Raw genomic sequence first — 68830 nt, forward strand, 5'->3', positions numbered from 1 at the left:
CTCTGGGCCTCCTTCACCAGTGTCTTGACCAATCAATCCCTAAGGAGTCATCACCTTCCAAACTTTGCATGGAATTCCCTAATACAATTTACTCAAGGTACACTCTATACATAGCTATTAAAGCCTTGCTTACACGCTGACATGGAGTCGCTTTTTAGTTATTTTATATGTATTGTTTTGTCTCTCCAATTAGATTGTAAACACCTAGAGGACAGGGACTGCCTCGCTCTTTCCGTATCCCTCCGACTAGGCTGCAGACGCCGAGGAGCACATTAGCTGTTGTTGACAGCCTCCGCCCCACCTCCGCCACTCCCCTTTTCTTTGGTGACCACTACACTTCCTCCACCCTGGTCTCCACCCCTTCCCCCTCTCTCTCTGCTTTTATCCCCTCTGGCCCCGCCCCTCCCTCGTGGAGTCCACGCTTTACCCCCGCTCCCTGCAGCATCTCCAGCGTCCCCTAGCGACAAGGCGGTAACTCCTAGCAACCGCATCTCGGGTCCCTGACGACGGCGGCACGTAGGGCCACGTCAGCGCGCTGTGGCCCCGCCCCCGGCGCCGGCTGGCCCCGCCTCCCCGTGTCTCGGCCGCCGCCGCCGCCGCTGCCGCCGCCGCCGGAGACTCGCGCAGAGCAGTTATGGCGGAAACCGCAGCGCCCGCGCCTGCAGCTCCGGCTCCCACCCAGGCCCCGGCCGCGGCCCCAGAGGCGGCCCCGACCCCGGACGCAGCCCCGGCCCCGACCCCGGCGCCCGCCCCGGACTCGGCCTCCGGGCCGCCCTCGGACTCCGGCCCCGAAGCCGGCTCGCAGCGCCTGCTGTTCTCTCACGACCTGGTGTCGGGCCGTTACCGCGGCTCGGTGCACTTCGGGCTGGTGCGCCTCATCCACGGCGAGGACTCGGACTCGGAGGGCGAGGAGGAGGGCCGCGGGAGCTCGGGCTGCTCCGAGGCGGGGGGCGCGGGCCACGAGGAGGGCCGGGCCAGCCCGCTGCGCCGCGGCTACGTGCGCGTCCAGTGGTACCCGGAGGGCGTCAAGCAGCACGTGAAGGAGACCAAGGTGCGCGGCCGGGCCGGGGGCTGAGCAGGGCACCTACCGGCCAGACGCCGGGCCGGGAGGGAGGGCCGGCGAGGCGCCGTCCGTGCGGTGCTGCTGCAGTGGGCCGAGGTGGGAGGACAAGCCCCGGCGGAGGGGACGCTCCCGTGCAAAGTCATTGCACCAGCCCCGGGCCACCGCGCCCCGGGCTCCACCCCGCGAAGGGACCTCGGAGCCATGCTGTGCTGTGGTGTGGGCCTCAAGGTTATGTGCGGGGTCCCCGCCGCGGGGGACTCCTCGGGCTCCGAGGCGCGCCGGGCATCACACCAGTGCGGCGTTTGGTGCGTCCAGAAGGGAAGGCCGAGCCGGGTCGGCGCAGGGAGGGGCAGTGGGCAGGTGGAAACCCCGCGACTTACGAACCCGGGAAGTTCACGGGCTTGCGGAATGCGCTAGTCTGGGTGAAGTCACCGAACCCCTTTTGGTTTGACTTTGTTGCCGCATTTGAATTGCTGCGGGGAACTTTGTGAGTAAAATCACTAACGATCAGAGCCGGGATATTAATAGTACTGGGGGAGGGGGATGTGACAGCTGCGCCTGGGATTGATGCCTCCTAAGTACAGCTGGACTTCTTGGGGGGAAAAATACTATGGAGCCATGGATGGAGGATAGCCTCCCATTTGGGGACCTGAAGGGGTTTTTCTTGACCTGAGGCTGTGAAGCAAACATAAGACTCCCATAAAGTATTTCGGTGAGGCTGGTGATATTGCAGTTTTACCAAACCCAGGGGTTTATCATCAGAAACCTGAAACCTTGAACCAGGATTGGTTTGGTGGCTTTTCATGTCTTGTTTTCCTGAGTGTGAATGCTTATCAGTGTTTCACACGCACATGCAACCCTGTATCTTTCACCCCTTCTTCACGTCCTCCTCCTACTCCCCTGTGTGAAAACATTTCTCAGCAAGAATCAGGGCTGGGTTGTTTTAGCTGCCTGGGACTGAGAGGGCACTTCAGAAGTGAATCTGGGTTTCTCACACACTGGGAGGCAAAGGCGACAGGAATGGGGCGTCATGCCACATTACAGACGGGTCTGTGGTGAGGGCTTGCTGGTGCTCATGCACCCACAAACACAGATCTACACACAGGACCCCCGCTTCCCCTCGGAGAAATGCAAGTCAGGTAGGTGATGGCTTCTCTGCTCAAGAGAAAATGATAAGTGTAAAAGTACATGGAAAAGACTACTTTTTGGAGCAGAGTAGTGTTAAAAACTACCACCAGTATTGTTTTGTCGGAAAGAGACTTTTGCTCCGTGTACTGTTTGTGCACTGTCTCGCTACCAGATGGTTGCCCGTGTCTTCCGATGGGCTCTTTAAAAAATGTCTTTCCCTTGCCCGGCCGGTGTGGCTCAGTGGCTGAATGTCCACCCATGCACCAAGAGGTCACCAGTTCGATTCCTGGTCAGGGCACATGCCCAGGTTGTGGGCCCGTTCCCCAATGCGGGGTGTGCAGGAGGGCGGCATCGATGTTCTCTCTCATCAATGTTTCTATCTCTCCCTCTAAAATCAATAAAGAAAAAAATATTGAAAACAAAAAACTGCCTCTTTTAAAAAAAAAAAAGTTTTTCTTAACCCACTTCTCTAGAAGTCTGTGACTTCTGGAATGCAGCTTCCTGGGCTCAGTCATGGCCTCTGGCCCCGAGGCTCAGGGAGCAGGCCCAGCTTGCCACTGGGAGCTGCCATGTTTATCAGTTGCTCCTGTTCATCTTGATTTTGGTGGTTAACTTTGTTTACAGTTATGTTCCCTCTGCCTCCCCCCGCCCACCGTGTGTAGTTATACAGAGTTTGACTTAAAATGCCCATTTTGAACTAAACAGAAAATAGCTTTAGGCCAGCTTGGATACATTTTGAAGCTGCCCTCTTGTGACTTGCTTTAAATTGGTTGAAATCCTCAGTGACTCTGGTGGTGGTGTTTTCTTTTGCCATTGTAGTTTCTGTAGACCCCAGGTTTAGCCAAAGCCAAGGGGTGGAGGGAGTCTAGGAAGTGGTGGCATGCCCCTGTATGGATGGCAGGACCCAGTTCTTCCTTTAAGACATGAGAAGGTTTGTGTGGGGAGAAAATTTATTCCTGACAGGTAGCTCTCTGTTACCATGAGCCATAGGCACAGGTGACCTTGGTCAGCTGAACGTGTCCCTACTTTGTTCCTGGCCACCGACTAGAGTGGTCGGGTGGGTCCTTGCTTGCAGCACTGTGATTTAGGAAGATTTTCCTTCTTGCTTCCAATTCCATATAAATCCATCGAGGTGGCAGCATGCTATAAGGGAAGACCATGAGGCCACGACAGAGCACTTAGGACTCAGTGGTTCTCAACCTTCCTAATGCTGTGACCCTTCAATGCAGTTCCTCATGCTGAATGTGGGCGGGCCCGCCTGGAGATGGATAGAGGAGCAGTGTCTCGGGAAATATGTGTTTTCCGATGGTCTTAGGCGACCCCTGTGAAAGGGTCGTGTGACCTCCAAAGGGGTCGTGACCCACCGGTTGAGAACCGCTGATTTAGGTTCTGATGTCTCCCCCATCACTAATGTGGTTATGAGATTTGAGAACCCAGTTATTGGTAGAATAATGTAGTAACAGTCTTGGGAAACATTTCTTTTTGAAGTTTTCACCTATTGGAATTTTTTAAAAATATGTTTTTATTGATTTGAGAGAGAGAGAGAGAAACATCAATTGGCTGCCTCCTAAACATACCTCAACCCGGGATTGAACCTGGGCCTGTGCCCTGACCGGGAATTGAACTGGTGACCTTTTGGTGCATGCGGTGATGGTCAACCAGCTGAGCCACACTGGCCAGGGCACCAATTGGAATTTTTTTTTTCCTTATTGATTTTAGAGAAACAAGGGAGAGGGGGACAGAGATACAAACATCGATGAGAGAAAACATCGATTGGCAGCCTCCTGCTTGCCCCACATGGGGGATTAGGCCCACAATCTGGGCATATGCCCTGACCAGGAATCGAACAGGCGACCTCTTGGTGCATGGGTTGATGTTCAACCACTGAGCCACACCAGCCGGGCACCTATTGGAATTTTTATTATTTTTTAAAATTTATTCATTTTTTTCATCCTCATTCGACATTTTTCCATTTTTTTGTACAGATAGAGTGGGAGGGAGAGAGAGGAAGAGAGAGAGAGAGAGAAACATCAATGTGGAAGGGACACATCGAGTGGCTGCCACCTGCACGACCAACCAGGGCCGGGGACAAACTGCAACCGAGGTACATGCCCTTAGCGGGAACCGAACCCGGGTCTCTCTGGACCGCAGGCCAACACTCTAACCGCTGAGCCAAACCGGCCAGGGCTGGAATTTTTAAAATAGTGTCGTTTTAATGTGGAGTAGTAAGCTATGGAGTATTTTTGTAGTTTTCGTGTTAATTTGGTGGGTGAGGAGTAAAGGCTTAATGTTCGTTTCTTAATTTCTTTTAACTTTTTTTTTATCCTCACCCGAGGATATTTTTCTATTTTTTGTACAGATAGAGTGGGAGGGAGAGAGAGGAAGGGAGAGAGAGAGAGAAACATCGACGTGAAGGGACATATCGAGTGGCTGCCACCCGCACGACCAACCAGGGCCGGGGACAAATTGCAACCGAAGTACGTGCCCTTAGCAGGAACCGAACCCGGGTCTCTCCGGACCGCAGGCCGACGCTCTAACCGCTGAGCCAAACTGGCCAGGGCTCTTTTAACTTTTTGATGAACAAATTTCAAAAAGAGGGGTGAAGAGACTGGCCATGAGTCCTACCTCCTCCTGGCCACTTCTATAAATTTAATCAACAGAAATAAAATATGAATTTTTTTCTTAAAACTGTGGAATTTATGGTCTGGTTCCTGAAGTTCCAGCAGCCAAGGGTAAGCCTTTGTAGGAGTTGAAAGAAGCCTTTCCTCACTCCTGAGCCCTCAGCAAGATAGCTGATTTATCCACTGGAAACTTTCCCCATTTGGCCATAGATCTCCTTCTCTGAGACTTGCTCCTCCCCATTAGTGGTTGTCTCTTGAGTAAAGTTTCTGAATAAAGCCAAATGCCGACATCCTCTTTACCTTCTTGAGCACTGGCTAGCATGGTGGGTCTTTCTGGCCTTCACCTGTTGTGGTTGGGCAGAATGCCCCACCCTGTGGGGAAGAGAGCCGACGGCCATGTTTCCGCCCATGTTTGGGCTTCCTGTTCATGCTTTAGTTCTCCCACTCTTGTGTGCTCTTTTGCTTTAAGTTGCCATAACATTTAGGGTCTCAGCTGGTTTGAGATTTAATGTCTTTAAATTAAAGCCGTGTCTGTAATCACCCAGCTTTTTGCAAGGCGGCGTGTGTGTGTGTGCATGCGCACGTGTGTAAAACATCTCTGATGACAGGTCCCTCAGGAATTGGCTTTTCGATTTATTTTTGGCTTCTGCTCAGGCCAGCATTTCCATAGAGAAAGCTATTTAGGTGTAACATCATAGCATGTGAAGTTTGCTTGCCTCACCTGACCAGGTACTGGACCCATTAAATGCAATTGTACTTTTTTTGTTGTTGTTAATCCTCACCTGAGGATATTTTTTCCATTGATTTTTAGAGAGAGTGGAAAGGAGGAAAGGGGGGAGAGAGAGACACACACATTGATTGGTTGACTCCGCATGCACCCTGATCAGGGCTGGGAATCAAAGCTGCAACCAAGGTATGTGCCCTTGACTGGGAATTGAACCCATCACCCTCTGGTGCGCGGGCCAACGTTCTAACCACAGAGCAACGCTGGCCAGGGCAAAAACAATTGTTTTAAATGAAATAATAGGAAGAAGTTATGTAAGGTTACCCAAGATGCAGGGCTAAGTGCGTCTAATTGTATTCTATTCAGATAGGATCACAGCACTTATAGACTCTTAGAGCTGTTCTGTGATTTTATTCTTTGTCCTTTGGTTTCCCCTTCTAGCTCCTGGGCCTCGCTTTCATGGTGCCTCTGTCCAGCTTGTCTCTTGACTCAAGGGCACTTTCATCAGATGAGGGGTGTGTGTTTATGTCCTGTGATTGGACGTGAAAACCCTTGGGTGCTCTTCCTGGCTGTCACCTACTCTGAATGACCTTGGCCTACTCACTGCCTCAGTTTCTCCCTGCAGTAAAACACAAGGCCTGTCTGTTTAGCCCCTGAAGTGAGTCTGCACAGGTGGGATAACCAGAAGTGTAGGTGGGTGGTGCCTGGGGCAGCCACTTGGCTATCCACAGATACCGTTGGCTATCAGCAGATACCGTCCCAATGTCCATCACACAGAACCAGCCCCTCCCTTCAGGAGATCACTTCCGTCTCTCACGGGGTGCTACACCAAAGAGGCACCAGTTGCTAATTGATCGTGTTGCTGCTTGTGACCTGGTGGATTACAGATTTGAGCTCTTGATTACACCTCTTCTATAAATGCTCATGAACTTCGCTTCTCTGTTACTTTATAAGAAATTCAGGCCCTGGCCGGTTTGGCTCAGCGGTTAGAGCGTCCGCCTGCGGTCCGGAGAGACCCGGGTTCGGTTCCCGCTAAGGGCACGTACCTCGGTTGCAGTTTGTCCCCGGCCCTGGTTGGTCGTGCGGGTGGCAGCCACTCGATGTGTCCCTTTCACATCGATGTTTCCCTCTCTCTCTTCCTCTCTCTCCCTCCCACTCTGTCTGTACAAGGAATGGAAAAATGTCCTCGGATGAGGATTAAAAAAAAAGAAGAAATTCAGTAATGCACATTAAAGTAATACCTGCTAAACTCCACCAGCCTCCAGGTGGGGGATGGAATGAATATATAAGTATGTATATTTTCCAGAATCTGAAGGCATCTTTTGAAATTCCCAAAAGACAGGTAATGAGATTATGAATTATAAGGATGATAGAATGTTGTTTTTGTATTTTAAGGTAGTAATAAGGACAAACATTGTATAGTGTTGCTATGTGCCAGATACTCTACATGCTTTATGTGTGTTACTCAATACCCACCATGACCCTGTGAATTAAGTAGTTATTATCCTCATGTTTTAGAGGAGGAGACTGAGGAACAGAGAGGTTAAGTAACTTCTCCAATGTCACAATGCTAATAAGTGAAGTAACCCGAATACAAGTTGAAGTAAATATAGTTTGCCCTCACCTAACAATGTTTAAGTTCAGGATTTATAGATCATTAGAATGTCTGAATACCCTGATCAAAACAGAGGCACAAATCTTGTGGTTGACATGAATCACCCATTCTTTCAACACCTGGAAAGCTTAGTGGAGCAGGAGTGAGCACAGGTGAGGAGACAGGAGGGAGCAGGGTGTTGGGAGGGGAGGAAGGACCAGCGGCCTGGAGGGAGGGAGGTCACTGTGCAGTGCGGCAGAAGCACTGTATTCGCACTTGTGCTGTGCTGCTTTCTCTTCCACAGCTTCCCTCCCTGGCCCCTCAGCCATTTTCAAAATAACTGTCAAAAACACATTTTACTTTTGGAGAATCTGTAAACGCCCCTTGATGTTGAATGAAAGCAGCCTCTGAGTCTGACCAACACTGGTTTATTTCCGTCTCCACCTCCTGGAGCAAATCAAATCTGTGTTGTTTTGGAAATGGCCAGTGGTAGGGAATCCACCTTGACTTCCCACCTGCAGAGACCCCCTGTTCCCTCTCTGGCAGCTGTTGTCAGACCTCCCGCTGAGAATGCTGAGTCAGGAGACAGAGTCAGGAGGACTCCTTGGAGAGAAGCTGAGTCCGGCTCAGTTCCAGTTCCTTCCCTCTCAGTAGCTCTGAAGTTGACTGTGTCTTTGTGTGCTCTTCACTCTGTGTGTGTGTGTGTGTGTGTTAATCCTCACTTTTCCATTGATATTTTTTTTTAGATAAAGTGGAAGGGAGGGAAAGAGAGAGAGAAGCATCAGTGTGAGAGAGACACATAGATTGGTTGCCTCCCACATGCAGTCATGACCGGGGATCAAACCTACAGCCCAAGAATGTGCTGTTGACTGAAATTGAACTCGAGACCCTTTGGTTCATGGGACCAATGCTCTAACCGCTGAGCCAAACCGGCCTGTTCTCTCCACTCATTTTTGCTTGAGGACATTAAAGGTCTTTTTTGTACTCTCCCCATCCCTGCTTTGCTTTCATCCCTGCTTTTCTCTTTTTCATTTTCCTGTTCTGTCAAGAGGAACCTTTTCTCTCTTTTTTACTATTTTACTTTACCCACAGGCCTCGTGGAATCTGGTGGAGCTTCTCTGGGCTGTGGTTCGAGTGCAGTGTGAATGCGTCTCAGCAGTGCAGGCACACGATTGGTGTCAGCTGCCTCTGTGGTCCCCTCAGAGCTGGATTTAGGGCAGTTTCTGTGACGCGGGGTTCTCTTTTAAAGAGCCATCCTGTAGTTTTCACCCCACGTGATTCTGACTGATGGGCGCTTTCAGAGCTTCTCTGCCCGAGGCTAGCCTGTTCTGGAAGGGGTGGGAGGGCGCTCATTTAAATGCATACTCTCGGGGGAAATGGCAGTCAGGGCCCTGCACATAGAAAGCGCTTTTTCATTTACAAAATGCTGCCACTTACATTTACTAGGGTTTTGCTGTTTTAACTGGAGCTCCTCCTTGAGGCTCCTCTTGCCAAGTCCTGAGAAGGTCGAGGTTTTAATGCTGCCGCATCCACATATGCAGCTATTGAGCGGGAGTGCACCTTGCGAATCGCTTGTTTCTGACATTTCCGCCAGCCTCAGGGGACTCTGTTAGGAGCCACCCGACGTGTGTGGTTACAGACAGGCAGGAGCAAATGCTTACTGAAATGTTTTGTAGTTCGGAGTAAAATTGAATCATGTTAATGGATAACCCTCTGGATTTATCTACTCCAACGTTATTTGCCCTTGTTTCGCTCTTCAGCTGAGCTGTGCGGTGAGGATTTCACACCCTCCGACCCGGCTGACTGTGTTGGATGGATCTTTTGGACAGTTTTACCCACAGTATGCTGTGTTCTTCGGAAGCAGGATTGTGAAGTGCAAGTTTTTATGATTTAGACATTGAGCTAAATGATATACTATGTTCAGAAGTACTCAGGTGGTAAACACTGGACTGAATATCCTTTTTGGGTAAAATCTTGTTGAATATTTGGTTGAGGGGTTTTTGATTTGTTTGCATATTTTGAGAGACCGAAACATTTAGTTTTCTGCAACTCAGTCAAAGGAATAAGAAGACACATAGCAGGTCACTTTTGGTTTAAATTAAGAGCAGAGCTATATCTGGTGAAGATTCAGTCTAACTATGACAGTTAAAAAATTTTACATCCAAGGTACTGAGTAGTGCTAAAAAAGAGGGGGGAGCAGTCAGTTCCATCCACCAATACAATTAAAATCCCAGTGAACAGGAGGAATTCCCGCAGTCTCACAAAGAGCCGTCTTCATTTGCATCCTGCTCCTCAGAGCTGGTGAGGCTTCCTCCTCGTTTTCTTCTTGCTCCTTTCTGTGGGAGATGCTGCTGTGAGGAGGGCTGGTGGGGCTGTCAGGATGGGCATAAACACGGGGCTGACTTGCTAGCCCCCTAAGTGTGGATGGGAAGGACCACGGACATACATCTGTGTCTCTTGTGGCTTCCGGGAACATCAGGACCTGACAGACCCCATGCTGAAAGCGGCCCCATATTTGTCTGCTCTGACTGTTTAATTACTTAAGGGAGTCTGAGGGCCCCGAAGGTTGATGATATCATCTTCAAGCCAAAGAAGAAAGCATCTTTCTCCCCACCCTCACCGTGCTTGGTGGGGAAGGAGGCGTCCCAGCAACCTGAGGGTGGGAAGGGGTGTCTGCCTCCATGTCCTCATGTCCTGCACATCCCATCTGGCCTCTCACACCTCCGTGTATGACCTCCTGAAGGTCACCAAAGATTAGTGAATTCCCAGGCACTGTATTTACTTTTTCTCAGTCTTTGTCTCTGACCCATCAGGCTGGTTAATATGGTTGATCCTCTCTTGTAGGGGAAACGTTCTTCCTTTGGGTTCTATTTATCAGGCTGTACTGGATTTTTTCTTTTGCCTTTTGTCTTTTTCCTTTTACCTCTTCCTGTGAGACTCTTCCAAAGGCCTGAGCCCTCGTCTCTCCTCCCTTCCTGTCTGTCTTCAGTGCTCTGGTCCACTCCTGCTGCAGCTGGGACTGCATTTAGATGACCCCATGCTTCCATAGAATTCCCAGTGCTTACTGGAGCTCTGTTGCATCCTCTAGAGCCTCAGGCTTTGTGGTGGGAGGTCTGAGGACTGTAAGGACTCCCCATCCCCAAGTCTGTGGAACTTTCTAAAAATTTTTCTTGTTAATCTCACTGAAGATTTTTAAAAATTATTATTATTAATTTTTAGATAGAGAGGAAGGGAGGGAGGGAGGGAGAGGGAGAGAAAGAGAAAGAGAAAGAATGAGAAACATCAGTGTGAGAGAGACACATTGATTGGTTTCCTCCTGTACAACCCTGACTGGGGCTGGGGATCGAATCTGCAACCCAGGCACATGCCCTTAACCAGGAACCTACCTATGACCCTTTGGTCCTTTGGCTAATGCTCTAACCACTGAGTCAGACCGACCAGATCTAAACATTTCTTCTTCTAACTTTATTGTGAGAAATTTTCAAATGCAGAGAAAAGTTGAAAGACTTGGCCAGTGGTTACTAATTACCAACCTTCATGAGCCAGCAGTTGACATTCTGCCATATTTGCTTTCTGTGTATGGAAGTGTATGTGAGTATCTCTCTCCTGAGCCATCGGTGACTTGGTAGCAGGTGTGATGACACTCACCTCTACATACTCAAGCTTGTGTCTTCTAAAATCAGAACATTTGCCATCATTTAAATTTGACCTCCTTGTTCGGTCGGTGTGGCTCAGTGGTTGAGCATCGACCCATGCACCAAGAAATCACTGGTTCGATTCCCAATCAGAACACATGCCCAGGTTGTGGGCCCGATCCCCAGTGAGGGGCATGCAGGAGGTAGCCAGTTGATGTTCTCTGTCATTGATGTTTCTCTCTCTCTCTCCCTCTCACTCCCTCTCCCTCTAAAATCAATAAAGGGAAAAAATAAATAAAATAAATTTTGACCTCCTTGGAACCTCAGTCTAATATTTTTTTTCTTTTTCTTTGTTTTAATGATTTTCAGAGAGTTAGGGAGCGGGGGAGAGAGAGAGAAACATTGATGAGAGAGAAACATCCATTGGTTGCCTCCTGCAACCCCCCTACTGGGGATTGAGCCTGCAACCTGAGCATGAGCCCTGGCCGGGAATCAGACAGGGACCTCTTAGTCCGTGGGTCGACACTCAACCGCTGAGCCTCACTGGCTAGGCTAGCATTTTTTTCTTTAAAGAAGTATTTTTAGCCCTGGCCAGTTTGGCTCAGTGGTTAGAATGTTGGCCCTCAGACCAAAGAGTCCTGGGTTTGATTCCTGTCAAGGGCACGAACGTCAGTTGCAGTTCATCCCCAGCCCTGGTTGGGGTTGTGTGGGAGGCAGCCAGTCGATGTGTCCCTCTTACATCGATGTTTCGATGTTCTCCCTCCCTCCCTCTCCCTCCCTCCCCCCCCCCTCCCTCCCTCCGAAGATAAATGGAAAAATATCCTCAGATGAGGATTAAAAAAATAAAAATAAAAAAGTTATTTTTATTGTGTTAAAATACACATCAAATTTACCACCCTAACCATTTGTAAGTGTTCGTTGGTTTTTTTAATCCTCATCCGAGGACATTTTTCCATTTTTTGTTCAGATAGAGTGGGGGGTGGGGTAGAGAAACATTGATGTGAAAGGGACACATCGAGTGGCTGCCACCCGCACGACCCAACTAGGGCCGGAGACAAACTGCAACCGAGGTACGTGCCCTTAGCGGGAGCCGAACCCGGGTCTCTCTGGACCGCAGGCCGATGCTCTAACCACTGAGCCAAATCGGCCAGGGCAGTGTTCAGTGGTATTAAATACATTCCTAATGTTGTGCGGCCATCACCTCCACCCATCTCCTTGACTTTTTGTCTTGTAAAACTCAAACCTTCTACCCATTAAAAAACAGCCACCCCTCCCCATTCTCCCTTGCCCGGCCCCTGACAACCACCATTCTACTTTCTTTCTCTATGATTTTGATTACTCTAGGTACCTTTTCTTATAAGTGGAATTGTACAGTATTTATCTCTTTATGACTAGCTTATTTCACATGGAGTATATCCTCAAGCTTCATCCATGTTGTAGCATGTGTTAGAGTTTCTTTTTCTTTACTGATGTTAGAAAGAGAGAGGAAAGGACAGAGAGAGAGAGAGAAACATCCATAATAAAATCGACTGGCCGCCTCCTGCACGCCCCCCACTGGGGATCTGGCCCACAACCTGGGCACGTGCCCTGACTGGGAATCGAACCGGTGACCTTTGGTGCATGGGTCGATGCTCAACCATTGAGCCACCCTGGCCAGGCTCCTTCCTTTCTAAAAATAATTTTTTTTAAATTGATTTTTTAGAGAGTAAGAGAGAGGGAGGCAGGAGAGGAACGGCCCATGGAGCTGCTACCACCCTTTGCTCTCTCTCCGCTGACATCTTGCTCCAGTTCCTGCCTGGATTTACTTTGGCAGTTCTGGCTCAGAATTAAGACATACCAAACCTGGCTAAAGAACTTGAAATGAAAAAGGACTTGGATGCCAAGAAGAAACCCCTTAGACATGAGGCCAACTGCAGCACTGCCTCCAGGAAACCCTGGCTTTACTCTTCCCCAGGCCTCCTGTACGCCTGACCAAAGCTTCCCTCTTAGTGTCTGGTATCAGCCTTTGCTAAATCCTGTGTTGCTTCGAGCACAAATGGGGCCGCAAGTTAAGAACTGTTCATCCTTACTTTTCCAACATCCTCACCTCTTTCCTTCCTCCTTCCAGCTGCTTGGGAGGTCCCACGACTGGAATTGTGCTGGATTAGTAAACATGACCTTTAATTAGTAGTCTCTCCCTTATTCTTTGGGATTTTACTCCTTTAAAAAAAATCGAGTGTTGTATAGCTACTCAGATAGATATAAATAATGCTGATTTCACAGGTTAGCAATTATAATGGGTGTTTAAACATTTGGTATTAAATCATGTTGTTTCGGGGTCATTGAAATTACAATCTAGAAGCCAGTTTCTGGTAAATTACCCATTTATTTTATACTGTTGTCAGACATATATGTTTCCATAGTTGCTAATTTAACCAGTAAATCAATTTGCTACTCATCAACTGAGAAACTAGACTGAGAACCCGTCAGAAACTGGGGAACTAAAAATATGTAAAATAACGGCCTTTGTCCTCAGTAGGCTTCGTGGTCTAGTATATATTTTTCCTTAATGATGTATTTGATCTGGCTCTTTTTCCTCAAAAGAATCATAGCTCTTTTTCCTCAAAAGAATCATACATAGTTGAATAAGTATAGGTGCATTTGACATTATCTGATGGATAAATGATGAATTGTCTATAAAGGACATTATATGCCTTGTCATATTTAAAAAATGTATTTACATTATAACTTTATAGTGATTCTCACAAGAAAACTTTTTTGCTGTAATCAGAAATTATTGTAATTTGTCAAATATTAATCATTCCATTTTTAAAAATTAAAAAAAAAGAAAGAAACATTGATGTGAGACAGAAACATCGATTGGCTGCCTCTTGCACACTCCCTACTGGGGATCAGGCCTGCAAACTGGACATGTGCCCTGACCAGGAATTGAACTGGGACCTTTCAGTCCATGGGATGAAGCTCAGTCTACTGAGCTACACTGGCTGGGCAGAAGTTACTTACTTTTAAAGGCTGAGTAATATTCTGTTGTGTGTATGTACTACTTTTTGCTTTTCTGTTCATCTGTTGATGGACATTGGGTTGCTTCCATGTTTTAGTTAGTGTGCATGGTGCTATTATGAACACGGGTGTGCTAGGAATACTTCTGGGTGTGTACACAGCAGTGGAATGGCTGGCTCATATGCTAATTCTGTTTTTATGTTTCTGTGGAGCTGCCATACTGTTTTCCACAGCAGCCGCACCATTTCACATTCCCACCAACAGTGCACAAGGGCTCTGTTTTCTCCACATCTTGTCAGCATTTGTCATTTTCTATTTTTTTTATAGTAGCCGTCCTATCGGGTGTGAAGTGGTATCTCACTGTAGCTTTGATTTGCATTTCCCCAATGATTAGTGATGTTGGACATCTTTTCACACGCTTGTTGGTCACTTGCATATCTTTGGAGAAATGTGTATTTAAGTGCTTTGCCCGTTTTTGAATGGAGTTGTTTGGTTTTTTTGGTGGTTGAGTTTTAGGAATTCTCTGTATATTCTGGATGTTAATTCTTTATCGATATATAAGTCGCAAATATTTCTCCCAATCTGTGGGTTTCCTTTATATTCTGTTGATAGTCTTTTGCTGCATAATATTTTTAAATTTTCATGAAGTACAATTTGTCTTTTTTCTCTTTTGATGTGTACCTTTGGTGTCAGGCCTCTAATCTAGTTTGACATCAAATCTTTGTTCAGAATGCCTCTTATATCCTCAATGTTTTCTTCCTACAACATTGGTTTGATCTCCGACTGTCTTGTGCCTGGGTGGATCTCTCCTGGTCCCCCTTCCTAGACCTTCCTTCAGCCCTGTGTATAGCACTGCAGGTTGACCTCTCTCCCAAATAATGGCCTGGACTGGGTCAGGACCCAGCCTCTTGTCAGGTCTTAGCTGGGCATTCAAGGCTCCTCACCTGTGTTTCATGCTTTACCTCCTGTCTCTTTCCTTGACTCCAGCTAATCTGCTTCCCCAATTCAGTGGTGCTGTTCCTTGCCTCTAACACCCCACTGCACTTAGACGGCACTCTTGGATCCTCTGTGCCCCGACTGGAAGCTTCTTGAACAACAGAGATCTCTGTAAAAGTGTACGTTCTGTATGGCTCACATGTGGAGTCGTGGGAAGTGTTTCAGTGAATGACCAGATCCCTCCTGCTTCCCTATGATGTATTCTTAGCCTTTTCCCAGACGCCTCATGGTCTGCGCTGGGGTGGTGTGTGCCCCTAGCCAGCTGGCATCCCCCCTTAGGGTACTGGTAGGTTGACCATGGGATTTACTGCCCAAGCCAGGCTCTTCCCAGAGCACTATGAACAGTCACTCCAGCACTGGGACATGTGGGCATCTTAATATGAAGAAGAGCAGATTAATCAAAATACACCGTATCCTAGCTTACTATTTCAGCAGCTTCCCTCCTGAAGCTCCCAGGCACTGTCTGAGTTCAGTGGGCTACTAGGGCTGGTGTCTCTGGTGGTTGAGGTGTTAAAACCCAGCAGAAACAGACACGCTGCTGGCCACAGGCTCCCCAGGACTGTGGGCTGGAATAAGTGCTGGGAAGCTGCGTCTTGGGAAGCCAACAGAAAGTCTCCCCAGTTGTCACTACAGCTGTGCTTCAGGTCCTTAACACTGTGGCTCTGAGTGACCTGGAAAAAAAGCACCAGTTTCCCAGTCAGAAGCCACCAGAGTTGTAGCGCCTGTAGTAACTTCAACACCTTGGTGGGAACACCCTCTCTCCAAGCCTCAGTTTATCAGATGGGGTGGGAACACCCCCTCTCTGAGCCTCAGTTTATCAAATTGGGCTAATGGGCTGTCGAGAGGAGCAGCTGTGACGCCCCAGCAGAAAGCATTTGGCAAACCTACATTCACGTGTGAGTCTCCTGCCTGGGGATCAGCATGCAGTCCTCACTGCAGGAGATGGTTGAGTTTTTAGAATGAGGCGGCTCTGTTGGACAAAGAATACCAAATCAGTTGCAGGTGAACCAGGACCACAGCTCGGGCTTTGTGCTCCTGCAGCAGGGCTCTGGAAGAGTCTGGAGAGCGCAGCCTGGAGTTGTAGTGGTTATTGACAGGTCTGTTACTTTGGAGAAATCAAGCACCAGCTATTAAAATGGATATAATCGCCCCTGTTTGGGGCGGGAGGGTGGGGGGCACGGATAAACGAAATCTAGACCAGCACGTCTTAAAAGCAGATTGATGTGCATGGGATCACCTGGGTCCCTTGTTCATGTTGATTCTTCAGCAGTCAGACTAGGGTGGGCCCAAGAGTCTGTTCCCTGTGGTGCTAGTTTTCCTGGGTGGGACTACCTGTGAATTTCACTCATGATAGGTCCTTCTAAAACCCTGTTGATGTAAATAGGTTCAGATTTTTAAACCCGCCCCCCATGTTTTAAGTAAACAACTGCCAGAAATTGTCAAAATATGGGCCCCAGGAGAAGGGAAATGGGTTGAGTGGCCCCAGTACCCAGGCAGTGCTTTCAGATCAGTGTTCGTGCTAGAAAGACCTGCTCCCCCCCACTGCCCGCTGTCCAGTGGTACTACACAGCCATGGCTAAGGTGTTGCATTGGATTTCGTTTCTTTTTAGGATGCAAATATGATAGTTATGAGTACAGTACAACCAGTCCAAGAGGAAGATGATTGGAATTGCTGTCCCTTATCCAGCTAGTATCAGGCAGTGAAACCTTGCTTTGCTTGTGTTACATTACTCAGTGTCCCCATTTTGGAGGGGGATAGACTAAAACTGAGAGGAGGCCTGTAACGCACCGAGGTCACATAGCTAGTAGGGGGCAGAGCTGGAGTCCGCTGCAGAGCACAGGTTCCCTTCACTGCTGCCCCTGCAGCAGGCTGCCAGTTACATTGTTTCCAGGTCCCTCGGTCCCCTCCACCCCCTTTGAATAATGTAAATAGCATCTTATACTTGGTACTTTATACTATCTTTGTCTATATTTTTGAGTTTCTTAGGATACATCCCTAAATGGAAGTACTTGGGTCAAGGAGTAAGAATACATTTTTAAGATATGATTTTTTTACCAACTGTCATCCCCAGAAGTGATGCTCACTTACTCTTCCGTCTCAGAATGCCTGTTTTCCCAGCACGATGGCTGATTGTTGTGTGACTTAGGAAGGAGTCTCCAGCTTGTTAGCAGCTTCTAGAGGACTAGGACTCAGGTCAGCTGACTGGGCGTTTTTCTGATACTCCGCTGTAACCAAGAAGAAACCTTCTTGTGCCAGGGGGTGTCCCAGCCTGTTGTGCCTTAGGGCATGTGTTCCCGAGCAGAGAGTTGAACTAGAGGCACTGAGTAAGCCAGGGAGGCAGGAGATGGCTCAGGCCCGGGGCTTGGAGTCAGCACACAGACCTGCAGTGGCTCAGTGTCCATGGCTAGACAAGTAGGCAGACTCTGGTGCAGGTGTTGGGAGTTGGGTGAGATCACCTTTGACCACTAACTGGAGAGTAATTTAGCTCTGCTTTAGTTCCCCATCATGTTTGGAAGCTCACACTGTAAATATGATTGCAAGGTTAGGGCGAAATACTGCTATTTAGCTTGTTTGCCCCATAAGGCTGATTTTAAACCTTTTTTTTTATCCTCACCCGAGAACATTTTTGCATTTATCTTCAGATAGGGAGGGAGGAGGAGGAGAGAGAGAGAAACATCGATGTGAGACGCATCAAGTGGTTGTCACCCGCACAACCCCAGCTAGGGCTGGGGACAAACTGCAACTGAGGTACATGCCCTTAGTGGGAACCGAACCCGGGTCTCTCTGGACTGCTGGCCAACGCTCTAACCACTGAACCAAACCAGCCAGGGCTAAACCTAACTCTTAATCTCTGTGTCTGTATCTATATATATTTAAATAGATAATATGTGCAGATAACATACAACATTCAAAAGGTTTAAGAGAGCCCTGGCCGGTTTGGCTCAGCGGTTAAAACCCCAGCTCGCGGACCAAAGAGTCGTGGGTTCGATTTCGGTCAAGGGCACATACTTCAGTTGCGTTCGTCCCCGGCCCTGGTCGGGTCATGCAGGAGGCAACCAGTCGATGTGGCTCTGTCATGTCAGTGTTTCTCTATGTCTGTCTCTCTCCCTTCCTCCCACTCTATCTGATGATAAGTAGAAAAATATCCTCAGATGAGGAATAAAAACAAAAACAAAAGATTTAAAAGAGCGTGTAGTGAAATGTTTGTCTCCTTCTGCCATTTCCACTCCCCATAGACCACCACTGTGACCAGACATCTATTCTGTTCTGTGTATATTCTAACGTGTGTGTATGGGCATGTGTGCATATGTGTGTATATATATATTTTTTATTAACGTAAATAGTAGCTTCCTATATAAGTGTTCTGGATTCAGGCAAACCTGGGTCAGAGTCTTAACCTTCCTCTTTGCTGGTGCTGTGTCACTGAACGACTGTCTGTCTCGTCCCTCAGCACTGTCCTTGGCATGTCATTTTCTCCTTTCTTCTCTCTGAAGTGTTGCCCTTCATGCTAGACCGTTGACTTGGGTTCAGTTTGGTGCCACTTCAGGGAGAGACTGCTCTGCTGTTGGGGGTAGTGTAGGTCACCATTCATTATTCCTTGGTGCCTGCTGCTAAGCCTTCTCTTAGGCAGGGTTTCTCAGCAGTTAGAGGGTGCCACTGACGGGGGTGGGGGCTCAGGCAGATGTTTGAGTTAAAAGACCCTTGTGTGTGTGTGGGGGGGTGTGAGGCGTGAAAACCGAATTTGTTAAAAGCATTCCCAGAAACATCCTAAGTGCCTTTCAACTCCACTTTTGGCATTTTGCCCAGTGGGAATTGCTCATGAGGTGTTAGGGTTCAGGCTGGGGCTCCCCAGGAACTCTCTGCAGAAGCAGAGGCTACACTGTAGAAGGACCCTCCACAACCAAATGCAAATGGATGCCATAAGAGTGGGCTCTGCTTCCTTCCCCAGGGTGAGGTGTTATCCAAATCAACGCTCAGAATCCCGTCTCTTTTCTGTGGCTCTGTTGAGACATTCCTCAGATGACATAGCGTAGAGTGGGACTATGCCTGCGTCCTTTATAGGCTCCCAAGGTAGGAGTGTCCTCCAGGCTGGGGTTTCCATCCTCTCCATCTCTCCCACAGACCCTCGCACCCCCAAGCTTTCCTCTTCTGTGCTGTAACGTCAGAATAGGAGGGACTTGCAGCTGCTGCGTGCAGGCAGCCACGAGATGATGGCTGCCGGCTGTGTCCTGGGCTCTGGTGTGCCTGGGCCCAGGGAGGTAGGCCTGGAGGGATGCTTTGGTTTGATCCCCTTATGTTATAATCGAGGAACTAAGGCCTGAGCAGCTAAGTGATTGAGATTAAGGTTGATGGAAGCCACAAATAGTCAGAAACGAAGACTTAAGGAAAGAAAAGTCCGCAGAAGGACACCATCTGGTTTCTGAGTAGCAGCAGAGGGTGTTAGTAGAGCCGATTTTAGTTTCCCGGTGATTTGGTTACTACACCTGAGAACAGGTTTTGGTATTCAGCTTGAAAAGTAAAATCTGATTTACACTATGATTCAGGAGATACAGCTAAGAAAACTTCCTACTCAATACCATGAGACCAGGCTGTCGCTAATTGCAGCTTATCCTGACTTGACTTAAAAACAAAACAGCTTTATTGAGATATAACTCACATACCATAAAAATTTACCCCTTTAACGTATACAATTAGAAGGGTTTTAGTATATTCAAAGATTTGCACACCCATCATCACTCTCTAGATTGAAGACATTCCATCAACCCCATAGAAACCCTGGCCCATTAGCAATCACGTCGCATTTCCCCTTCCTCTCAGCCCCTGTGACCACTTTCTGTGTCCACAGTTTGCCTGTCCTGGACTTTTTATGTCAGTGAAAACATGTAAGTGAAAACTGTGTGGCCTTCTATGCCAGGCTTCTCTCACGAGCATGTTTCCAGGTTCCCTTCATGTTGTACCACGTGTCCATTCTGCATTCCCAGGTAATGTTCCCTGGTGTGGATGTGCCATTCTGTTGATCCATTGGGGTGGTGGCGGACACGGGTGGTTTCCTCTTTGGGGCTATACTGAATATTGCTGCTGTGAGCATTCATGTACGGGTTTCTGTGTGGGATGTATATTTTCAGTTCTCTTGGGTATTATTCCCAGGAGTGGACTTGCTGGGTAATAATGGTGACTCCATGTTTAACCTTTTGAGCAACTGCCAAACTTTCCCGAAGCAGTCGCACCGTCTCCCATTCCCATCAGCGCTGTGCGAGGGCTCCCTTTCTCCACATCCCCCCGCACTGGCAGCGGTGGTCTTCGATGAGAGCGTCCTGGTGGGCGTGAGCTGCCCCCCACTCTGACAGAGGTGCACTTTCCTGATGTCCAGTGATGTCAAGCATCTTTTTAACGTGCTGACTAGGCATTCGTATATCTTCTTTTGAGAAATGTCTTTTCAGGTAAATCCTATGCCTGTTTTTTAATTGTGTTATTTGTTGGCTTACTTAGACCCTGCACTTGGGTCTTCTCTCCGTCCTTTCGAGTCTGCCAGGTGGGTGCTGCCTTCTGTGGTGGGCACCCTATCCGTGTCATCAGATCAGTGCCAGGCATCTTGCATTATGTTGTGATTTAACCTTCTTTGCTATTTAAATATGCTTTAGGGGACTTGAGACCCTTTTAAACTGAAAGGGCTTTAAGTTAAATCTTCCAGGGGCAGAGTTCTTTCTGTTGTACATCTGGAGCTCCTCAGTCACCCAGAATGGAAAGGGGGTGCAAATAAGTCTTGGACAGTCGGGCAAGTTTTCAAATATCTGCCAGTCACGTGAACCATAGTCTGCCAGCTACCATGTACGTCTTCAGAGGCAGAGCCTATACCATCTATTTTTTCTGGCTGTCTCTCATAGTCTGGATTGTAATGTTTCTTCTGCAGTAGGATGATGACATGCTTGTTGATTGACAGAAACATACTTTGGTAACGGAGTCGTTTCTGTAGCCGTCTGGCAGGGTTAGGATGTGGTTATGCTGAGATGAGTGAGAGGGTGCTTTGCTGTGCCTGGAAATAGAGGCCCCGGTTTTCTGAGTGTGTCCTGGCCACTGCCACTTGGCAGATCCTCCGCCCTCAAGCAGGGTGCTGTCTACTGAGAGGCACATGTGCTGCTATTTATGTTTTGTGGCTTTCTCAGTGATTGTTTTTAGTTTAAGATTAAAGAATCTAATTTAATATTGTGTATGAAGTGTTGATCACCCACACCTGCCACACGACACTGAGCCCCACTTTGTCTTGGGTCCGTTCTGTCATGGTTCAGTCCCCGCAACTTATGGAATTTAAAGTTTCTCTGACGTTTGAAACCAAAAGCCATTTGTAGGAGCAGATAGGTGGCCCTTCCAGATGATCGAGGGAGTTTCTGAGGGAGCTGTGCTTGCCTCTCCCCTCCCACCCTTTCAGCTCTAAGAATAGCAGTGCTAGAGGAGCCCGGAAGGCGAACTGGTCTCGGAATTCAGTAGGAGAACGTCGAAACTAATGACCTCTAATTTTTGAATTTGTGATTTCTTGCTTTTTGTTGACTTATTGTCATCTCTCCATCTTCAAATATATCCCATGGTTGTATGAACGTACTGTGCAAAATGCAGCTCAGAGATCTCTGGCTGGCATACTGTAGGGAAGCGTGGTAGATGGAACACATTCACTTACCTCCACTTCCCGCAGAAACCCTGCCAGAATGACAGCAAAATGTTCATTTTTCAGTATGAAGCCACGAGGACAAAGAATGGGAGAGAAGACAGTAACAGAAGAGCTTTCAAGTTTTGAAAGCTGGAGAATGAGCGAAGACTGAGCAGAGCAGAGCAGGTGGACACGTGGTGCTGCAGAGCAGGCTGCAGGCCTGGGCGGCGTCAAGGCGGGAGGGAGGTTTGGGCCTAAAGACAGAGGGCTTCATTGAGAGTCTTTATAGGGAGAAATTAAACTCCCCAGGTTACCTCTTCATTTTTGCAAACCAGAGGATACTCATCCTCTCTGCCCACGAGAGAGAGCAGAGGTTTATGCTCTGGACAAATCGAGCCAGAGAGACTCCAGATGGAAGTGCCTCAGGTGTGGCAAAGGACAGCACGGCCCTGCACTGAAGGGGGGGTCATGGAAGTCTGTCACTCCGGGGGCGTCCCAGCCCTATCCCCTGTCTGCTCCCAGAGAGCTGAGACCAGACCTGAGCACAGGATTGGAGGAGCCCTCTCTGGGAAGGGAACAGTGTCACAGACAGACCTGCCGCCGCTAGCATTGGGCAGTCCTTCGAGCAGAAGCAATGTGACCCTCGCTGTGTTCTCAAAGCTTCTAGCATCTATTGCCTTTATTTACTTTTTATTTTGAAATAACTATAGTTGCCCAGGAAGTTGCAAAATAGTGGTACGGAGTTGTCCCCTGTGCTCTTCACCCAGTTTCCCCCAATGGTTACATCTTACAGAACCACGGAAAGTATCAAACCTGGGAAACTGGCATTGGCGCACAGTGTGTGCAGTTCTGTGCCATTTGTCACGTGTCGTTTCGTGTGACCACCACAGCAAACCAGATACAGAACTGTTTCATCACCACAAAGATCATCAACTCACTTTTAAGTAGGAATCACTGAACATATTCAGAAAACTCTCAACATGAATGTAGGGTAGAGACCAGAGCCAGCAAAGAGAAAGACGTAGCAGAGGAAACAAAGTTGATACTGCAAACAGAAGAAACCCTCAATCCACAGAGTGAATGTCCTCAGAGAAACAAGAGCCAGCATTTTGTCAGTGAAATAGAACAGGGTACTCTAAAAGTCAGAACAAGAAAGAATTCTTGGAAAGTAACAATATTAGGGGGAAAGAGTTGACAAAGACCTCCCACCCCCAGGAAATAGAATAAAAACATCTGTAAAGAGAGAAAGGGAAAACGAAGGACAGAAATATGTCAAAGAAATCAGAAATCTTTCCAGAATCGATGACCACAGGGTTCTAGGACGGTGCATGGAAAAGTCCTGACTGGCACGCTGTGTGATTCCAGAACAGTGGGCATAAAGCTCCCAGAGAGAGAAAACGGGCTGCACACAAAACAATTGGGAATGAAGGTGTGTGGAGTTTTTCAACCTCGTGGGAAGTCAGAGGCAGTGGAGTGGATTTCCAGTCCAACGTGGTAGCCTGAGCAAAGGTAGAAGCACTCCTACTGTAACCACTTAGAGATGCCACAGAGACTGGAACAAAGCTTCAAATATATAGCTGAGTTGATAGGAAGGAAAGGGTTAGCGAGAAACTGAAATCAAAGAAAGAATTTAAAGCCAGAGCAAAGCAGGCCTATTGATGTAGCAGCTCTGGGGGTGTTTATTAGACCCCAAAAGAGGCCCTAAAATAATAGAGGTTTGGATGTTAACAAACATAAAGTATAGACTTGAAAACAAATATCCTCAAAGGGCTATTTCCTGATGAAAGGAATGCAAGGGAATCTCCTGGGGCCAGAGAGGCAAGGGAGCTCTCCGTTGCCCGCACTCAGGTGTTGGGGGAAGTGGCCTGTTGCACCCAAGTCTGAAGTCTGTGTTGTAATTCCCATGTTTCAGGACTTCCCAGCCTGGCACAGGTGGCCTGTTGCACCCAAGTCTGAAGTCTGTGTTGTAATTCCCATGTTTCAGGACTTCCCAGCCTGGCACAGGCCCCTTGCAGAGAGAAGCACGGCTTTTGTAGAAGGCCCCTTTCGCTTGGATTCCTGAGGTCTCCACAAATGATGAGCTCTTGCTACGAAATTGCTAAACATGCAGAAATTATAACGAGTCAGCCAGTTATCACAATAAAAAGGATTTCCAGCATTTAAAAACTTCAGATAATAGGATAGAGTATAAAATGTAAGTGTTTAAAATGATTAAAGGGCTAAGAAAGAATAGAAATGAAAGGAAAAAAATAAGACAATATTTTTTAAAGGGTTATATATTTTTTTATCCTCTCCTAAGGATATGTTTATTGATTTTAGAGGGAGAGAGAGAGAGAGAGAGATCAGTTGTCTCCTGTATGTGCCCCAAAAGGGAATTGAACCAGCAACCTTTTGTTGTACGGGATGATGCTCCAACACAATGAGCCACCAGGGCTAGAAGGGCTATTTGTAAAAAGAACCAAATAAAACCTCTAGAACGAAGGCCCTGATCATTGAATTTAAAACCCAGTGGAAGTGTTAAATAGCAAAATAGACACACCTCAAGAGAGAATTACATGGACCAGAAAACAGATCCAAAGAAGTTAAGTAGAATTCACAGGTAAAGGAGGAGAAGTAAGGAGTGTGGAGGAGCACGGATGAGAGGGCCTGACCTTTGTCCGATAGGAGCTCCCAGAGGGAGAACAGCGTCTTAAAGCCGCGGAAGAGAAAGACATTACTCCCAGGGTTCAGCCGTGAAACTCAGCAAATGTCTTAGTAACAGTAGAGGCCAGACCACAGTGGACTAAATCTTCAGCGTGCTATGGAAAATAAGTGAGTAGCTTAGTTTTCAGTAACCAACCTAAGTTATCATTCAGTAGTGAGAACAAAGTAAAGGCATTTTTACAGAAAGAAGAAACTGAATTTATTCACTAACGGACCTTGACTATACATGAGGAACAAGGAAACTAAACCCAGGAGAAAGGAGAGAGACAAAAAAGCATGTTGGACAAGACATCAGAAACCTACAGGGAGATCTAAATAAGCTTTAGCTTATGAAACAGTGATCATTACTAATCTGAGGGAAACTGAAAACAAAAATACTGACAGGCAAAAAATGGGGGTGAGCTCTGGCCGGTTTGCTCAGCGGTTAGAGCATCGGACCCCGGACCAGAGAGTCCCAGGTTTGGTTCCCGCTAAGGGCAAGTACCTCGGTTGCAGTTTGTCCCCGGCCCTGGTTGGGATTGTGTGGGTGCAACCAGTCTATGTGTCTCTCTCACATCGATGTTTCTCTCTCTCTCTCTCTCTCTCCCCCCTCCCCCTCCCACTGTATCTGAAGATAAATGCAAAAATGTCCTCAGGCGAGGATTAAAAAAAAAAAAGGAGAGGAAAAAAATGGAGGTGAGAGAGGGGATGATTTAAGTCAACACATTCTAATATGGTCGGGAAAGAGGGAACAGGTATTGTGATTTGCTTTGGACTTTCTGAGTCAAGTAGATATATTAACATTTTACAGAGAATCATTAAAATAATAGACATAGGATCGAAAGCTTTCAAACCAATAGAGGGAAAATATGCAGAATTATAAAACCTAGGTCATTATTTTAGAAAAAGGAGAACAAAGAAAAAGCATGGTAGGTAGAAAGCCCTCAAGATACTAGAATTAACTCCACACGGTCACAATCAGTGTAAGCAGTGACTGTCACCGCAGAGGGTCTCTGATGGAAGACCGCACTGGAGCAGAGCCCTCCGTTCAGAGGGAGCTCCATACCCAGCTCAATTACTCGACAAGTGTTCTTCTCAGGCCTGCGAGCACTGCGAAACACGAGCCTCCTGTGGACCCTTTTCCCAGAAGCTGGTGGGAGGTGTGCTTCACCGAAACAAGGGAGGTTTCTGGGATCCAGGAAAAGAGCTTCCACACAGGCAGGCTGCAGAGGAAAGTCCAGGTTGGGGAGCAGGGTGGGATTCTGCAGGGGAGAGCTCCAGAAAACACCTGATGGAGTGTCTGAGCACGTTTGGAGAAGGTGCGAGGAAGCATCTGACCGAAGTCTCACTGTGTGCGCAGGTGTGTGCATTCACAGAGCACCACTTGGTTCAGCTGTGAGCTATATTTACTCTCTGCAGTGAGTGTATCTTGTTTCAGTCAATGTGATAGAACTGTTGGAAAGATGGGCTCAAGGTACGGGCTGTCATCCGGGGTGGATAAGAAATGGAAGGCAGTAGATCAGCAGTTCTCAACCTGTGGGTCGCGAACCCTTTGGGGGTCGAACCCTTTCACAGGGGTCACCTAAGACGTCATAGTAGCAAAATTACAGTTATGAAGTAGCAGTGAAAATTTTATAGTTGGGGGTCACCACAACACAAGGAACTGTATTAAAGGGTCACGGCATTAGGAAGGTTGAGAACCACTGCAGTAGATAATGTGTACACTAATCAAATTAAGAATTAGAGGTGTGAGCATATTTACATATAGGGCAAATATTCCAAATACTGAGAAATTAGAAAGTGGTTGCCTCAAGGGAACTCTGTTGAGACAATAAGACAGGGACTGCTATTCGATGTTAAGCCTTTAGGTGCTCTTTTATTTTATTTACAGGTTTAAACCAACACTGTTCCATAGAAATACAATATGAGCCACATATGTAATTTAAGATTTTTTCCCCTAGTGTCCACATTTAAAAAATGTAAAAGGGAACCAATGAAATTAATTTTAATAAATTTTATTTAAGCCAGAATAGATCTAAGACATCAGTTCAATGTGTAACAAATACAAAGAGCATTTCTGGAGCGGGTGACATCGTCCTGCCATGTCTTTGCAGCCCTGTCTGCTGCAACACATCTCCCAGGTGTGGTCACGCTTCAGGGGATGGTAGTTGTGCGGCTCACAGCTTCCCCATTGGACTGCAGGTGTGACCCCGGGCGGACGGGGGAGTGTCCGTTTCCTTCCGGTTTCAGGGATGTGCAGACCTGTCCTCGAGAGGCCCGTTCTGGAGGGTAGTTCCTGACCCTGGGTTCTTCCTTCTGCACAGCTGTCCCTGCTTTATTTTAAATTCTCACATATGTGTAGAACTGTTCCATATTCTCATGGAAGCCACCTGCCCCCATGGGCTTCACTTTCTGATGGGGCAGATGGACGGCACAGATTCGGGGAATGGTGAGCCCTATGGAGAAAAATAGAATGGGGGTGGGGAGAGAATGCGGACAAGTGATTCTGGATGGATGGTCAGAGAAGGCCTCTCTGAGGAGGTGAGGTCTGAGCAAAGACTTGAGTGCAGCTGTCTGGGGCAGACGTGGAAGCCATGGTGGTTCCCGGAGGCAGTTCGTGCTCCCCAATCCAGCGTGTGAACTGCCTGTCTCCCCCTCTCTTGGCTCTGCATGGACTCAGCCTCTCGTTCCCCACGTTTCCTTAGCGTCAGGCACAGCGTCTGTCATCCTGGTGGGCATTTATTTTGTTGAACGAGTGGATGGAGGGATAGCCAACAGCTGATCAAGTGAGCAACATATCATACATGTCAAAGCTCAGACTTTTCGGCAGGACAGCCCTTGGAAGAGCAGAGGCAGGACTGGAGCTTAGGCCTGAGAAGAGCCAGGCTCATGTCAGGCACCTTCTGTTACACCCTCTCCCTGTGTTCAGTGAACAGCTTCTGTACACAATCTGTTCCAGGACAGTTGAGACTACGGATGAGTGTAGTAAACTCTACAATAATTGGAGAAGCTGACATTAAGGAGGCGGGGTGGAGGGTGGGAGGGCAGGAGAACTAACATTTTCATTACTTGTGACATGCCGCTCAGATCCTGGTGCCTAGATCTGGAAACCATTGTTGTAGGCCTGCCTCCCCTTAGGTTGCTTGGTGGGCCCTCAGAGGAAGGACGGAGGCAGAGCCCTTGCGACATCGGCATCTGTTCACATCTTCCTCCACTTCAGATTAGTCCCTGAGAAGATCTGGAGACAACCTGCTAGAGGTGGGGAGGGCTCTACAGATGCCAGTCTGGTGCTGCCTTCTGGTTCTTTGGCTTTTCGGTCCGGCACCCTGGTGGCCCACTCCTGGGACCCAGGGATTAAGGGATATAAAGCCAGCCCAGATAGGAGAGCTAGGAAAGGCGAGATGTTTATTTCATAAAAGGTGTAGCGTACCAGAAAGTTTCCAGCCCTTCTCAGTCGGGCTCTGACACTGAGCGCATCCATTGTGACGCGTGAGTGCACCTCTGGTGCTCATTACCACCAGCGTTGGGAGAACAGGATATAGGTGCTCACATCATGTTCCGTGCTCTGGTGGCTTAGATGAGGATGACACTGGCGTTTCAGTCTCTGGAGGGGTGGTGACAATGTAGTGTCAGCCACAAACTGGTGGCAGACTGTGACTTCATTCTGCAGTGTTTTCTTACAGTTGGGTGCAGCCCTGGGGAACTTGTTGTGGCTCTGCTGTCTCCCATTTCCTGTTAGAGGACCAAAGGGCCTGTTGGAAATAAATCCATAGCACCAATAGGTGTTTCCTCCTTGCCTCTTTTCCCACTGAGTAGTGGTGAGTGCTTTTCATTTTCCCAGCCATGCCGATTACCACAAACTTAGTCCAGAAATGGGCTGCTAAACGTACTTAATTTTGCCAGAAATCTTTGCTCAGAAGGCGGCTACCTGATCCTGCCCTGACCTAATTGCAGTGACACGGGTGCTGTCGAGATTGGCACTGGGAGTGTTGAGGCCATGTCTGCTGACCCCCAGTGGCGTCAGCCTGCTTGTGATTCGCTGTGGCTGTGACACCGAGGGTGTGGACCAGGCCTGTTTGGAAGGCTGTCAGAACCTTCGCCAAATGATGCAGGACCCTGGCTTGCTGTCGGTCTCGGGGTCTTGTCTGTTCCTCCTTGGTCTCCTGTGCCTTTACCAAGCCCCTGCTTCCCTGGGAAAAGCCACGTTTGCGCAACCACCCGTTCACCTCGGAAAGGCCTTGTTTTGGAATCGAGGAAAGCGAAGAGCCAACATTGTTCTGACAGAGCCATTCCAGGGACAGTGGTGACCTGCCTCCCTGAGGCTGGAATCCCCTTGCCTGCCTGCCTGCAGGTGGTCTGTACCGGCTTCTCTGCCCTGAGTTCACAGTATGGGGGAAAACTCCACGGGAAGACCGGCCCCTTGCTCCCCACCAGCCCTACTTCAGTGAGAACCTGGTTCCGAGGGGAGTCAGCCTTGGATCAGGGCTCTGGTGTGTTATTTTTACAGCCTTTTTTTTTTTTACCGTATTTGCATTTTTAAAAATAGAGTGCTGAGTGAGTCCCTTTCCGTCTGAGTCTGCTTCGGAAGGTGGGATGCATTTTGCAGACAGTGTGGCTATTGATCGATCCTCGGGATTGGGCCTGTGGACCAAAGGAGCCGCAGATGCGCTGGGTGGGGGTGAGGCTGGACATCATGAGCCACTTGGGAAGGGATAAAGCCTCGACTCTGCCGACCGATGATGTCATTTTGAAGATTGTGTCATTTTTCTGAGGGTTTGCAGTGGGGAAGGCGAAGAAAGGGGAGTGGGAGCATCTGTAAGCCAAGGTCCTGGTGGGCATCTTGCAGGATTTGGGCAGGCAGTGACATGCCCTTCCTGCCAGGGTAGGTCTTTCTCAGATTTGCAGTTCTCCAGTGCTGGGAGGGCCAGGTTCTAAGCACCAGCTCGTTCCCATCCAGTAACCCAGCTCTAAAAATCAGGTTCTCATGGTCACAGTGTGGGCCCAGGAGCTGCCTTCTGCCTGGATGTCTTTAAAGTGGCAAAACTGTGTCCCCTGGGTGTCTGCAGATGTGTGCTGGCAGAATCTGTGCTCTACCCCCTTGGCAGCAGCTGGCTGGGTCAAGTCCCTTGCCTCTTGGTCAGTGGGGTGCTAAACGCTATCCCAGAGCATGGGGCTTTGTTCTCAGCATCTGTCTTGGAACCGGCCTAGACCAGGGGCTGGACCACCTGAACAGAGGCCAGTCAAAGTTGGGGCCACATCATTCTGAGGACCTAGTGCCTGTGCATCTGTTCAAGGATGAACCACAGGTGTGCACTAGGGGTACTGAAGGGGTACCTGTCAGGTCTCACTTTGTTCGTTATGTCAGTGCCCCTTGTTTTTGCATCTTGAGCCCCAGATGTATGTCTTTAAGTCTTTCTAAAATTAAAGACAAATACCCCTAAGTAGTTGGGGTTCTGTTTTGTTTTAGAAGAAAGGGGAACGTACTGATTGAAGTAGACCAGTTTTAACTCGGGTGATTATTGGACTTGCCCAGGAACATTAAGAAACAGATTTCTGGCTTTATGCAGAGATTCATTCAGTAGGTTGGGGTGAAAAATCAAGCATCTGCCCCGCCGGTGTGGCTCACTGGTTGAGCATTGACCCCTGTACCAAGAGGTCACCAGTTCGATTTCTGGTCAGGACACATGCCCAGGTTATGGGCCAGATCCCCAGTGGGTGGCATGCAGGAGGTAGCCAATCAATGGCCTCTTTCACTGATGTTTCTAACTCTTTCTCCCTCTTCCTTCCTATCTCTAAAATCTATGAAGAAGAAAAAATTTTAAGTGAAAAAAAAAAAAAATTTAGGAATCTGTATTTTATTTTATTTATTTATTTATTTTATCCTCACCTGAGGATATTTTTCCATTTTTTTTGTACAGATAGAGTGGGAGGGAGAGAGAGAGAGAGAGAGAGAGAGAAACATCGATGTGAAAGGACACATCGAGTGGCCGCCACCCGCACGACCGACCAGGGCTGGGGACAAACCGCAACTGAAGTACGTGCCCTTAGTGGGCACTGAACCCGGGTCTCTCCGGACCGCAGGCCGACGCCCTAACCGCTGAGCCAAACCGGCCAGGGCAGGAATCGAATCTGTATTTTAAAAGAGAGCTGAGGATTCCAGTAAACAGCGGCCTTAAAACCTGGCCCTGCATGACTGTGCGGTGTTGGTGCATCTGTTCGGTGTCCAGTGCGGCCTGAGGCAGTCCGCACATCAAAATGTGGCTCCTGCCCACAGGGTCTGTGGAGTTTCCAGGTTTTCTGTGTGATGGCGTCACACCTGTGAAAAAGAACTTGTCGAGGCTGCCTCTGTTTTTCTTCATAATCTTTTGCTATTTCAACGCTGCCCAATTAGACATCTAGATTAGATGTCTTCTACTTTTTTTATGGGGCCATTCCCACCCATTAGTCTTCACACACAGCAGGGTGTGGCCCTCCCAAGCCCTCCTTGCAGTTGCTGAGTCTAAGGCATGGTGTCCAGAAATGGGGGTCCTATAGTCCAAGCAAAGTTGGATCTCACTCAGGAAATGTGTCCTCTCCAGGCTTGTGACAATGAGTTCTGGCTGAGCAGTCCTTCCTACATGGGACCTGGAGGAACCCAGAGGCAGGAAGGAAGTTTCATGCCTAATTGTACAGAAAAGACCATCAGAAGTCCAGGGTCCTGTTCGATAGTTATGCCTGCTGCCCTGACACTGCAGAGGTGCCTGGGGCAGTGTGGGGCTGGAGGAGAGGCTCACCCCAGTGCTTCCCAGCTCTGTGACTGCCCCTGCACATGGTTTCCTCTCTGAAGCGGGAGAAGACCTTCCTTCCACGGTGGCGCTGGGGACGAATAGGGTCTGTGAAGCACTCACACCCTGGCTCCTCTTCCCTCCCTTCACTCTCAGGGCCTCAGACCACTGGCCCGCCCTGGCGGGCCAAGCGGTGTGGTTTCCTCCGCCACTCAGGCTGCATTACTGAAAGTCCAGCGGTCCCAGCTCAGATACCCCTCCCACGCTGTCTGATCCACTCTTACATTCTCATCATCGCATGTGGCAGTGTCTGTGCTCATTAAGGGGGGGGGAGGGAGGGCGCGCTTGACCATATAAACAAGAAGGTGTTTGTTTACACTATAAGATTTCCTTGAAATGGCATCCATGGTATAGCTAAAATCCCTTCAATTTATAAAAGATTTTTTAAAAATGGCATCTAAATCAAGATGCACCTGTAGGTTTATTTGCATTTTGTTTTAGTCTGTGTAAATGTTACTTCATGTGTTTTCTCCAGCTGCGCTGTAAGTTCCTCCAGAGGAAAGCCATCTGGGGCCTGGTGAGGTTGTGCCCTGGTGCTCCCGTGCCCTGGTGCTCCCGGGCTTTCTCAGGCCATGCAGACCAGGGGTATTTGTTCCTCTCAGCCAGCCTGTGTGGAGGGATCTGGGAGGAGGCATGCTCCAGAGACCCGTGTAGCCCCTCGGGAGAGCAGTGCTGGGCAGGCAGAGACCAGGGCCCTGCACTGGTCCAGCCCAGGGCTGCCTGTCCCCAATGGTGTTTGGCAGCCAGGGAGGTGACAGGACTTCCTCAGCACATGCAGCTGGGGAGGGGCAGCACTGGGGCCTCTGCGGGGCCGGTTCTCAGTCTGCGGGGCTGCGCGGCTCCCGCGGCCTCTGCGGGGCCGGTTCTCAGTCTGCGGGGCTGCGCGGCTCCCGCGGCCTCTGCGGGGCCGGTTCTCAGTCTGCGGGGCTGCGCGGCTCCCGCGGCCTCTGCGGGGCCGGTTCTCAGTCTGCGGGGCTGCGCGGCTCCAGGGGCCGGCTGCAGCCTGCTGCGCTTTAGGGTCTCAGTGACTGCGTTTTTGTGTTCTAGTCTTGGCTCAGTGAGCTGTCTCATCCTGAGATGCGCTACCGTGGGTGAGCCTTGAGGAAATGGCAGTGAGGGGTGGACAGTTAAGTTTTTAAGACTTAAAGATCAGACTAAGAGGTGATATTAGTCCGCAGCACTGGCCAGGCCAGTTGGTGCCAGAGTAACGCCCAGTACCCCAGGTGGGTATAATCTCACCTGCCTGGAAACCGCGGGTGTTTGAGAAACAAGCAGAGGATTATGCTGGTTCGGGGAGGTTGTGTTTCTTCTACATGGGATCTCGTGTAGTAGGATGTGGACCTGGCCTGCTCCACTGGGCTCGGATACCGTCCTTTGTAGCTATTTCTCATCTTTGCTGCCTCTAAAATGCCAGTCAGGGTAGTGAGGACTTGAGGACATGTGTTAGAGTCCCTTTTGGGAACTTTTTTCGAATGCCTGTTCTCAGAACCACCATCCTGGGAACTGTGGTGGACAGTGAGCCTGGGTCACCCGTCTGTCCTGATGCCCCTCTGATAAGAGCCCCTGGTATGTGAGGATGAGGGGTTATGCACACGGGTCACCTGGAAACCTTGTTGGCATGTGGAGTTCCAGGCGGCAGGGCTGGGGTGGGGCCTGAGAACCTGCATTTTCATGAACTCCTGGCGGAGGCCAGGGCTGCGGGCAGGGCCACACATGCCAGTGAGGAAGGCCAAGTGAGCAAAACCAGGACTCTGGGTGCTGGAGCCGGGGCGGCGGTGGGCAGGTCACTCACCTTTCCAATCCTCCAGCCTCTCTGGAGTGAGAACAGTGGCAGTTCTGCCTCCCCTCTGGGGGTCAGGAGGCTTGGAAGAGGCAGAGCAGGTGTAGCTCTTTCCTGCACAATGTGAGCCCGGTAAAGGGCTGTCCCTGTGATGGCCACCGTGGCCATTGTTCTGGGAACTAGCATGACTTCAGATGTGCGGGGTGGGTCTGGAAGACAGTGTGAGACCATGAGCTCTCTCTGCACCGGGACAGTTGGCCTGCTCCCTGCTGACTCTCAGGGACAGCAGCTGGGCCATAAGAACAGAACCTGAAGTCATGCTGTTTACTTTTGTGCTTTTCAGTCATACTTCTTGAGGAGGGAGGGAGGCACGCTCCTAAAGCTTCTCATTTGTCCCTTCCCTCAAACCCAGGGGTCCTGGGTGCTTTGGTTCTTCTTGAGCCAGGTTGCTAAGCCCGGGGCCAAGACAAGGGTGTGGTGCTGGGCTCTTTCTCCGGGCCGGCTCCTGCCACCGGAATGCACTGGAACTCTGCACCCCAAATACCGCAGCACCTGCAGAGGCAGCTCTGCTGTCCAGGCTCCAGCTGGCCTGCTGCCAGGCGCAGCGCCCCAGTTCTCCCCCCACTTAGAGGGCAGCTGGACTCAGTCCCCTTTCTCTGTCCCCTCGGGCAGGCTGTGCCTCCAGGCCATTCCAGCAAGCTAGCGGGCTGCAGCTGCAGTTTCCAGGCAGTGATGCAATCATGCTGCATCGCAGGCTTCTGGTCTGCAGTGTGCGATCAGGGAGGGGCGCTGGGGACAGGGCCAGCTGGTCCCTGGGCGGCCCCTGGAAGTGGAGAATACAGAGGCTTGGCCAGTTCTCACCTGAAGCGGGGGTGGGGGTGGGGGTGGGGTTGTCCTATTACTACTGAATGCCTGCATCTGTGTGGACAGGGCCTGCCTTCCCCACCTGCCATCCAGAAACAGGAGTTTGTGTCCTGCTGCTCAGCTTAGCAGTATAGTTACTGTGTATAAATGTTTTCAGGTATTTTATTTTGGGTCCCTCATCTAAATGTTAGTTCTTGAAAGCCAAGGCACAATCCTATATATTCATATTTCTGTCTCATTCTCATTCTGAATTTATAGAAAACACTCAGAAACGATTGAATTGATTGGCCTCAGTCTTGAGTTTTAGCAGAGCTTCTGTTGCATGGTTTCTGTAGCACGTGATTGACAGAATTTTCTAGCTCGGGGCACCAACATTTATTTTTCCTTCCACACTGCTCGGCATGTCCAGCTGTCCTCCCTCTCCCCCAGGCACAGGGGCCCTCTGGCCATTTGTGCAATCCCTTCGTCCGCAGGTGTGCAGGCTGCTGATCGCTGGGTTATCAGGGCCACAGCCACATGATGGTCAGCTGCTCCGAGAAAGTCCTTACACTGGCGAACTCGAGAGTCCCTGCCCAGGCAGGGCCCCACATCCAGTCAGAACTGGAAATGGCTCAGGAAGAAGCTGGAAGAGGCGCCCAGTTGCAACCCACAGTCAGTGCCATTTCCTGCCGCTCTCAGTCTCACTGCTCTGAAACCCAGTTTATTGACATTTTTGGGACTGTCAGAAAGAGTTATAAACGAGGGTCTAGACCAAGAGTTTTGCGACAAGCTCAGGGGAGCGGCGTATGCCTCCATGGCCGGAGGGGAGGAAAGTGGTCCTCCTGGCCGAGGCAGGGCTCCTTGGAACTCACCTGGGGGCGGGGCAGAAGTGTCCCGCCTCCCTTCATGTCGCCTTCTCCCCATGATTGTCCTTTAGTGGCCTTGCCATTGTATTGCTTTCCAACTTGAAGCACCTCATTAGCTCTGCCTTCAGAATGTATCCTCTCCCCTCAGCATCACCCGCCTGGGGCAGCCTCAGGACTTCTCAGCCTCCTCTGTGCCATGCTCTGGGCCGCGTCATTCTTTGTCACGGAGCTGTCCATCCCTGGCCTCCACCCGCTGCTACATGCCAGAAGCCCCTTCCCCCAGGGGTAACAAGCAAAAGTGTCCTCTGGGGGCGAGGTTGCCATAGGAACCTTTTGACACGACCACCACTGTGCAGGCCCTCTACCCGGAGCCCTGCGGGGCTCGTCTCGCTCAGGATGGAATCTCAGAGCCATCTGTGCTCTTTAGGCCTGAGCCACGGCTCTCCTGGGAGCCTGTGTGCCCAGCCCTGCTGGCCTCTGGTCGTGGAGACCCGCGGCAGCTACGCCCAGCGCCTCTCTGTAGCTCTCCCCTCTGCGTGGACAGCTCCCTCCCGTGTTGCTCTTCGGAGTGGCCTTTCCTGACCCCCATATAAAGTAAGTCACTCGTGCTCCCCTCCCATTACCTGTCTCTCACACAACCAGCATTGCCTCATTCTTCTTAAAAAAAGTTTTTTTAATTGGAGAGAGAAACATTGATGTGAGAGAGAAACACTGTGATCGACTGTTAGTATATGGGACAACGCTCCATCCACCTGAGCCACACCTGCAGGGCTTGCTCATTTTTCTGTGTGGCACTCAGCACTGCGGACCTATGTGTCTGCTAGTCTCCTGCAGCACTAGAACGTAAGCTTTCTGGAGCAGGAACTTGGTCCCCAGCGCCTGGCACACGCAGGTGCCCAGTCGTCATCACTCAGGTGAGTGAACTCTCCAGAAGGCAGGTGGCCAGGTATGTTTGATGCTCCTCCTCACTCAGACACACTTGAACCTCTCGGTGTGTTATCGTTCTTGTCTTTAGTTTTTAATGTTCAGGAACCTCTGATAGCACCAGCACTCCCTCAAGAAAATGTTAATAGTTCACCGCATCATAGGTTGTTCAGAATTTTAGAACCTATAATGACAGTGGACATCTGTCCCACCTCAGATCCCACCCTGGCGACAATGATTTAAAACTGCATGCTGAGCGCACCCAACAAAAAGCCACGCGGTTCTGTGCCCTGGCTTGACTTTGCTCTGGAAGCTGGCGTTTTCAGCTGTCGGGCACAGCGCCCTCTAGTGTTAGCCTCTGGAGTGTCTGGTGCTTGTGATCTGGGTACCCACGGACTTGAACTTTTATGGGTGAGATGAGAGAGAGGAGGGCAAATTGCTGAACCCTGGGGTTTCCGCCACCTGAACCCTTGGCAGGAGCTCAGGGCCCTGCCGACACCCGCCGTGAGAGGCCGCAGCCCCAGAAGGGAGTGGAGCATGTATTGCTTTTGTGACCCGGAGAGCCTCTGTTCTTATCTCTGCATCTCGGAGGCAGGACGGACTCTGGAGCTAGGCGTCCTGGGTCCCAGGACGGCTCTCCCACTCAAGAACTGTGGGGCTGTGAACAGGTTACTTATTTTCTCTTGGTCTCAGTTTACCTCTCTGTAAAATGGAGTGACAGTGACAGTACGCTTACTCCATGGAGTTGTGCGGACCTCACAGGTAGAACACAAAGCACCTGGCACACGACTGGAGGAATGAGCACCGGTTGTGCTGTGACTACGAGGCAGAGGACTCCAGAGCCGGGCCTGGGGCACCGCGGTCCCTTCCAGAGCGGGGGTGCACGGTGCCTGGACGGGAGCAGGGAGGGACGGTGCGCGTCTGGAAGGACTGCAGTGAGGGGCACACAGACAGGAGGGTGCAGCGTTGTGGGCAAAGGCAGTGCCCGGGACGGGGAGACGGGGATGGGAGAGGAAGTTGGGAGCCCTTCCAGACACCTCTGCTGGTTTGCTGGGATCCCCAAGGGAAGGGACTGTTGCCAGGATAGTGGCCACCACACTACTGTTCTCCCTGCCCCTCCCACTCCGCTCCCACCTCGTCAGGGCTTTGGAGCGATGTTACTCTTTGCCCTGGAAGATGAGAGGACGTGGAGACCAGCTTCACCGTGGAGTGGGTCACACGCTGGCAGAGGGCAGGCCGGGGCAGGAGAAAACCCGCCCTGGCTTTGCAGTGACGTCAGCCTCAGAGCAGGAGCCTCCGTTCCCCAAAACCTTCCGAGCAGTGTCCCGTGAGAGTCTGCACTGATTCAGGGTTTGGGGTCTGCACCTGTGCCACTCTCCCTCCTGTCCTGGGAGCTCTGGGGACCGACACAGCGGCCAAGGTGGGGACGTGGTCTGCAGACTCAACTTGGGTCTCTGCTCGGGGATCTCTGAGCCGGTGAGGTAGCCTCTGTTGGCTGCCATAGCTCCAGCCAAGAGTGGTTCCCTCCCAGCCCACACAACTCGGCGTCTCCCATCGAATCTCTTGGGGCTGCAGCTTCTGGTTTCTATGGCAACTTGGACAGACCCGCAGTTGTGGTGTTTTGAAGTCCACAGTGAGGCAGAGGTTTGAGACAGGTGGGACAGCACCGAGAACACCAGGTCCCAGACCACAGGTGGGCAGAGGGTTAGGGACGGACACCGCCACCCTCAGCAGAGCTCCACACAGCCCTTCACGGCCTCCGCGATCTCTGAGCACACTAGAGGGCGGGGGAGTCGGGCAGAGTGATCACGGCGGCGTCTGCCAAGCACTCACTGTGTGCCAGGCACCCTGCGACCGCCTTGTAGATACATGGACACGTGCGACTTGCCGAGGTTTCAGAGCTGACACGTCTGCGTCTCTGTCTCAAGGACCCCAGATGTAACACGTGGGCCTGGTCTCGCCTGAGGCATAGGCTTGTGTCCTGTAGGAAAATCTTGCCTGCTTTTTGATGGTGGGGCCCATTGCTCCCCCTTTCCTTGTTTTAAATGTTTTTTAAAAATTGTTTTGGAGAGAGAGGAAGGGAGAGAGAGAGAGAGAAACATCAATGTGAGAAAGAAACATCAGTTGACTGCCTCCTGCTCACCCCTTACCCAGGATCGAGCCCACACCCTGGACACATGCCCTGACCGGGAATCGAACGCAGACCTCTCAGTCCATGGGGCGATGCTCAGTCCATTGAGCCACACTGACACAGGCCCCCTTTACTTTTTTGTAAGCCACAGTCTAGTTATAGTGGAATTGGTTTCAGTCATCATTGCCAGAATTTCAGTGACCTTGAGCCAGGGTCTTTCTTTTTCAGTGTCTCAGTTCGTCCATGGAGGCCACCCTTCCACGCCCCAGGGCTTGAGAGTGGAGAGGGTGTTGTTAGAGGGAATAGCTCATCCACCCTGTGGTCTGAGGTCTGCAAGGGCCTGCCCAAAGGTGACGGGCAGTCACCGAGACCCACCTGTTACCATGACTCGATGAAGAGCTGCAGAGCAGTGGCCCCGGCTGGGGAGCCAGCAAAGAAAACTTGCTGTCTCCCGCCTGGGCTCCTGGTGGGGGATCCAGTGCCTGGCAGAGGGAGGGGACAGCTCTCCCGAGGCCCTGGTGTCCTCTAGAAGGAAGGCAGCTGCTGCTGGGTGTCGTGGAGGGAGGGTCAGGTGCTTGCTGAGGTTGGCCAGGCTCCCAGTGCCAGCTGTCCTGAGTTACTCAGCAGCCTGCAGGGCTCCGCAGCACGGCAGATAAGGAGCAGGCTGTAGCCGGTCAGGAAGGATAGCCCGGTTTAGAAGGTGGTGTCCGGTGATAGTGGCTTCAGGGTGACCCACGCAGCCCAGCATCCGCTCGGCCACCACCCTGCTCAGCACTCACCGCACAGCCAGAGGGCAGGCAATTGCAGAAAGTAGAAAAAGGATTTCACTCCTAACAAATTGTCTTGTTCTGCATAGAACAGGCTCTTAAATCTTTACTTTAAATGATGCCGCATGTGATCTGTCATTTAGCCACACTTTGATCCAAAGTCCTCTGCAGGCCTTGTGTTTGCCTTGGGTGGGGGCAGTAGTGCCTGGCGTTGGGTGCAGGGAGAGGATATTCCCGGAGCTGGTGGACACCGTGCTCCGCACGCGGGAACGTGCACTCAGCTGCGATGTTGGTGCCTTCCCCAGGGAGCTGGGAGAAGTGTACCCTGTGGTGCCTTCAGCGGCCATTCACCCTGTGTTTTCTTGTCCAGCTGAAACTAGAGGACCGCTCCGTGGTGCCCCGGGATGTGGTCCGGCACATGCGCTCCACTGTGAGTCCTGCGTCCTGCCCCTGGCAGGGTGTTACTCGGGGTTGTCTGGGCTGGGTCTCCCGTGGCTGGCACCGGGTGCCTGCTCAGGCCTGGATGCCCTCTCCTCCAGGACAGTCAGTGTGGCACCGTGATAGACGTCAGCATTGACTGCGCCGTCAAGCTCATTGGCACCAACTGCATCATTTACCCTGTCAGCAGCAAGGACCTGCAGCACATCTGGGTGAGCTCCTGCCGCTTCTCATTCTCCTCTGGCCCTTTGGTGTCTTCGCGGAACATGGGTGCTACCCCTTCCCAGGTCAGATGGCCAGGCCCAGGGTCCTCCCGCTGCCTTGGAGCCTGCCTGCTGCTTCCTGTCAGTAAGCCATTCAGACCTGAGCTCAGGACTCGTCCTGTGTCAACCCCAGCACAGGCTGCAGGTGTGATTCTCGCGACCTAGTTTCCCTTCTCCTCCAGCACTTCTCTCTTTTTAAACAAGTTTCTATTTGGTACTATTTTTTTTATGATTCCAAACTTCCCAAAAAGTTGTAAGTTCTTGTATTCCATGCATTACCCAGGTTCCTCAGCTGTTAACATTTCACTCCGTTTGCCCATCACCTGCCGCCCCATCGCCCTCTCTCCTTAGCCTTTTCCCCTCAAACATTTGAGAACAAGCTATAGATGTGATGCCCCGTGGCTTCTGAATCCTACAACGTGTATTCCCCTGATTTAGGAACATTCTCCTATGTAACTACCATTCCCTGGAAATAGGGAGTTCGTACATTACTGTCTGTTCCACAGATCCCATTCAGTTGTCCCAGCAATATCCTTGTCCCCCTTCTGATCCAGAACATTCAGGACACACTGCATTTATTGGTCACCTCCTCGATCTCCAATCTGGACCGGTTCCCCAGTCTTGCTCTGTCTCCCATAAAACAGATATACCATCGCGTGACCTCAGCGTGCAACTATCTGAGGTGGTCCCAGAAATGCTACCGAGCTCTTCCCTGGCCCACAGCGTCGGTGGTGGCACCATGGTGGTGTTCACTGAGATCCCTGGTCGCGCTGGCGTCTGCCACACCTCCCCATAAAGTCACTATGTGCCCCGTGCAAATAATTCTGTTTTGTGAATAGATGTTCTGGGCTCATGTCAGTAACCTGTCACACGTCAAACCCCAGTCTGCTGCCTTGGCCTCCATTAACAGCCCCCCCGGCCTGGCCAGCATGCTGATGGTTGCTAAGTGCTGGTTTTATGGCTCCACTGTTCCCTCCTCGTTTTCGTTACTGGTCTACAGTGCGGAAGAGCTTTACCTTCTGCCCTGTTTGTTTATTCTTTCATTTTTTACATCAGCATGGGCTCAGGTTCCTGTGTTGTTCAGTTGGTTATGATCCATTACCACCATTATTTGTTTTGTTGCTTAAATGAGCCCAGCCGTGGTCAAGAGGAGCCCGTTCAAGCTGCCACCTGTGACCTTTTGACTATTTCCATCACTTTTCTTCTGAGCTCTTTTTTTTTTTTAATCCTCACCCGAGGATATTTTTTTCCATTGATTTTTAGAGAGAGTGAAAGGGAAGGTGGGGGATGGAAACATCGATGTGGGAGACACATCAGTTGGTTGCCTCCCACATGCACACCAACTGGGGCTAGGGATCGAACCTGCAACACAGGTACATGCCCTTGACCGGTACTTGAACCTATGGCCCTTTGGTGATTGGGCCAACACTCTAATCACAGAGCCACACCAGCCAGGGCATTTTCTTAGCTCTTTTTTTTACTTTCCATCCTGTATTTTTTCTGATCCAGCCCTGGGATTAGCCATTTTTCCAATGAGCCCTGATTTCTTTCATGGGAGAAAACCAAGATCCGGATGTAGGTTGAGTGTGCTCATTGCTACCAGGCCCTTTCAGGACAGAGCGAAGACATACGTGTGTGTGTATATAAGTTTAGGCAGACACACATGTAAATGTGTCAGTACCTGTTTGTGTATGCATTAGAATACGAGCTTGTCCTGATACCTCCAGTTCCAGTCCAGCGCCTGTCTTTCTCTCCCCTTGTTATCATACCTTCCCCAGCTGTGAGAAGCTTGGCTCTTGACATCCTCGGGATACTCGCTTATTTGCTTCAACCACTTTGCTTTCTTGTCCATGTAACTGCCCTCCACAGCCCGCTCCACTCGAATCTCGTATCCTTGGATGCCACCGGTCTCTGCACCACCAGGCAGTCCCTTCACCTCCTCCTCCACACCAGGAAGGGGAGTTGGGGTGCAGCTTAGAACCTGGGGGAAGCCTGCAGCTGCAGCAGTTCCTCAGGCCCAGTACTAACTAGTCCAGGCAATGAGCTGCCTAGAGCCTTCCTCCCTGTCTCAGTGGGGCAGAAAGAGACTGGAGCCCAGGACACTAGTGCCATCTGTCATCTCCCACCCCCTGTGCCCTGGTCTACAGCCCTTCATGTATGGGGACTACATTGCCTATGACTGCTGGCTGGGGAAGGTCTACGACCTGAAGAACCAGATCATCCTGAAGCTTTCCAATGGCGCCAGGTATGCTCACCACAGGGAGGGGAGGGGTTTTCTCCCGGGCCTGTGACGACAGTGCTGTGGGCATTCAGGGCTGGCCCTGGGCGAGGCTCCTTATCGCAGAGGCCTGGTTCTCCCACGCAGCTTCTGGCCGGTGCCCTATCTTGGTTCAGGGAGAGAAGCATGATCACTTAGGATATCTGCTGGGAGCTGATTCTTTATTTAGATGTTTTAATGGTGCTGAGCACTCAGATGCTGCTGTAGGGTTTTGTTCATTTTAGGAGAGTTATTTATTCCAGTCTCGAGACTGAGTCGTGGACAGAGGAACAGTTGTACCATTTTGACACACTGACATGTTGGGATAACTTCTTTTGATACTGGTCAGCGTCACCCCGGTCCTGGCTGCCAGGCCTCCTCTGAGACCCTGTCACTGTGCCACGTGGACACCAAGCCATGTTCACTATTTCAGGTGCTCCATGAACACAGAAGATGGTGCCAAACTCTACGACGTCTGCCCACACGTCAGCGACTCGGTACGTTTGCGGGGCATCTCGTGCTCCTTGCTCCTCTGGGCTGTGCAGGGAAAGGGCTTCCTAGTGCAGAGCTTGCAGCGGGTCCAGGCTGCTGCTAGCCGTCTTGTCAGCTTTCACCTCCCCTTCTGAGACCTCGGGGCTTGCTTTTGGAGTGCACAGTGTCCTGGCGCAGCGGGCATTTGGAGCAGCAGCTCATGACACAGTTGTGAATGAGTATACTAGGCAGTGCGCACGACCCAACAGGTTGGGCACTGCTCCCTCTCGAGCCTCAGTCCTCAAAGTGTCTTCCCTGACTAACGGCACTGGCACGGCCGGAGAGCACAGAAAAAATGGAATGAGTCAGATGTGCATGTAATACAATTCTTAGTGATTTATACGCACCTTAGGTGTGAGAGGTGCTGCTCGGGAGTCTTAGGGTTGGTTTGGGAAGTGTGGAGGCCTCTGGTGGGGGGCAGGTGAGGAGTGGGGTTGGGGTGGTATGGACAGCACCATCCCCTGGGGAGGCACTACTGACAAGGGCTTCCCTCTGTCTCTAAATCCTGCAGGGGCTCTTCTTCGACGATTCCTATGGCTTCTACCCGGGCCAGGTGCTCATTGGCCCAGCCAAGATCTTCTCCAGTGTCCAGTGGCTGTCAGGAGTCAAGCCCGTGCTCAGCACCAAGAGCAAGTTCCGGGTGGTGGTGGAAGAGGTGGGGACTGGGGACTGGTGGGAGGTGGGTGTGGGACCTCCATCTCCATGCCCCGGCTCGGAGCGCTGCCCACCCTGTCCTTGCCTGCTCTGAGAACTAAACCCCACTCGTTGGCCTCTGGACCCTGTTATGTGAAAGGGCTTTGAGGGTAAGGGGAATCGAGGCTGTGGTCACGGGTGACCAGTAGGCGATGTCCCCAGCCTGCCCGACCCAGGCTGAGCAAGGTGGGAGTGTAGAGTGGCAGGTCCACGGGGCCCTGACTGGAGGTGAGGGGGTGACAGGCATCCCCGGGGGTGCTGTAGTTGTAGGTGGGGCTGTAGTTGTAGGTGGGGCTGTAATTGTAGGTGGGGCCTGCTCTGGGGGTGTTGGTACTTGGTGCAGCCCCATAAAGACCTGCTTCCTGCCCTGGGGGTCAGGTGGGCTCTGGGGAGCTGCTTAAAGGGCGAGCTGTTGGAACCTGCTGACCATGGGCCTGTGCCACTCACCGCCCCTAGGTGCAGGTTGTGGAGCTGAAAGTCACATGGATTACCAAGAGCTTCTGTCCAGGGGGCACGGACAGCGTCAGCCCCCCGCCCTCTGTCATCACCCAGGAAAACCTAGGCAGGTGAGCAGCTCCGGCATGCCACCCACCCGGAAACCCCAGGGACAGGCTCTGAGCAAGTCTCTGGGCCACAGTCACAGATGTGGGAGCTGAGAACTGCTGACCCGGCCCCGGCTCTCCCCTCCAGGGTGAAGCGTCTCGGATGCTTTGACCATGCGCAGCGGCAGCTGGGGGAGCGCTGTCTGTTTGTCTTCCCAGCCAAGGTAGAGCTGGCCAAGATTGCCTGTGAATGTCCGGAAAAACACTGCGCCCAGGGGGAGGGCTCTATGGCCAAGAAGGTATGTCCTCGGGGTTGGGGTTGGTGGGCTTTTGAGGAACTGGCCTTGAGTGATTTCCACAGCCAGGAAGATGGTCTGTGTTCCAGGTCTTGGGGGGCAGCCCTCATGACCCTTGTAGGCTATGTAGGTGTGTATAGCTGTCACCCCCCAGGCCAGGCTGCCTGAGGTCGGGCCTGCCTGGGTGCCCTGCACCCCCAGGGCAGGACTTGTCAGCCTGCTGCCACAGCTTCCTCCTCCTGCTCTGCCCTCGCAGGTGAAGCGCCTGTTGAAGAAGCAGGTTGTGAGGATCATGTCCTGCTCCCCCGACACCCAGTGCTCCAGGGACCATTCCACAGAGGACCCAGGCAAGAAAGGAGGGGCCAAAGCCAAGAGTGAAACGGGGTCCGCCAGCCCCGAGGAGACGCCTGATGGGTCCGCCAGCCCAGTGGAGATGCAGGACGAGGGCTCAGAGGAGGCCCTGGAGGGGGGCGAGCAGCTGCCCCCCTTCCTGCTGAAGGAAGGCGGAGATGACAGGCTACACTCCGCAGAGCAGGATGCAGATGATGAGGCCGCCGACGACACGGATGACACCAGCTCAGTCACCTCCTCTGCCAGCTCCACCGCTTCCTCCCAGAGCGGCAGCGGCACGAGTCGGAAAAAGAGCATCCCTTTGTCTATTAAGAATTTAAAGCGGAAACACAAGAGAAAGAAGAATAAGATCACCCGTGACTTCAAGCCGGGGGACAGGTACACCCAGGGGGGCCCTCCCTCCTGGCCGAGTGTCCAACCTGAGCCCAGCCCCTTAGCTCCACATACACGTGTGCACGCAGGCTCACACACGGGTACCCCTGTGAAGGCTGGGGTACCCAGCTGAGATGGAGGTGCCTGGGGTTGGCCCGATGGAAAGGAGAGATTTGGGAGTGAGACAGAAGGTGGGACTGTGGCCTTGACCCCGAGTCTGCCCTCTGGGACCACATTCTCTTGAGCTCTCCCAAATGGGGCTATTCCCAGAAGAGAGCGCAGGCATGGAACCTGCGTGAGCACCCTCTGGCTCGTTTGTCTTCCTTGTGTCTGGATTCAGTTCCAGGTCACCAAGCCCACAGGGAAGGGGAGGGTAGAGGGAATACCTGCCCTTTCCTCCACGAGGCCTTTTGCATGGCCTGGCTCACGGGCCCCCTTTGTAGGGTGGCGGTGGAGGTGGTGACCACGATGACCTCAGCAGATGTGATGTGGCAGGACGGCTCGGTGGAGTGCAACATCCGCTCCAACGACCTCTTCCCGGTGCACCACCTGGACAACAACGAGTTCTGTCCCGGAGACTTCGTGGTGGACAAGCGAGGTAGGCCATTCCTGCTGAGGGCTGGGCCGGGCCTGAGAAAAATGGGCAAGAGAGCTCAGGGTCAAGAGGAGACTCCCCTTTGAAGGTGGCTTGATCTTTTGAGGACTGGGGGCGCCTTTTTTGCCTTCTGTTGACCTTGCCAGGGAACACGTGGCTTTTGTGCTCTGCTCTGCTCGACACATGGCGGGTGGGTGAGTGGATGGCACGTGGTGCCACCAGGGCTCCTTAGTTAGTCCTGTGCTCTCTGGTTCCCTAGTCCAGAGCTGTCCAGACCCCGCTGTCTATGGTGTAGTGCAGTCTGGGGACCACGTGGGACGCACCTGCGTGGTGAAGTGGTTCAAGCTGCGGCCAAGTGGGGACGACGTGGAGGTGAGCATGCAGCCTTGCTTCTTCCTTCGGGCTCTGGTGGGCTAGGTGTAGGGCCCCTGGGCTCATGACAACCCATCCTATGCCCAGTTGATCGGAGAAGAGGAAGACGTGAGCGTTTATGACATTGCTGACCACCCTGACTTCCGGTTCCGCACGACCGACATCGTCATCCGCATTGGCAATACTGAGGATGGAGCTCCTCACAAGGAGGATGAGGTATGCTCCCCCCACCCCCATTCAAGTTCCTGTGCAGCAGTTGCAGTTACTGGAGGTGCCACCAGGTGGCTCCAGAAGATCAGATCTGCTAGTCCTCTGGCTTGTCCCAAGCTGTCACTTCTCTGGGCCACCTGCAGAGAGAGTGTCTGCCGCTCCACCTGCCAGGATCAGGTGCATTCACAGAGCTGCTCCCTGAGCCCCACTGGCTGCAGTCATGAGAGAAGCTTTGCTCCTTGTGCTCAGCACTGTGAGCGTGATGCTGGGTGCTGCAGCACCACAGGGCAGGCACGAGGGCGTCTGAGCTGGGCCTGGGGGTACATGGGAATGCTGGTGTGGTCGGGCAGATTCCAGCAGAGAAAGAGTGAGAGCAAAAGTACTGAGGCTGAAACCCTGTCCTGGGAACGACGGGAAGCCTGGAGCGACCACAGTGCTGAGAGAGGAAGGGAGTCAGTAGGCGCCGTGCACTCGGTGGCCAGGTGCAGTGGGAGCTCTGTGGACAGGGCACCTGGGAGGTGTTTGAACAAGAGGTCCTGTGCTTGAGCTGCTCGCTGTGGCCTCTATCTGGTGCCTGCACCCCTCCTGTTTGTACAGCCTCACCTTTGCCACCCACTGCTGTCACTCCCTTTTGGGGGTGCTCTGGCCCTTGCCTCTCCTGTGAGGCTGCGCCCTTGACCCTGTTCCATTTGCCCGGCAGCCATCAGTTGGCCAGGTGGCCCGTGTAGACGTCAGCAGCAAGGTGGAGGTGGTGTGGGCTGACAACTCAAAGACCATCATCCTGCCCCAGGTAAGGCCCTGCCAAGACCCAGCCCACTCAGTTGTGGCAGCTGGGCTGGAAGCCATGGCCTGTCTGCTGTCCCCACTCAGGAACAGGAGGACAGGCTCTCAGATCTTCCTGGTGAGGGGGTCTCTTCGGGTAATAGGGTCTCAGGGAAAGCTTGAGAGGAAGAAGGTGGCATTACTTGCCAAGCTCTGTAGTCTTACCCCACCTGGAAGCCTCCCCCGATAGCCGGCTGCATGTAGATACCACACACCTCCCAGATTTGCCTGGATCCCCATCTCACTGTGTTGAGAAAGTGCAGGTTATTTCCTATAGGCGAGAGAGCCACTGACATTTCTAGGAAAACCTTCGCAGAACGGTAAGCGGAAGGAGAGGAGCCGGCCCCCGCCCCAGCACCTGTGGTGGGTTCTGAGCTGCAGGACTGTTCTCAGCACCATTCCTTCGTCTCCTTGTTGGCCATCCTCAGGCCCGCTCTCCTCTCCTGGTGCCATGTAGGGAGGGGCAAGGGAGTGGGAACAGACATGGCCCAGGCTCGCTGTCCCGTACCTCCCCCTCCTCAGGCATGTTCCCAGCTCCCAGTGTAACAGGGGCCTCTGACCAGAGTCCTCTGGGCTGGCCTGGATGTGCCCCAAGGGCAGAGGCTGACAGTGCACACAGTGGGAGGGGAGGCCTGTCGGCTGGGGCTCGAGGTGCTGTTGCTGGGGAAGAGCAGGCAGAGGCTCCTCCCAGATGCACAGGTGCCACCTGGCACAGAGAAGCTACCTGCAGAGTCCAGAGTGGGAATGGGGAGGGCTCGAGCGGGGCTGCCAAGGCCTCCGGTTTCTGAGGGTCGGGGTCCCCAGAGCCTGGCAGAGCTCTTCCGAGTGGCCCTGTCTGTCTACCCCCAGCACTTGTACAACATCGAGTCTGAGATCGAGGAGTCGGACTACGACTCAGTGGAAGGCAGCACCAGCGGGGCATCCTCTGATGAGTGGGAGGATGACAGTGACAGCTGGGAGACGGACAATGGGCTGGTGGAGGACGAGCACCCCAAGATAGAGGAGCCCCCCATTCCACCCACAGAACTGCCAGCAGCCCCCGAGGAAGACAAAGGCGTAGTGATCAGCGAAGAGGCGGCCACGGCTGCCATTCAGGGGGCTGTGGCCATGGCCGCCCCGGTGGCGGGGCTGATGGAGAAGGCAGGCAAGGACGGGCCCCCGAAGAGCTTCCGGGAGTTGAAAGAGGCCATCAAGATCCTGGAGAGCCTCAAGAACATGACCGTGGAGCAGCTTCTGACAGGCTCCCCCACCTCCCCCACAGTGGAGCCTGAGAAACCGACTCGGGAGAAGAAGTTTCTGGATGACATTAAGAAGCTGCAAGAAAACCTCAAGAAGACCCTGGACAATGTGGCCATCGCAGAGGAGGAGAAGATGGAGGCCATGCCGGACACAGAGCGCAAGGAGGACAGGCCCGAGGCACAGTCTCCTGCGAAGGCCGAGTGGCCCAGCGAGACCCCGGTGCTGTGCCAGCAGTGCGGCGGCAAGCCCGGGGTCACCTTCACCAGTGCCCGGGGCGAGGTCTTCTCCGTGCTGGAGTTCGCGCCCTGTGAGTGCGCCCCTTTCTGCTCTCAGGTTCCGGGCACAGCGTGCACCCATGCAGCCCGCTGCTGCTGCTGCAGGGTAGGGGGTGGGGCGCAGAACAGTCCCCTGGTGTGGTCGCTGGTCTGATGCCAGGAGAGGGTGGGACGAGTGTGGGTGTCTCCACCTCCCTGAGGAGCATGCCCTGCAGCTGCCTTTCTGGATGGAGCTCTCGGGGCCTCGCCGTTAGGGACTGAACATTCTCTTCCCCTCTCCAGCAAATCACTCTTTTAAGAAAATTGAGTTCCAGCCTCCAGAAGCCAAGAAGTTCTTCAGCACAGTGCGGAAGGAGATGGCACTGCTGGCTACCTCACTGCCTGACGGCATCATGGTCAAGACTTTTGAGGATAGAATGGCAAGTAGCCTGGTGTGGGCTGGCGTGGGCAGGTGCAGGTGGGCTGTGTGGGCACAGCCAGCCTTGGCCCCAGACCTTCAGGCCTGAGTGGCACCTGAGAGGCCTCCCACACCCCTGATAAGGCAGGAAACGGGCTCAGTCAGGCGTGGGGCCAAGTCCAGCACCTGTGTCTAGATCAGAGGCTCCTCCTTTCCTTTGTTCTGAAGTTAGTTTTAAATTCTGTAATTATTATCCGAGTCCAGTCTTCTTTTTGAAGCATTAGAACGTTACAGAAAACGCTGAAGTTGCCTTTGACTGATCTCCACCCTGCCAAGAGGTTCAGTGCATTTTCTTATGATGATATTTTATTTATTTATTTATATATATATATGTGTATGTATATATATACTTTTTAATCCTCGCCCTAGGACATTTTTGCATTTATCTTCAGATAGAGCGGGCGGGAGAGAGGGAGGGGGGAGAGAGAGAAACATCGATGTGAGAGAGATACACCAACCAGCTGCCACCCACACGACCCCAACCCCGGGCCGGGGACAAAGTGCAACCGAGGTACGTGCCCTTAGGGGGAACCGAACCCAGGACTCTGGTCTGCGGGCTGACGCTCTAACCACTGAGCAAAACTGGCCAGGGCATTTTTTATATTTTTACATTCTCATGTGTCATCATAACACACACTGTTTTATGATTTATTTTACATAAATAGCTTGTCATTGTACACATCATCTGCAATTTGCTGTTTTGCTCAGCAGGGTCATTTTGAGACCTACCATGTCGGTTCATGCTGTGTATCCATCCCATTCAGCCACAGGGTAGCCTTCACGCGACACCGCAGCCGGTCCCGGGTCTGAGTCACAGCCCAAGGCAGTGTCTTTGCTTTCCTGTTGTTCCAGGGATTGGCAAGCCCCTCCCACCTTGTTTATTCAGCCAACCTCTAGTGCCCCTCTGTGTGCCACGCACCCGGCAAGTCGCTGAGCTAGGCTCTGATCGAGGCCCCGGCTCGGCTCAGCTCTGGAGCAAGGGGCCAAAGAAGAGACCACAGACCTCGGGCAGGGCTGGGAACTCGTGCCGGCCGCTGCTGCTCGAGGCTCCTAATGCTTCTGGTTTACCTCGGGCCTTAGCAACAGTCTTTTTGAAAACTTCAGCCTATCTCGGCCCTCTCAGGGATGAAGAGAATAGTATTTTTTGTTCTGTTCTTCTCTTCTTCCACATCTCCCTGCGAGGGAGAGGGAAGCAGTGTGGGGACCTGAGGCCCACAGGGCCCTGTGAGGACGTCCGGGGGAGCGTCCGGTCGCCCGCCTGCTCCCATCCGCCGTTTGCCAGCTGGCATTCGCCCGCAGGGCCCATGACACCCCCGCCCCACAGGTCGCGGTGTCCGTGGTGTCCCGGTGGCTGAACGGCCCGTTTCTGTGTGGTCTCCAGCATTTCCCCTGGAGCTCAGACCCTCTTGTCCTCGGGTCCCTGAAGCAGGTGCAGCCCTGCCTTCCTCACGTGTTCTTTCACACTCTGAAGGGCTGTCATTGCTGCCTCATTTGGGTTGGGGTCAGGGCAGGTGTTTTGAGGAATACAACTCAAAATTTAATGACTTAGGAGAAATGAAACCTGGTTCGATAAAAACCAGTTTGGAAAATTCCTTTCATACCGGGAGTTAAAAGATGCCAAGTGGGTGTGTACAGAGGAGTTTGCAGTCACGCCTGTCGCTGGTGGGGTGTGGAGTCCCAGGGTGCTGCTCCTCCACCCACAGTGCCCTGGAAAGCACACAACCAGACATGTGTGGACCCTGCCAACCAAGCCTCCCCCTCTAGGACCTCTTCTCGGCCCTGATCAAGGGCCCTACGCGCACCCCCTATGAGGACGGCCTCTACCTGTTTGACATCCAGCTTCCCAACATCTACCCGGCCGTGCCCCCCCACTTCTGCTACCTCTCCCAGTGCAGTGGCCGTCTGAACCCCAACCTGTATGACAATGGGAAGGTGTGTGTCAGCCTCCTGGGCACCTGGATTGGGAAGGTGAGTACTGTTCCAGTCAGGGTGGGGGACAGCCCATGGAGGACAGCCCCCTGCGTTTGGGACAGTTGGTCATGCTGTGTGTGTTTCAGGGGACAGAGAGGTGGACGAGCAAGTCCAGTCTTCTCCAGGTGCTCATCTCCATCCAAGGTACAGTGGGTGGGGCCGGGGGGAGGGGGCTGCTGGGGGGCACCGCAGCTGGTCTCTGCCCCTCCCCTGCCGGGAGGCCTGGCTGTCCCCGTGGGGGTCGAGGTCAGGCTGGGCCTGATGAGCTTCTTCCTCAAAGGTCTCATCCTCGTGAATGAGCCATACTACAACGAAGCCGGCTTCGACAGCGACCGGGGCCTGCAGGAGGGCTACGAGAACAGTCGCTGCTACAACGAGATGGCGCTGATCCGCGTGGTGCAGTCCATGACCCAGCTGGTGCGGCGGCCCCCCGAGGTCTTCGAACAGGAGATCCGACAGCACTTCAGCACCGGCGGCTGGCGGCTGGTGAACCGCATTGAGTCCTGGCTGGAAACCCATGCCCTGCTGGAGAAGGCCCAGGCACTGCCCAACGGGGTCTTCAAGGACAGCAGCTCTGCAGGGCCACCTACTGTGGCCGAGCTCTCAGACAGCGGCCGGGAGGAACCTGAGGATGGCGGGCTGGCCCCTGGAGAGGCCTCCCAGGGCTCAGACTCAGAGGGCGGTGCCCAGGGCCCAGCCACAGATGGCAGGGACCACACAGACCAGACTTCGGAGGCAGCGCCCGACGCCTCGGTGCCACCCAGTGTCAAACCAAAGAAGCGGAGAAAGAGCTACCGGAGCTTCTTGCCTGAGAAGAGTGGCTACCCTGACATCGGCTTCCCCCTCTTCCCGCTTTCTAAGGGGTTCATCAAGAGCATCCAGGGGGTCCTGGCCCAGCTGCGGGCCGCTCTGATCGAGGCAGGCATGCCTGAGAGCTCACGCAGCAAGTAGCTGCCGGCCTCCAGGAAGGAGGATCGTGGTGGGAGAGGCCAGCTGCTGCCCGCTCACTCCCTGTCCTGGACCTCCGCGCTCCCCATTTTCTCCTCTGTCCCCAGTGCAAGTCCCCCACTGCCTTCTTCTTCCCAAGGTGAGTTCGATGCTGACGTGCAAGAAGTTTCTTGAGATGCTGCCATTTCTATTCTGAAGCAATCTTTCAACAGGCAAGCCCCCTGTGCAAAGCAAATCTGAACCCTGTTGCTGACTTTCCACTTGTCACTCTAGGCGGAATGTCCCGGCACTTGTCCCCTTGCGGTCTCCATCTCAGGTTGAAGGTGGAGTTTTCCAAGGGTCTGGCTCCGGGGCCCTGGGGCCCCAGAGCTGTGCCGAGCAGCAGCAGGACGAGTGGCCATACCTTGCATGAAGTGTGGGTTGCTCCAGTAATTTCCCTGGTCCCTTTCATCCTCTTCAGTGCCATTGTAGCTTCCCCATGTCCCAGGCCACTACTCCAGGTCCTCCCTCGTCCCCCAGCATCAACACTCTCCCCTGGGAGTTGTCGCCACTGTCCTCAACTCCGTGCTCTGTTCTGGCCCATTTACAGGATAGCCCTCAGGCCTGTTGAACTTGCTCTCTTAAGAGACCAGGCTGGCTTCAGGGTGACACCTAGAAGAGGTGGTGGCCTTCACGCTAACATGTGAGGACCAGGGAGCTGTGGGGAAAGAAACAGCTGTAGGTGCCTTGCTCTTCCTGTCCCATGGGGCGTGGGCGGGCGGTTCTGACTTCAAGGCCTCGTCTGCTTGAACTGAAGCCCGTGTTGCTCCCCGCGCAGTCCGGTCCCAGGACCCGGGAGGAAGGAGCAGCGGCACAGCCAGGGCCTGGGCACGTGTGCTGGGCCTTTCCCATGGACTCTGCCCCTCCCACTACCACGCTCACTGGGAGGGGGCCTGTAGCTCGAGACACGAGCCCACCGCTCCTGAGCCAGCCTGCCCCGTGAGAACGAGGCCTCCTCAGCCCTGGCCCACAGACCCGCGGGCTGTCTGGGGGGAGGTGGCCAGCATGCGGCGTGGGGTCTCTTCCCTCACAGACAGGCCCAGAGGTTTACAAGTTTTCTAAGCTTTTGATAATGTGAAGCTCCAGGTTAAGAGGATGCTGTTGAGCACATTGCAGGTATGTAATTTCTGGTGTATGTATGTAATATTTAAGGTTGAAAGAAAATAAATTTCAAAGGCAAAGATATTAACTCTTATTAGAAAAAAATAAACAAACAAAAAAAAGAAGCCAAAGCATGATGCGTCTTGTCCGCCTTAAGCTGGCTCCCCACCTGAGCTGTGCCATCACCACCCAGTGGGCAGCAGCTGAGGGGAGGGACGAGCCCGACCGTGGCCGTGGCACCGGAGCCCCGGCGGTATCTTGTGCCGGACGTCCAGAGTGGCTGCTGGGCTGTGCTTCCCAGTGCGTTGTCCATGTGGAGATGTGAATGCCTACTGCTTACGATATCTGTATAAAGTGCTCTGTGATTAAACCTTTTTTTTTTTTTACTTGCATTTTTTTTTTTGTTTGTTTGGCTTATTACAATGTACAAAAAAAAGACAAGGTGGCACCATTAAACCTGCCTCTGCCATTCATCCGGGCTCTGTTGCCTTTCTTCCCCTCTGGACACCTCACACACCCTCCCCAGGGAAAGGAGAGCCGTGGTGGGTGGCTCCTGGCTGCAGCCCGTGGCCCTGCCCGTGGCTCTTCCGTGCCTTCCGCTTTCCCAGGGTCACCCTGCCTGGGAGGTAGGACTCAGGGTTCAGAAGCCAGTGCTCCTGCCTGTGGGCAGAGCTGTGTTCGTTCTTCTAGAGCCAGCCGTCAGCAGTGCTGGCTACCTTCCAGATGCCAGGGAGCTGACACCGAGGCACCTGGCCGGGGCCATGAGCCAAAATGGTCGCCCGGTTGGGAGATTGGCATCTGCCCCTCCCTGCTGCTTCCTTTTAACTGCTGCCCAACAGTCCCCACAAGGATGGGTGGGGTAGGTCAGGGGAGGCTGGCACAGCACTAGAGCCCTCAGTGGGAGGATGACAGACTCCTTTTAAGAAGGGAACAGGTGCCGGCCATTTGGGGCTCAGTTGCTCCTTGCGTTTTCCCGATGCCCCTTACTTGAGGCATTTTCCCTTCCGCTGAGACCAGGTGGCCGCGTCGTCCTGGCTAAGGAAGACGTATTAGCTGGAAGCCGTGCTTCCCACATAGGGGGTGAGGCCCAAAGGGGTATAACCAGCTTTGGGGCAGGACCTTACGCCCTGCAAAAGACACCTGGACCCGCTCTGGTCCTGTGCCCACTGCCACAATCACTGCCTGATCCAGGAGGCACCACTGGGCATCATTAACGTTAAAATACTGGAGCCTGGCAGGAACTAACGTGTGACCCCTAGGATAAGACCAGCAGGCTGGGAATGTCACTTTTATTTGGATTTGATTCATGGGGTGGGTCTCCCAGAATATTGGGGTGGTTTCCACAGATGGTGGGGCCCAACCAGCTGGGCTCCTGGCCCAGGGCCTCATTCCGGCCTTTGGTGGGCAGAGCAGGTTCTTCCAAAGCACAGCCTCTACCCAGCCTTCCATGAGAGTCCTCATCTCCACGGGAGCTGAGCGCAGATTACGAAGTAGACAGAGTAAGGCACCCGTCCTACAGGGAGGTAGGCCCAAGGAGTCATAAGGGACCTTCTGGAGGTGGCGTCTGCTGAAGCTTCTGGCTGGGTGGCAGCAGCTGTGGCTCCAGCGGGGGTGAGGGCTCCACCTGGCCACTGACCATCCAGAAGTAATTTGGGTGCACCTGGCCCTGCACGGCCTCGCTAACCATCAGCTCCCCGTCCACGGCAAACATCCCCTTCCCATCCCTGGGCTCCAGGCGGAAGGCAACCACGGGCACATACACCAAGTAGGGACAGTCACACTCCATGTGCCTGCCCTTCTCCATGGCCAGGAAGAGGCGCAGCAGCATGGCCCGGGACACGCCTGCCCGCACATAGAACAGGTGCATGGCGCCGGCCGCGCTGTGGCCCATGGGGGCGGCGAACATCTCGCTGCCCAGGTGAGAGTGCAGCAGCGCCAGCACCAGCACGAAGTCCTGCTCCGGCACCACAGTCCAGTGAGCAGGCACAGGCTCCTCCAGGGGCACGAGGTGGGTGTCCACAGGGCCCTGCTGGTCCTGCCGGTCCAGAGCAGGGGAGGTGGGCACCTTGGAGACCACCCGTTCTACAGGGAGGTAGGCCAGGCGGCCCCGGTAGACCCTCAGGGTTGCCAGGCGCAGGATGGTGCCCACAGTGAAGCGCATCTCCCCCAGGCGCCGAAACTTCTCGCTTTCGATATCCACATCAGCAATGAAGCCCCAGGCCAGGCTGAGCACGGAGAACACTCGCGGCCCCGATACCATCTGCAGTGACAGCAGGTTCATGGGAGCCAGCCGCCTCCGGCACAGCAGCAGCGTGCAGTTGTTCAGGAGGTCTTCGTTAGTCACCTGCTCGTAGCTGCAGGGGGACAGGTCCTCATGCACCCTCCCCTTCCTCATCCTCGAGAGAGAATGGGGCCAGGCAAGGCCACACTGGGTCCCCAGGGAGACGGAGCAGGTGGGGGCAGCCAGGAGAGGGCCCCAGAACTGAAGGTGGAAGCTCCAGAAAAGGGGGAATGAGAATTTCTAAGAAAACCAGGCAGTGGGGTGGCACTGAAGGGAAACTGAGGCCCACTCTGGCCCTGGGTTCTCACCCTGCATAATGGTTCAAAGACGCTGCCAGTGCATTGCCAGAACCAGCTGGGAGGCTGCACAGGGGCTTCCGGATGGCAGTCTCCCAGTCAGGCCGCTCCATGAGCCCGTTCACCACCTGTTGGACCACGATGGCCTCAGCCTGGGCACACCCTGCAACCACCACCCCCGCCCAGCTCTCCTGGTGCAGGCCTCACTTCATGCATCAGCCCGTCTCCAGACATGACCACCAGCGCATCCCAGCGTGCCAGCTCCTCTGTCCGTGCCAGCTCCCGGGCGTGGTTCCGCCGTTCTACAAGGGGCGGAACAAGGTGGCGATGGAGAAGGGTCCCCAGCAGCGGTTACTCCTTGTACCCGCTCCCTCGAGATGGCACTCACCAGTGAGCATGAGCCTGTAGGAGACATCAGCCTGGGCCAGCAGGGGCTGCACGTGGCTCCGGAAGAGCTGCAGGGCCTTGCCCTTGCCGCCACGTGGGTTGAGCAGCACCAGCACGCGGCAAGGTCGCGGGAGCAGGTTCCGGGGGCCACCGGCTGCAAAAACAAACCTGAAAAGGCCGCATCCTCAACCGGCCACTAGGGGGCGCAGGGTAACTTGGATGGAAGCTGGAGCCTGAAATACCCGGGTAATTGATGCAGGAGAGCCTGCCAGAGGCAGCAGCCTTCCGTAGGGAGCTCCAGCGGGGCGCAGGGCACCCCTGGCATCCCTTGTCCTGGATTCAGGCCCAGCCAATATCGGCCTCATCGGGGGCGCGTTTCTCTCCAGGGTCCCCAGCCCCTCTCTTTTGTCCGATGACTCTGGCCATCCTTCCTAGCCAGGGAGAGACGGGATGCCCCTATACCCTTTCCCCTCCGGGCCCCCACAAACCTGGATCCATAACTTTGACCCGAGGCTCCCGCTGCCTAGGGCTCCCCAGTGTTGTTGGGGCGCTGCTCTCTGCTGTGGCCCCTGCCTTCAGCTCCTTATCGGCGCTGCCCAGGCGGGCGTCGCGGTGCAGGCTGTGGGGCTCGCCCTCCCCGCCCGGAGCCCGGGCTGTGGGGGCACCCGCATCATTCCCTCCGGCTGCCGGATCTGAGGAAGAGGAGACAGCGCTGGCGGAGTCCGGAGCGCCTCCCCGAGGTGAGGGGCGCCCAGCCAGATCCTCGGACCATGCGCGGGGAGCAGCGTGCTCCGGCATCGCTGGAAGCTCGAGGCTGGGGACTTAGTTTTTGGAGAGGTCCAGCAGGCCAAGGCCCGGGGACACCAAGGACGCTCTCGTCCGAGAACTGAGCTGCCACCAGCAGTGCAAAGGGTCTCTTCCTGGGACCTCGGGTTCCGGCCAGACAGATGAGTCACACCCCCGTGGCTCTCCGTCGGACCAGCCCCTCACCCCCGCCCCGCAGGGGCCGCCTCGGGGAGGGGAGTCCGGTAAAAATCCCAGAACTTGGGCGGACACCGTGGGGCACGAACTTTGGGGTGAGCCATCTCAGTCCGATCGCCGGGTCCCCTACCCCAGCTCCAGAACGGCCCTACCCCAGCTCCAGAACGGCCGGGACAGCCGCGCGCACCTTTAATGGCCCGGCTCTGCCCAGACGCGCACCGGGATCGTGGGAGTAGCGCCGGGATCGCGCGAGGACTGAGCCCAAGCCCGGCCGCCAGCTGCTGCCTCCCTCAGCCTAGGACTGAGTGGGTGCGGAGGCCACGCTGTACATGGCCCCGTTCTCCCGGCCGCCCAGGAGCCACGAGCCGAGCGAGGGCAGGGCGGCCGGCCGGCCCTACCCAGTCTGTCCGGTTTGCTGGGGTGGCGCCACCTCGGTTCCCTAGAGTGGCCCAGAGCGGAAAGCAGCTGGTCCCGGGCTCCGCCTCGCATCGGAGGCACAACTGTGGCGCCGGACAAACGCCGACTCCACGGCTTTGCTGCCTCGGGGCTCAAACTTTTCGCTCAACTCGGCCGCCCCTCGCCGCGGTGCACGCAGCGCGCTGAGCTTCCGCGCCCGGCCTGGCCACGCCCCGCGCTCCGCGCGCTCAAAGGGGTGGAACCGGCGCCCGGCGCGGCGGGGACCCGCCCAGGCCCGGCTCACCAAGTTGCCTCTCTGGCACGGTCCGTGCCCGGGGCTTGGCCATGAGCAGCCCTGTTGGGCCCGGGGGTGTGACTACGCGCCCCTGCCACTCGGAGTAGGTGACCGGCGGAAAGGTGGCGCCGCGGCCCAGCCAGGGGAGCTCGAAGGTAGTCCGCGAGGCCCAGAGCCCCGGCCCGGCCACGAGCGGCGCGCCGCGAGCGCAGCGTTTCGGGCGCGTGAAGGTGAACGCGCAGCGCGGGCCCCGCGTGAATTCGCCTCGGTGCCCAAAGTCACAGCGGCCCGGACGAGGTACCGGGCGCCCGCGGCTCGGCGCTCGGGGCAGACTCTGGGCTGCCTCCGGAGGCTGCGACCTCCCGCCCGGGGGTCTTCCCCCTGCACATGCCCAGCTCCAGCCCACCCGGAATTCGAGGCCCGCACAGCCGCGCGTGCTGGGCGTCTCTCCTGCCGCCCCGGTTCTCCCCCAGAGGGTTATTTTTAGCTTCTCGACGCCGCAGCAACCACGGAGCCCGCAGCAGCCAAGCGCATCGTCCCGGGAGCGCGGGCGACCGGCCGAGGGCTGCGGTCGAGGGGAGCGGGTTTGTCCAGAACCGCCCACGTTGGATCCGTTCTCCCAGAGGCCACCATCGAGGCCGATCGGGGCCAAAGAAGCTGCTCCTGCAGCAGGCGAGCAGGCCCACCGCCCCTCACCAACGCGAGAGGAGCCTGGTGGTGTGAACTGACCGAGGGGTCCGGGTCGGGATCGGAGAGCCCAGCTTCGGGGGCGTGTCCCCGCCCCCCACACTGGCTCAGCCAGAAGATGCAAGAGCGCCCGGGAGTTTTCGAAGGAGGCAAACGGGGACGTACGTGTTAGTGTGTGTGATATATAATCACGGGCGCACGTGTCCAGGACCACCTCGAGTTAAATCCCGGGGGGTTGTATGCGGAGACCCGCAGGGAGAAGTTGACCTGACCAGGTAGGGCCAGAGTTAGAGTAAAAACAAACCCCTGTAGGGGGCTGAGGTGTCCAGGCCCAGACTCCACCGAGTTCACGCACCCACACCTGCCCCCACCCATTCCCCACACACCTCTCCTCATCGCCCCTTAAAGTCGGGAAGAGGCAGGTCTGGTCCGCGCCGGTGCCTGCACGCCGGGGGGGGGGGGGGCCGCCTCTCGCAGCGCCGGGGGGCGGGGCCCGAGGGTCCCCAGGCGGGGGCAGCGCGGGCTGGGGTGCGCGGTCCCGAGGCCGGCGGCTCCGCGCGCGTCGCGGCGGTGAGTGTTTCCGCCCCGAGGGCCCCCTGGCGTCGCCGGCTGGGTCCTGAGTGTCCCGAGCGCATTCCGGGAAGGTGACTCAGCGACCGGTTCACGGACCGCGAAACTAAGAATGAGGGGAGGGACCTGGGGCGTCATTAGCCGCTGGCAGCGCCTGGGCGCGTGTCCGCCCAGGTCTGCTCCAGAATGTCCCAGCCCCCCACCCCCGGAATCGGTGCGGGGAGGGGAGGGCAGCGCTGCAGCCGCAGTGCCGCGGTCACGCGACGCCGGGAGGAAGGGGCTCCGCGCGGGAGCCAGGGGCCGGATCCCGCCCTCCTCTCTCCTCTCCCGGCTCCTGCCCCCAGCAGGGGTCCGCGCCGGGGCTTTGGGCGGCTGGAGGTCGCGGGACGCGGGATAGTGCCCCCTGAGCTTCAACCTTGGAGGGAGGTGGCTGCGGAGCCGGCCAGGGCATCCTCCCCTTTCGTCCCCCTGGCTGGGGAGAGCACTTCCATCGGGCTTCGAAAGCCGCCGCTTTAAACCTTGGAGTCTGATGGGAAACTGAGGCACCGCAAAGGGAAGACACTGCCTGGGTCTGCAGTGAGAAAGCCCGCCTGCCTCAGGGTCCCTCTGCTCCTCCCCGACCGCAGACTGGAGCCCTGGGAGTCGTGGGCCGGTGGGGGTGGGGGTGGGGTTGACCGGCAACCGGTCGGGGGAGGGGAGGCCGGGCGCCTGCCGGGTTCTTTATCAGCTGGGGGCCTAGTGGGAGGGAGGTGAAGGGCAAAGCCCTCTGGCCCGGGTTCTGATCCACACAATGGCTCCTCTGTCCTCCCTGCTGCCTCTCCCCTGCCCCCCTCACCTCTGGTCTCAGCTCTGCCCCCCTCCTTCTTGTCATTCACCTTCCCCTCCCAGGCTGCCTCTCTCCAGCCCTCCTCTAAAGAACTGTCTCATCTCTGGAAACTCACCCATGGCATCCCTGGCCCAGGAGGCAGGATTGGGCAAGAGCCCTTTCCCCTTTTGACAGTCGGGGGAACCGAAACCCTGAGAGCGAAGGCCTTGTCCAGGCTGCCAAACCAGTTACCAGCAGAGCTGAGCATGGAACCCGGGCGGCCTGACCCCCAGCCTGAGTGGCCGAGCCTGCTCCAGGTTTCTTGCTGCTGTTTGAGTATCCGTTGGCCTGGTGGGTCACTTTCCACAGAGCTGCTTCAGGAACCCAGCTGCTCAGTCTCTGGGAGAAAGAGGAAGCATCTCCAAAGCCTCCCAGGCTTCATCCCATCTCCCGGGTCCTGATTAAGCAGCTGTGCCCAGCCAGGCCCACCATGGGCCTGGTATCAGGTTTGATCTGACCTGATTGCCAACCCAGAGCTTGGCTCGCAGGTAATACCAGTCTCACGGGTGAAAGAAACTGCTTTTCCACCCCCCCCACCCCCGCCATTCCTGCTTGTGGGCAGTCTCCCCAGGGACACACGCCTGAGACTTTTTTATTCTTCTTGTTAAAGAAAACGGGCCTTCCCTGGGCCTGGCCCCAGCTCTCTGGAAACTTGGAGCCTCAACTTGCTTGTACTAGGAAAGGACTCCTGCCCGCTCCCTTCCCTGAAGCTGCCATCCTGGGAGGGTGCAGGAGGGCTGAGTCGCAGGGTCTCAAGGCTTCTGGTGACCTCAAGTCCTTTCTGCCTGCGAGGCTGCAAGGGCAGGGGAAGGGACGTGTCCAGCTCTTTTAAGACTTGTGTTCTTGGTCCTGGCCGGTTTGGCTCAGCGGTTAGAGCGTCGGCCTGCGGTCCAGAGAGACCCGGGTTTGGTTCCAGCTAAGGGCACGTACCTCAGTTGCAGTTTGTCCCCGGCCCTGGTTGGGTCGTGTGGGTGGCAGCCACTCGATGTGTCCCTTTCACGTTGATGTTTCTCTCTGTCTCTTCCTCTCTCTCCCTCCCACTCTATCTGAACAAACAATGGAAAAATGTCCTCCGGGGAGAATTAAAAAAAAAAAAAAAAGACTGTGCTCTTGGACAGCTCCACACGTGGCTTACCCTTCTGCGAGTTTCCTTCCGGTGGCTGTTCCCGGCTGGGGACGGTGGGGTACCCCGCATGTAGGGGTCCAGGAGAGCAGACACTCAGGATTCTTCGCTGCTTGCAGAGGTGCAGCTCCTCTGGGCGTGCGGTGGTGTGAGCTTAGCTCTGCTCTTTGTTCAAGTGCGTATCCAGGCTGAAGCTGGGGACCTAGTCTTCTCTGCCTGTGGGCTCTGTCTCCCACATGCCCTCATCACCTCACCTGCAGGCAGCTGACCCGGCTCCCCTTCAGGGTGATGAGCCCGAGTGCCACCCCATGTCACCCATTCCAGCCTGGAGGCACTTGCACTCGTATCCTGGGGTCATCATCACCAAGTACCACTAACTGGGTGCCTTGCAGGGTGTTTACTGTCTCTCAGTCTGGAGGCCAGAGTCTGAAATCGAGGTGTCGGTTCTTTCCGAGGCTGTGAGGAGAATCTGCCCCCCGCCTCTCCCCCAGCTTCTGGTGCTTGCTGGCGATCTCGGGGGTTCCTTGGCTTGTAGCTGCATCACCCCGATCTCTGCCTTCATCTTCAGGAGGCCTTCTCCGGAAAGGTCTGGCTGAGATGTGTTCTTTCAGTGCCTGCATTAGCTTCCGTGGGCAAGTTCTTTTTCTGATGTAAATTACTCTGGGAGGGAGAGCCAGTAAGTTATTAGGACTCTAGTGTTAATTCATGTATCACATTTTAATAAAAAAATATAACCATACTAGGTGCCTTTAGAGGGGGAAGTAGTGCGCACTGACTTGGTGTCAGAGGAAAGGGGAGCCTGGAAGCTGCATCGCCCCCCAGCATTGTCCCTGCGATCTGTGGGGGCAGCTGTGGACGTCACGCTGGCCCAGGCTTCCCGCTGCTCCCCTCCTCCTTTTTCAGATCTCACCTCGGAACAAGGCTGAGCCAGATTGGGCTTCTGAGCTGATAGGTTTGTCCCCTGGTCCTTGGAAGAACACATCTGGTTTTCGTGTTGGTGTATTAGGCTCCTACTAGGTTCCTGTTTGTTATCTTACAGTTCTGAAGGGCAAGTTTAAAGTGGATTGGCGCCCTGGCCGGTTTGGCTCAGTGGTTGGAGTGTCGTCCTGTGGACCAGAGAGTTCCAGGTTCGGTTCCCGCTAGGGGCACGTGCCAAAAAAAAGTGGATTGGGCCCTGGCCAGTTTGGCTCAGCGGTTAGAGCGTCGGCCTGCGGTCCGGAGAGACCCGGGTTCGGTTCCCGCTAAGGGCACGTACTTCGGTTGCAGTTTGTCCCCGGCCCTGGTTGGTCGTGCGGGTGGCAGCCACTCGATGTGTCCCTTCACGTCGATGTTTCTGTCTGTCTCTCCCTTCCTCTCTCTTCCTCCCACTCTATCTGTACAAAAAATGGAAAAATATCCTCGGGTGAGGATAAAAAAAAAAAAGTGGATTGGCAGAGTTGCGTTCCCCCATTCTAGATTCTGGAGGCCACCTGGGCTCAGGACCCTTTCCTCGCCTCCAACGCCAGCAGCGTAGCGCCTTCAAATCTCTGTCTGACTTTTGCTTCTGTTCTCACATCTTCTCTGGTCCTGCCTCCCTCCTGTAAGACCCCCGTGACGATTGTGGACCCACCCAGAGAACCCAGAATTACCTCCCCATCTCGAGAGCCTTAACTTAATCATAGCTGCAGAGTTCTTTTTGCCATATAAAGTGACATATTCATAGGATCGGGGATGATGACATGGACATCTCTGTGGGGACCTTATTCTACCAGCCACAGATGGGTAGGGAGATCGTCCTGGACTCTGGCCTACTTGGCACCAGAACCTTCTTTCTAACATTCCCCACCTCCCAAGTGAACACAAACCAGGAACTTGCTGTCCCCCTAATAAGCATTTGTCGGGGGGGCCTGAAAACACCCCTGCATGGATTCTGTAGACTTTGTAGTGTTTGGCTCACCCCACGAGGTCCTTACAAAGGAAACTGGTTTCCATTTTTAAAAATGACCCAAGAGAAACTGACATCTTTGCTAAAGTAATTACAGGATTGCAAAACACCGCCTTTTCACCTGGGGAAAGGGAAGGGTGGGAAGCCGACCAGCCCGTCCATTCTCGGCTTGGCAGGACTTCCCACTTGGCTTTGCAGGAAGCGTTGACCACAGGGCACGGCCTCCCTGGGGACCAAACTGAAGCGTGTGGCCCTTTCAGATCCTGTCAAGTGACCTCACAGACCAGCTGCTTCTAATCCCCTGTGGTGAGACTGGACCAGGCCTGCCACGTGGAGCCCTGTGGCAGGGACATTTCACAGGCTCCCTGGTCCCCAAACCCAACCCACATCCTAGGGAGAGACAGTGGGGAGACAGAGTCCCCTTCTGTACCTTGTACTCACATGCTCATTTATGCCGGTTCTGAACCCCAGGCAGCTGGTAAAGTCCTCAGTCAAGGAAAGAGGCCCGAGCCAGAGGTCTAACCTCCTTGGGCAATTCCCAGAAGGAAACCGGACTCGGGCAGGGACCTGGCACCTTAGCAGCTCGGGAGCTGGGAGGCCCAGCAGCTTTTGTCTTTCCGCACCCCCGCATTCCTCGAGGGGATGGGTGTGTACACTGTCTTCCAGGGGCTTTTTGTTTGGGAATGTTTTCTATTTTCCCGTCTCTCTCAGGCTGTGTCCTTGGGTTGTTCCCAAAGCAAACAGACAGTGGGCTGGACACAGCGGCCAGCTAATGATCTGGGGCTGTTTGCTCCCACCAGGGTGGACGCCCCTCTGTGCCCAGGGGAGGTGAAGTCCCTCCTCACCCCACCGGGGAAGGCACACTGCCTGTGGGAACACCGCTCAGGCGCCCTGCTGGCCCCTGCTGGTCACCCGGAGATGGGTCCCTCTCCTCTTACCCAAACCGTGCAGCCTCTCAGGGTTCCAACATAGAAGCCAGTCTGGGGGTGGGGGACGGAAGAGGAGCACCCTACTTCGCCAAGCACCAAGAAGCCACGGAGCCTGGAGCCGGGCTTGCCTACCCCTGATGCTGGTTACCCACATCCCGAAAATAGACACTGCCTCCCGGGGGGGCTGGCGTGCTGAAGGTCAAACCCTTTGATCCTTTCCAGACACCACCCTGGGAATTTAAGTAATGATTATACAGAATGGCTGGACAGCTGGGACCGAGGAAAGGCTGAAGGCAAGGGACACCGTCACCTAATGCCACACACGTGCCCCTGCGCCTCTGCGAAGCAAAGGAGTGATGCTGTGTTATCTGACAGGAGGGCCATGTCCCAAAGCAGAGCCCTTTGTCCTCATGGCTCACTGCCCTGGAGTCCGGACCGAGGCGACAGACAGGCTAGCTTCTCGAGACTGACACGAGATGTCACTTCTCCTTCAAGGCACCGTCCGATGGTCCCAGCAGCCTTCTCCGAAACTCACTGTTTCAACACGGAATGGGTCACCAAGTGATGACCTGTCAAAGCTTACAGACTAATTTGCTAGGGAAATTATGTTTTGAAAACCAAACAATGGACAGGGCCTGGAGAATGCTCCTGAGTAGGGAGGGGTTGGCCGGAGAGCATTCTTCTTCTCGTCTCTCTCCTCGGACTGCCATCCACACGCTTCTGCACACAGAAGAAATGCTCGTGGGCTGACCTCTCTGGGAGATGCTGAGCCCAGGGCCCTGGGGAGGGAGCTGCGCCTGGGCTCCAAGTGGCAGGTGTCGTGCAGAGAGCCCAAGAGGACAGGGTCCCAGCTCCGCCTCCTCCTGGCCCCGGGTAGCAGGCTGGTGAGTCCCTGGAGTGAAGAACAGACGGCTTCTCGACGGGTCAAGGCCTGGAAAAACCCATAGCATTGGCGATGGGCATTTGCAAACCAACACAAAGATCCTACCATTTTCGACTGAGTTCCAGTTGCCAAATGACGAGTACCTGCGACTTCTTGGTTCTCAGACGGAGACCTGTGAGTAGTTAGAGAGGAAGACACTCAGCAACCGCAAGATAGGATCGGGGTGGGATCAGACGCGCCGCCTTCCTCTCGGCAGGCTTGTGTGGCCCCGAAGGGGAGAGGCGTGCTGAGTTCTCAGGTGTGGATCTGTTACCCCAATTTGCAGTCTTTAGCGGTGCTGTATGGGGGTCACGCTGGCTGGGAGAAGGCTGAGTGGCAGCTGGGGGCCAGAGCAGACCCCAGAACGCCAAGGGCCATGTGAGGTCTCAGGCACTTCTGGGATGCTGGGGACCGAGTGGAACCACAGGAGCCTAATTCTAACTCTGACGTCTTGTGAGTAACTCAACAGAGACTAGCAGGTCAGCCATGAAAAACTGCTCCCGATACATGTGGAAAGCGGAGCTGGGATTACCCACCAGCCCCTGAGAAAACATCTTTTAAAAGCTCAGAGACTCAAGGGTCCTCCAAAAGTTAAACATGGAATTACCACATGGCTCAGGAATTCCAGTCCTAGAAATATACCCCAGAGAAATGAAAGTATGTGTCCACGCAAAAACTCCTGTGTTCGTAGCAGCTCTGTCCACAATAGCCACGAGGTGGAAACAGCCCAGATGTCCACCAACAGATGAATGGACAAACAAAACGTGGCAACTTCTTATCATGGAATCGTCCCAGGGCATAAATGGGAACAGAATGCTACGGTGTGGATGAACCTCAAGAATATTATGTGAAAGATGCCAGATGCAGAAAGGCCACGTGTTGTACTTCAGCGTTTATTGAAGGGTCTAGAATAGGCAAGTCCATGAGACAGGGAGCAGGTCGGTGGTGGCCGGGGCCGGGGAGAGGGGCAGGTATGGGTTTATTCTGGGGGACGCCGGTGCTCCGGAACTAGGGAGCGGGGCTGTGCAGCATCGCGAATGCACTGAATGTCGCCGAATTGTTCCTTTTATGTTTGGGGCATTTTACCTCAATTTTTTTTTTTTAATGTGGGACTCAAAGGAATCAGCAGTGCCCCGCTCCGGATCATCGTTTGTGATGCCCAGCGTGTTCATTTCGAAGGCTGCAGTTGAAATTCTGATTGGCGTGGAGATAAAGAAAAAAAAATGGCTCGTGGCCCTCGCTAAAGGGGACAGACTTGATTCAGAACCATCTCCAGCCGGGTGGGGATCCCGGCAGCAGACAGGACACAGATAGGTCTTGGCTTCGAATACAGGAAAAAGTGGGAGTTGATGGCCAAGGAGCAGGGTAGGGGCCATGGAAGGGAAGTTACTAAGCACGTTAGGGGTCAGGGCGGACTCTGGCTACGCTGACCTAGCAGACCTTGCTGAAGGCTGGCCTGGGCGATCAGATAACACCCGGGGAAGGTGGCGGATGAAGAAGCTGAGCAGATCAGACATGGAGGTGATCGGACCTAGAGGAGGGGATTCTGGCTCAACTGACCGGATTCTTGATGGAACCGGACTCGACAAGCAAGGACACAAGCCCCGGCTTTGAGGTTTAGTAGAAAAGAGTTCAGTGGAGTCTGATTAGATGGAGGAGGTGTCTTTGTCGCTGGGAAAGCGTGACGGCCCCACCTGCTTCTCCAGGCGCTCTCTCCTCGGCCCTCGCTGTTTGGAGTCCAGTACTAGGCTCGGGCGACTTCCCGACGCACCTTCCTTTCCTGGCAGGGCCCGGGGTGCAGTCGGCACTCTGGTGGCATGATTTGCAGGGACTGCACTTGGTCTGAAAGTAGTGTCACTTGTGGAGGCCCTCGGTGCCAATCCTTGGTTGTCACTGTTTCTGTACTTTTCTATATTTTCCTCCATAGTTGTATAATATGGGTTTTTGCTTCTTTATAATTTTTCTTTATTGACTTGAGAGAGAGAGAGAGAGAGAGAAACATCGGTGAGAGAGAATATCCATTGGCCGCCTCCTGCATGCCCCCCACTGGGGATCGGGCCCACACCCTGAGCATGTGTCCTGAATGGGAATCGAACCGGCGACCTCTTGGTGCAGGGGTCGACGCTCAACCACTGAGCCACACTGGCCAGTCAACGTGGGTTTGTTTGTTTGTTTTTGTTTAAAAAAATTTTTTTTTTCCTTTATTGATTTTATATAGAGAGAGAAACATCAGTGAGAGAGAACATTGACTGGCTGCCTCCTGCATGCCCCCCACTGGGGATCGGGCCCACAGCCTGGGCATGTGTCCTGACCGGGAATCGAACTGGTGACTTCTGGGTGCATGGGTCGACGTTCAGCCGCTGAGCCACACCAGCCGGATGCAATATGGGTTTTTAATTGAAGTATAAATACATACAGAAAAGCACACAGGTCATATGCTATGAATTTATGAACAACACACCTATATTTTAGAAATGACATTCTAGAAACACCTTGTGCCCCCTTCCAGCCACTGCCCCCCACCCCACCAAGAATAACCACTCATGCAGTGTATTTTTATTTTTGGTAAAAACACACACACAAAAAAAAACTTAACATGCAATCAAAGTAATAATATGTGAGAGATGGACATTTTAAAATCCAGCCTTTTTTATCTGGGAAGCCTCTTCCCAATGGCTCAGGCACAGTAAGTGCTAAGAAGGGTCTAAGTGGGCCTGTTACAGCAAGACCTGAGTCAGGACAAAGTGAGCAAAGCCCCCAGGAACGTACCGGCCACGGCACGCTCGGGACAGTGAACCGAGGAGGGGCAGGGAAGAAGCCCCAGGAAGCCAGAGAAAAGGGGCCTTGGGGACAGGTTCAGGGGGTGAGCCCAGGACAAGCTTCTGCAGCCCACTGCTCCCCTGGTTGCAAGTTGCATGGGGACCCTTAGAGTTTAGGAGGTGCAGGCCTGTGGGGACGGAGAGAGGGAAGGATTGGCAGGGGCTTGCCCCTGGGGGAGGGCATGAGCTGGGTCCCTCATCCTGAGGGTTTTTATTTCTCTCTTGCAGGCGGGAATCTTAGGGGAGGTTTCAGGGGAGCGTCTCAATTGACTATCAGCTCTCCAGGGGTGCTCCTTCAGGGTTGTGGTCTGTGGTGACTGGTCAGCACCAGGGCAGCTGACCCTGAGGCAGCCACTCGGTCACTTTGTTTTGCTGCTTTTCCGGGCCTGGAGCTGAAATACAACTGAGGCCTAGATGTTTATCTCCAGGGGGGAAAGGTCAGGGGGTCCATGACCAGCCACATGCTAGGGGAAGAAAGGTCACCCTGGGGGCAGGTCCTTGTCTTCCCAGTTTGGCCCCTTACAAGGCCCTGGTGACCTTCTGTACCTGGCCCATCATCCTTGCTCTGCTCACGTCTTTGTGTCCTGGGATGTTCCTACAGGGAAGCAGCTCTCAGAGGAGGCCACAGGCCACAGCCACAGGATGGGCTGCTCACCAGCTCATTTAGCACAGTGACTCCCAAGCCAGGAAGCGTATGACGAGCCCCTGGGGATCACCGATGCGGGCCCCGCCCTCCGAGACGGAGATGGAGCTGGTCTGGTGTGTGGCCTGGGCGTCACACATGCCCAGCGATTTTAATGTGTAGACAAATTTGGGCATCTGAAGCCCATTTTCCAAGCAGATGGGCACACTCGGAGGACTTGGGGTTCTGTACGTGCCACAGAAAACTTGTTCTTGAAGGGCATCGTGAATTGTTTGGTGCCCGTGGTCAGTTCTGTCTGGAAATGAGTCAGGCACAGTGCAGAAATGACGCATGCTATCCCGGCTTTCCCACATCCTCCCAGACACCAGTGTGGGGGTGTGGGAGGGAATGGTGACAGAGATAGTTGCCCCCCCCCTTCAGGAGAAGGGGCAGTCTCTCAGTTATTACACTCACTCCCGCTAGGTGGCGTCAAAGCAGGCTCCCGCATGACTTCAAAAGCTCCATTAACTTTGCCTGTTGAGCGGTAATACTATTTTGGAAATGCTTTTTCTTAATATCCAATTGGTATTTCATTAACAGGGGGTACTGTTTTCCCTTGTGTGTGAACGGAAGATAAAGTGACCCTCTCCCCCGGCTGGTGTGGCTCAGTGATTGAGCATCGACCCATGTACCAGGAGGTCGCCAGTTTGATTCCCATTCAGGGCACATGCCCAGGTTGTGGGCTCGATGTCCAGTGGGGGGCAGGCAGGAGGCGGCCAATTGATGTCCTCTCTCATCGATGTTTCTATCGCTCTCTTCCTCTCCCTTCATCTCTAAAATCAATAAAGAAAAAAAAATTTTTTTTTTAATGAAAATGAAGTGACCTTCCCATGATGAGAACTCAGAGACCTCACCCTGGTGGCTAGCCTCAGATGTTAGCCTTGAATTTCCCTCTCCCTCCATCTGGCTGATACCGGTCCTGTTTCTGAGAACCCGATCGTGTTTCCAGGGTGATTGTTTTGAAATAGCAGTGGGACATTGACAGAGGAAAGGGACAGGATGACAGGAAGGGAGAATGGAAGGGAGGGAGAACTGGGCAGGTGGGGGCGGGGAGCACAGGCTGGACCCGGCTTCCGTCCAGGGCCACCTGGCTGGGGCTGTCCCGCGTGTAAGCTGCACCTCGGGCTTGTGGTCGTGTTTGTGTTTTCCACCAGCCTGGTCGCCCACTAGTGCAAACGCTTCCTGACAGTTATTAGAAAGACGACTAATTTTTCATCCAAGAAAAGAGCATATGTTCCTGAAAGCACTTGCCTCCCTGGGGGAGCGTTCCAATGATCTGTTTCTGAGTAATAAATTACCCTGAAACTCAGTGGCTTGAAGCAGTAATTCATTAGGTCCTTTGTGGGTTGACTGGACGGGCTGGGTGGTTCTCACTGGGTGGCCCCATGCAGGCTTAGTGTTAGTGGGCTGAAGACCTGAGGTGGGTCCCTCACATGGTGACAGGTGAGGCAGGCTGTCAGCTAGTTCAGCAGGGGCTGTCACCTCCATGTGGCTTCTCCACGTGACACGGAGCATGGGTTCTAAGAGGGGACGTCCTGTGAACAGTCATGCCGAGAGGTCCAGGCAAAAGCTGCCCACACGTCACTGCTGCCACATTCTACCACTTACACAAGTCACCAAGGCCAGTCCAGGTCCCCGGGGAGGGGACTGTGAGGGGCAGCAGAAGGATACAGGGGAGA

General features: G+C 53.6%; 2 protein-coding genes and 1 non-coding gene across 7 annotated transcripts; 2 read left to right on the forward strand and 1 right to left on the reverse strand.

Annotated features, from left to right (window-relative positions):
• Window positions 1-572: 572 nt before the first annotated feature.
• On the forward strand, window positions 573-52446 carry UBE2O (ubiquitin conjugating enzyme E2 O). Of its 3 annotated transcripts, none has more exons than XM_036269175.1 (18): window positions 573-1051; window positions 38593-38652; window positions 38762-38872; window positions 41071-41168; window positions 41614-41677; window positions 42223-42366; window positions 42861-42970; window positions 43095-43245; window positions 43499-43971; window positions 44409-44563; window positions 44820-44932; window positions 45020-45148; window positions 45843-45932; window positions 46814-47510; window positions 47761-47897; window positions 49700-49903; window positions 49993-50050; window positions 50187-52446. In XM_036269175.1, the coding sequence occupies exons 1-18, from the start codon at window positions 635-637 to the stop codon at window positions 50855-50857; spliced, it is 3882 nt and encodes a 1293-aa protein (XP_036125068.1). In that variant the 5' UTR covers window positions 573-634; the 3' UTR covers window positions 50858-52446. The 3 variants fall into 3 exon arrangements, with proteins under 3 accessions (XP_036125068.1, XP_036125071.1, XP_036125069.1); XM_036269178.1 differs by lacking the exon at window positions 573-1051 and adding an exon at window positions 2009-2202 and having other exon boundaries at window positions 50187-52444; XM_036269176.1 differs by lacking the exon at window positions 573-1051 and adding an exon at window positions 9022-9096 and having other exon boundaries at window positions 50187-52444.
• Window positions 30277-30406, forward strand: LOC118635164. The gene has a single exon (XR_004960497.1).
• A 787-nt stretch (window positions 52447-53233) lies between the features above and the next one.
• SPHK1 (sphingosine kinase 1) lies at window positions 53234-57771 on the reverse strand. 3 transcript variants are annotated; one of them, XM_036269180.1, is made up of 6 exons: window positions 57704-57771; window positions 55447-55650; window positions 54960-55112; window positions 54779-54873; window positions 54584-54699; window positions 53234-54348 (listed from the first exon to the last, which is right to left on the reverse strand). In XM_036269180.1, the coding sequence occupies exons 1-6, from the start codon at window positions 57711-57713 to the stop codon at window positions 53532-53534; spliced, it is 1395 nt and encodes a 464-aa protein (XP_036125073.1). In that variant the 5' UTR covers window positions 57714-57771; the 3' UTR covers window positions 53234-53531. The 3 variants fall into 3 exon arrangements, with proteins under 3 accessions (XP_036125073.1, XP_036125072.1, XP_036125074.1); XM_036269179.1 differs by lacking the exon at window positions 57704-57771 and adding an exon at window positions 56338-56505; XM_036269181.1 differs by lacking the exon at window positions 57704-57771 and adding an exon at window positions 56127-56218.
• Between the last annotated feature and the right edge of the window lie 11059 nt (window positions 57772-68830).

Source organism: Molossus molossus, unplaced genomic scaffold (assembly GCF_014108415.1).
Source record: "Molossus molossus isolate mMolMol1 unplaced genomic scaffold, mMolMol1.p scaffold_m16_p_19, whole genome shotgun sequence".
NCBI classification, from domain to species: domain Eukaryota; kingdom Metazoa; phylum Chordata; class Mammalia; order Chiroptera; family Molossidae; genus Molossus; species Molossus molossus.

Coding starts and splice junctions, on each gene's coding strand:
- UBE2O (XM_036269175.1), top strand. CDS start 635: ATGGCGGAAACCGCAGCGCCCGCGCCTGCAGCTCCGGCTCCCACCCAG. Junction 47,898..49,699: donor AGACTTTTGAGGATAGAATG/GCAAGTAGCCTG, acceptor CTCCCCCTCTAG/GACCTCTTCTCGGCCCTGAT. Junction 50,051..50,186: donor GGTGCTCATCTCCATCCAAG/GTACAGTGGGTG, acceptor TCTTCCTCAAAG/GTCTCATCCTCGTGAATGAG.
- SPHK1 (XM_036269179.1), bottom strand. CDS start 56,428: ATGCGAGGCGGAGCCCGGGACCAGCTGCTTTCCGCTCTGGGCCACTCT. Junction 55,651..56,337: donor CAGCAAACCGGACAGACTGG/GTAGGGCCGGCC, acceptor CCTCTTCCTCAG/ATCCGGCAGCCGGAGGGAAT. Junction 54,349..54,583: donor TCTTTGAACCATTATGCAGG/GTGAGAACCCAG, acceptor GTCCCCCTGCAG/CTACGAGCAGGTGACTAACG.